Source organism: Musca vetustissima, unplaced genomic scaffold (assembly GCF_032173495.1).
Source record: "Musca vetustissima isolate MV318-11 ecotype Yass unplaced genomic scaffold, APGP_CSIRO_Mvet_v1 utg23282, whole genome shotgun sequence".
Classification (NCBI taxonomy): domain Eukaryota; kingdom Metazoa; phylum Arthropoda; class Insecta; order Diptera; family Muscidae; genus Musca; species Musca vetustissima.
In genome coordinates, this window is record NW_026873961.1 from 33,223 (window position 1) to 89,224 (window position 56,002).

General features: G+C 33.9%; 1 protein-coding gene across 1 annotated transcript; it reads right to left on the reverse strand.

The window, feature by feature from the left end:
- Window positions 1-2,241: 2,241 nt before the first annotated feature.
- LOC133329421 (uncharacterized protein DDB_G0283357) lies at window positions 2,242-53,944 on the reverse strand. The gene is made up of 6 exons (XM_061537899.1): window positions 53,699-53,944; window positions 4,818-5,027; window positions 4,598-4,706; window positions 4,253-4,390; window positions 2,808-4,182; window positions 2,242-2,606 (listed from the first exon to the last, which is right to left on the reverse strand). Exons 1-6 carry the CDS (start codon window positions 53,796-53,798, stop codon window positions 2,283-2,285), a joined length of 2,256 nt encoding a protein of 751 aa, XP_061393883.1. The 5' UTR covers window positions 53,799-53,944; the 3' UTR covers window positions 2,242-2,282.
- Window positions 53,945-56,002: the final 2,058 nt, after the last annotated feature.

A 56,002-nucleotide genomic window follows, 5' to 3' on the forward strand; every position in this document is an offset into this window, starting at 1 on the left:
ATTCGTTTAAAAAAATGGTAAATAAAAAATAAGGAACATAATGGAATATTTATAAATTATAATCATAATAATAATTTTTTTGTTATTATTTGAACTAGATATCGAATTGATTAGTTTATATATTTTTGACTGCAACGAAATATATTTCAATGAATCTAGAGTGAGAGGTTCACATAAAAAAAGAAAGTCTTTAGATCAACTGGAGAGAGAGAGATTCTATCAGAGAGTCTGATGAACTCATTTGAAAAAAATGTAAAGTGTGTTTATTTAAAGACTGTAGATGATATGATCTGAAACAATGAGATCGTTACCCGTTAGGGAATATATTGTCGTCTGACTCTAGGAATAATAATTTATCGATTGAGAGAATGTTGATGAGAAAAGGACTGTCTGTTAATACAAATACATTTTGCGAAGAAAACAACATATTCATTTATTGTGGACCTCCAATTTGTCACTGTGAATACAAATTGTCTATTTTTAAAAATAGGATTTCTCAATTTATGGAAATAAAATAATATCTAAATGTTTATTTATAAAATTGAACGAATTCCAATCGGCAAAAATAAGGGGAACTCCCCACAGACCTCAAAATTGACAACAAAAGTCTAATGGTATGTTCCCGTACTGCAAGAATCTACTATTTTTTACTCCGATAACACATTTTTCCTTTATGATATCGAAGAAAATAGTAAAATCGAGTAGATTCTTGCAGTACGGGAACAGACCATAAGAAAACAAGTAGAAAAGTGTCAGTCGGTGTTGCCGACAGATATATACTCCTAGCCTATGGTTTGCGGAAGTTTCCGGAATGACACACAGATTTCATTATTAGCTTTATATAAGAAATATGTTTTTATCAAAGAGGTTTCGGATTTAATGTTGATAAAATTTTATAAAATATTGACCATTTGTGGGGAAGGTACCAAAGGAGTGGACCAATGGGTCCCATCTTCGGAATTTATATAGCGTTGGTAAAGATAATAGGTTGTGCAACGTTCAAATCTGACATTCCAATTCGCCTGATATTGCATTTATAAATATTGCATTTTGACCATTTGTGGGGGAGGTACCAGAAGAAGTGAACCAATGGGTCCCATTTTTGGGAGAGGTACTAGAAGGAGTGGACCAATGGGTCCTATCTTCCTAATTGATCTAGGCTTGGTAAAGATAATAGGTTGTACAAAGTTTCGTTAAAATCGGATAGTCCGTTTGCATGTTATTATAAAATTAATTTTTAGCACAATTTTGACCATTTTGTGGGGGAGGTACCGGAAAGAGTGGACCAATGGGTCCCATCTTCAAACTTGATCTAGGCTTGGTAAAGGTAATAGGTTGTGCAAAGTTTGGTTCAAAACGGACATTCCATTAGCTTGATATTGGTATTATAAATATTGGAAATTTTGAGCCTTTGTGGGGAGGTATCAGAAAGAGTGGACCAGTGGGTCCCATCTTCAAACTTGATCTAGGCTTAGTAAAGATAATAGGTTGTACAAACTTTCGTTAAAATCGGATAGTCCGTTTGCACCTTATTATAAAATTAATTTTTAGCACAATTTTGACCATTTTGTGGGGGAGTTACCAGAATGAGTGGAACGATACTCCCCATCATCGAACTAAGTTTGGAAGAAATATTAAGATGTGCAAAGTTTGAACGAAATCGGTTGCTGCCTTCGAGAGTTATCGTTCTCACCAGCCAGACAGACAGACGGACATGTATAAATCGACTCCAAATTTTCTGAAACGGATTTGGTCCAAAGAAACATGGGGTCTAAAACCAATATTTCGATTAGGCATATTTTCACCGTATCAAGGTATAAATATATGTATGCCAATTAGCTAGGATCATTATAAAGATAGAGATTTGTGAGTCACGATATGTTAAATGGCATATTTCGAAATAATACTGATAATAAATAACAATTTTACAGTAGCAGTTAAAATATATAATATTTAAAAAATGAATATCAGTTCAACATATAACAAAAACGAAAAAAAAACATACTAAATATTATTTTACACAAAAACTGAAAACAACAAATTTACAAACGACAATTTAAATGGAAACTAATTAATAAATAAACAAATATTAAGTTATAATAATTAAGAAAATTAATAAGAAGATTATTTTCAATGTTAAAAAAAGAGATAGCGATAGATAGTGGGAGATACTGTTGTTCGTTTCACAATCTTTGTTTTTTTGTTTATTATTAGTCTATTATGTGAATATATATGAAGATCTATTTAAATTTTCGTCGCATTAAAAGTTTCTTTAGTATAGGCTACGTTTCCTCGCTTAAAGAACCAACACCGGCATCAGCAACGGCAACAGTTAAAGCAACCACATCATTAGAAAGGAGATTTTGATTGGAGCCATTAGCGCCGCCACCACCACTGCTGGCAACACTTTGAGAAGAATTACTGTTGGGCGAATTGGCCATAGAGGGTGGCGGCGAGGCAGCCGTTATATGTTGGGTAATGGCATTTTGTTGGTGTTGATGTTGTTGCTGCTGCTGTTGCTGCTGTTTATTAAGATTACCAACATTACTAGATGATGTTATTTGAGATAAGTGAATACTACCAACAATTTGTTGCTGTTGTTGTTGCTGTTTAATATTTTTATTGTGTTGTTGCTGTTGCAATGAGGCCACATTTAAAACATTTGCCACAGCTGTTGTTGTTGGTTTTTGGTGTGTTAAACTTACATTATTTGGGCTAATGGGAGTTAATGGAAGATGTTGTTGTTGTTGCTGATGTTGCGATGATGAAGAAGAAGAATTTGACGACGATGATGACAAGGTTGTCACCGATGCCACCATCGTTGCTTGGGAATGAGATGATACCGACGACGTTATGCTTGCTGACGTGGCACAAGATGAAGCTGAAGATGATGAGGACTGTAACTGTGGTTGTTGTTGCTGTTGTTGTTCTATAATTAAAATATTGTTTTTGTTTGTCCCGACAGTAGGGTTGTTAGTTTGGGGGTTAGTAATGGTAGTAGTTGTTGTTATATTCGAATTCCCATGATTTTGCATTGTTTTCTGTTGCTGTTGTTGTTGCAAAATATGTGTGGCATTCGTTAAACTATTAAGCGCATTGGTAAGCGTTTGCTGTTGCTGCTGTTGTTGTGTGGTAAATGTCAACGTCGACTGATTGGTTTTTGTGGGCGATGTTGCCGGTGTCAGTATGCCTAAGTTTACCAAATTTGGTAGAGTAATTTTGGTGGGGGTGGTTGTAGTAACTGACCCCATAGTTTGCTGTTGTTGTTGCTGTTTGCTTATATATTGATGTTGTTCCAAAAGAATATTGTTGTTGTTGCTACTATTATTGGCCGCAGCTGCAGCAGCCACATTTGTTGCTAATTTCAATATTTTACTAGCAGCTGCATTAGCGGCCAATAAGTTAGTGGCCGCAGCTGTCTTAGTTACCGTTATACTATTACCATTATTATTATTGTTGTTGTTGCTGTTGTGATGATGTGAGCCATTGGCGGCTTTTAAAGACACCAAATTGATGGTGTTACGAATAATATTATTGCTGTTACCTGTTGCTGATGAATTATTTGTCGCCACAGTTGTTGTTGTTGAGGAATTCGCGGCTCCTATAGTGTTATTGTTGTTGCTATTGTTGTTGAGTAGTGCTGTTCCAACGCCACCGCCGTTGCCACCTACAGTAGCAGCTACAACTTGTTGATGATTATTGGCAGTTGTGTTAAATTGTTGTTGCTGCTGCTGCAAATTTAATGTTGCCGTGCCATTTCCGTTAATTGCTTGAGCCAAGCAATTAACCGTTTGCCCTGCATTTACATTGCCGTGGTTGCTATTCGAGAAGTGTTGTAATAGATTTTGGCTACCGCCGTTACCATTGCCAGCACCACTGCCACCGCCGCCGCCTCCACCACTGCCATGGCAACTGCTAGCTCCGCTGGACATATTACTAATACTTGATGGACTCAATGAACCCAATGACTGTGATGGTGAGCTACTGCGTTGCATAAGTACACCAGTGCCACCACCACCAGCCATGCCGTTGCCACCGCTGGCTGATAACACATTGCCCAGTCCGGTTTGGGTAATCAATACATTTTCGGGCGAAGAATTGTGGGCCACCAATGCATGACTTTTTAAACCCTGGGCAGTTTTATAACTTTTGCCACAATGGCATTTGTAGCCTTTGCGTACTCTACAACAACAAAAAAAAGAAAAGTTAAGACTATTTCCTTTTTCACAGAACAGAAACCATGTCAACTTACTTGCCATCCTTTTTATGACCATTCTTTGAATGATATTTAATTCCATTGACATTTTTGTAACGCTTCTTACATCCCGGAACAGGGCATGCAAATGGTTTTTCATTGCCTGGTGTGCCATTGCCGCCAGATCCGGAATGCCTTTTTATTTGCGGTTTGAATTAGAGGTGGGTGGTGGAAAATATGGATGATGGTCAAATAGCAGCAAAAACATGACAACGATTTGAACGATATATGAAAGCAATTACAAATATAGAGATTGATTTAAATAGAAACACACACACACATATATATGTATAAAAAAAATAAAGAAGTAAGTAAAGATGATGGCCTGAAAGCCAATCCCACCTGCTGCCATAGCGCATTATGAATTCAGAACTAAATTCTTCGGTTGTCCATGAATCATTGCTATCCTCCGATTCGGAAACAACCATTTCATCTTCATCCATTTCGCTGCCTAAAATTGGATGGAAACACAAAACATATAAACATTATTTATCCAATAAAATCAATTTATATAAAATCTATTTTTTAGTATTGGTATTTCATGTGACATTTTGTAGCTCACCAGTGGGCGTGTTACTGCGATTAGACGACGACATACTATAACTGTGATGTTTAATCGCCAGTTTACGTTTGAGATCAGCGCCAGCATTATTTGTCGTTAGGAAGGGACTTTCTTTGCGGGCATCATCCGATATAAAACGTAGAACATAACTTAACGGTAGACAAGCAGGCTGAGCCTGTTCCTTTTGTTCCACCACTTTAGGGTCATAGTCTGTAATAAAGAAAAAGAAGGCATCATATTAAAAAAAGCTACGAACAATTGAAAAATTGTGTTTAAAATTAAATTTATTTCCTTTAACTACATAATGGCTAAGAGTATGTATAACAGCAGCGATAAGTTTAAATATTCAATGCACGTTTTGTGTCAGTGCTTGTTTTTCCTTCTTTCTACACGTTTGTTGTAAGAAATTAACGATTCAGGGATATTAGTGAGTCATGGTTTTAAATACGTTTAATGACCACTCACTTAATTGCATACGGTAAATAATACAAACAAACAGCCACTGGGTCATTGTGTTATTAAGTCACGGATGGACAGGTTATTGAATTTTAAAAACATCGTTTAAATTAAAGATTAACATTTTGTAAAATTCTGGAATTTTTTCTAATGGATTTTGTTATGAAGGAGGAGAACACTTCTCTATAAGAGTGGTTCTCGAAACGTTTTTCGAAAAGAATGGTTAACATTTTTTTTAATTTACAGAATCGGGCTAAAGGTTCTAATTTATTTATTATATAAATTTATAAATTCAAGTTTCTAAAAAAATTAAATAAATAATCAACATTTTTGAACAAAAATGATTTCTTTAAATAAATTAAGTTTTTTAGTATTCAATGATAATAAAATATTGGCATATCGTTCGGCCCATTCCAAGCAATTTTTTCGGTTCTTTTAGGCATGAAACGTGCGGCAATGGAGCTTGTTACAAATTTGCTAAATTTTTACCAAAAACAACGTCATCAACTACTACTCAAAAATGTCATGGCGTCCAATCTTAACGGAAACGTCCGGAAGGGCCAAAACAGCAAAAATCACGTCGGTCAAATGTGAAAGTTTTATTCATCGTTTCCTTCGATTCCAATTGTGTGGTGAATCATGAATTCTTGACACAAGATCGATAAATACTACCTTGAAGTAAAAATTAGTGCGTTTTGCTACGACTGAGGACATAAAAGGAAATTTGAGGTTTTGGCTATACCTAAAAGTGCTTTTTTGTAGGCTTTTGAGGGAGATTAAATTTTTTTTAAAACCCACATTTATAGATGCGAAAGTCTCGTGAAGATGTTCTAAAAATATTAGAAAACAATCCACTATTCTGGTTGAGTTAGTTTTTGAAAAATTTTTCTAGCAAGTAAAAAGGTGTCAGTCGGTTTTGCCCTCAGCCTATGATTTGCGGAGGTCTTCGAAATTACATACAGGTTTTATTATTCACTTTATATAAGATATATGTTTTTATGAAAGAGGTTTTGGATTTTATGTTGATCAAGTCGATTATTCAATTCGCTTCAAATAAGGCGAACCCCTCTTTATTTGGCGGGCATTAAAATTTCAACGGTGTTAGGATTATTGACTTCGTTATCGTGCCCGCCATTCGTAGCATAATGATGCTAGCATAATAAATCGTCTATATCTTCCAGAGTTGTTGAGATTTTCACTTGAAATATTAATAGAAACATTCTTGAACTAGTGTATGTTCGAATAAAATCAATTAAGAGATTAAGACCATTTTGTAGGGGATGTGCCAAAAGGAGTATTTTTCCACACTGGACTTGGTCTAGCGAAGATAAAGATAATAGATTGTGCAAAGTTTGGTTCAAATCGGCCATCTATTAGCGTAATATTGGAATTATAAATATTGAACTTTTTGACCATTTGTGAGGGAGGTACCACCAGAAGGAGAAAATCAATGTGTCCCATCTTCAAACTTGATGTAGGCTTGCTTAAGATAATAGGTTGTGCAAAGTTTGGTCCAAATCGGACACTATATTAGCCCAATATTGGATTTATAAATATTGAACGTTTTGACCATTTGTAATGGAGATATCAGAAGGAGTGGATAAATGGATCCCATCTTCGGACCTGATCTAGGCTTGGTAAAGATAATAGGTTGTACAAAGTTTGGTTCAAATCAGATAGCCCGTTCGCATGATATAATTTTGATAATTTTGTAGTGGAGGTACCCGAAGGAGTGTACCGATATTTCCCATCTTCGAACATAAACTAAGTTTGAATCAAATACTACGATGTGCATAATTTGGATGAAACTGGTTACATCCTTCGAGAGTTATCCGGCCACACAGACAGACCGACGGACATTTATAAATCGACTCAAACTTGTCTGAAATGAGATCTATGAGCATCTTAGATCGATGAGGCGCATTTTTCCTTATCAAAGTGTATATACCCTCATTAGCCATAAGGTTTAGTGTATAAAAATATGGAAAAAGTTTAAAAACATATTTGGTCTGTTCCAGAAGCGACAAAACGACAAATCAAAAACGTTTCCTTTATGATATCTAAGCATATAGTAAAAATCAGTAGATTATTGCAGTACGGAAAAGACCAATATTGCAATATTTAATATTTTAAAATGGAAAACAATTTCGATTAAATAAAAATGCTTGTAGGATCTGAAACGTAAAGTTTTCTATTATAAAATACAGACTGTTGTCATCTCTAGGTCACTCGTCCGACAGCTGTTAAAAATATCCCTGTGACATCTCATTATATTGTTTGCAATTGTTCAAAAGCATTTTGGTGAGAATTTTCCAGAAAAAAGTTATTCGTGATGGAATTCAAGCGTGATAGTGTGATTTCTTTATATTTGGCTGGAAAACCACAAGTGGCTATAATTAAAGCACTCCAGAATTTAGATGTGAATAAATCTGTTGTGTCTCGTCGCTCATCGCTCGTTACCATGATATAGATAGCGTAGCCCGACGTCAAGGAAGTGGACGGTAGAAAACAGCAACAACAGCAGAAATGGTTCGAAATGTAAAGAAGCGACTTGATCGAAACCCGCGTCGCAGTGGCCGAAAAATGGCTTAAGAGCTGAAAATATCGCAATATTTCATTCGACAAATATTGAAAAACAACTTTTTGGCCATTGAAATTCCAAAAAGTGCAAAAACTTACAGCGCAACTGAAAGAAAATAGACTCAAAATGGCCAGTTGTTTCGCTTGGCCAAAAATGGAGGTTTTCTCCGATGAAAAAACATTCGTTGTCGTTTTTTAAACAAAGAGTTCGTATTAATCGGCCTTAGACATTCCAACAGGACTCAGCAACATCGCATTCAGCACGAGCCACCCAAGAATGGTTACAAAACGAGGTTCTTCGGACACCAATCCGATGGATTATTGTCTGGAGTATTTTGGAAAGCAGGTTGGCACAAAAAAATACTCGGCCAACGTCTGTCACCTCAGCCCATTGTGTAAAAGCGATTCGCCGGGAATGGGCCAAAATACCGCAGAGCAACATTCGGGCAGCGTGTGAATGTTTCATTGGACATTTGAAGGCCAACATTCGTGCCAATTGGTGACCAATTCGAACAAATCTAAACTTATTCTAAAATTTGATGTTATTTCCGAAAAATTTTGCTTTCATTTAGTAAAATTAAAAAAGTAGTGTTGGGGGTTTATTTTATATAGTTGTTTTTTATAAAAACAACAAACTGGGATTCAGCCTGACTATTTTGCAAAAACAAAATTAAAAAAATGTAAAAATTATGGCGTTTGACTTTGTTGCAGTTTTTTTATCTCTTCGTAAAAATTTGAACAGTACAATCACTACAAGAAATATTCTAAATATTAATCAAGGTTTAAAAAAACATAGATGACTAAATATGACAAATGAAGTAGATGACAAATAGAGGACATACAATTTATAGATGACAGCCAGCTAAAATAGATGATTGTCCTTTTAAAAAAGCGAGGGCGTATGGTCACCTTACTATTTAAATATAATATTTTGTGGGAATTTACAATATGTTACATTTGTATTTATTTTGAATACCACACACACACACACAGCATGGAAGTTACTTTACACATGCATGTGAAAAATTTCACATGGTCTCTAAGCAAAAATCCTACCCACTTTTGGTGTCAATCATTTTCCACATTCCTTATATGACTGTGGACAGAAAAGTGAATTATTTAAAATTATCCAAATATAAATGTCCTCATTTACATTACATTGCGTGAGTGACTGACAACACAACCAACCCATTTAATACCCACCTACCTACCATCTATCTGCCTTGTCCATATTATCATTAAATTATCTTATCAAAAAAGATACCCATAGATATTCCCTAATCTGTTGAAAAAATTAATGTTTACTTTCACTTAATAGCATTCACAATTATTTAGGTGCTTCGTTTAGGTTTGGTTGGCTGTGAGTTGCCCCTTAGCCCACTTGATCCAACCTAGTACCTACATATATGTGGAAAAATTATTCTAGGCCGGCTGCGGTTAATAAGGTTGAATTTTCTTTTTGAGCGAAGTTTTAATGTGTGTTAAGAACGCACAAATAACTCGTTTATTGTGCACACATACACACACGTACTTGCTCACATTTAGGTGTTCCTTCGTTCGTCTCTGGTGGGTACACATATCCACTTATATACCTAAATACATACCACACCATATAGATAGATTACATATACACTGCTTGCTGCTTGTACATTTAAAAGAATATATAATGAGTGATGATGATGATATGACTGGTATTCATCAATATATACCCAAACCCACATATCACCTAAACACCAACCAACCACCTTCCACCACCTATACCATCACACAAACACCCCACACAGCAAAAAAAAAAACATCCTCCCAAAGTACTTAGGTCGGCACATACTACTTGTTCTACTTTATATGAGGAGAATAATCACATTTGAATGTTATCACAAGTATACGCAGACTTTGCTGTTGTTGTTGCTGTTATTGCTGGTTGTTGTTACACGCAAATGAAAGTTGTTATATTTTCTGGGTTTTTTTGGTTTTGCCCCCCCCCATCATCGCTGATGTAGGTAAGGGTAACATAACAATGGACAAATGATGTACGCAATAAACAGACTCTAGGGGTCTAAACGTAAATTATTATTGCTGTTGTTGTTCTTGTTCTTGCTGTTCTCTGGTGTACTCCCTCTTAACAAATGTTATGGCAATTCCATTAATCTTAATTTTGATTTTTCATGTCGATGATCTTTTGAGAGATAAGCTAACATTAAGGATATGTATTTTGTCTTTATATGCTACCTTTACAATTATGTTGGAAATCCTTTATCCTATAAAGGTAATCATAATCATTGTGATATACAAATTATTTTGAATATTTGTGTGGATTTTAAAATAATCCTTTTTAAGGACTAAAATGGATTTTTTGGATGTTAGGAACAAGGGCTATCATAAATAATAATATTTGTCTAAGGACTTTCTTCTCAACTATAAGCGTTGAATTTTTAAAGTATATATTTTAAAGGACTATTTCCACAATAAGCAGAGATTTTTAAAGACTATTTTTTGAAGGACTATGTCAATTATAAGAGTATATTTTTCTAAGGACAGTCTCAACTATAAGCCTGGCTATTAAAACAATATTTTTTTAATTGCCATCAGAGCTCAACAACAAGCGTGCATTTTTACCTCCGCAAAATAAGCGAGGATATTTTTTCAAGAACCGTCCTAAATATGGTTGAATTTTTAATGAATAGTGTTAAAGAACCCTTCGAAAAATAAAACCAGTAAAGTCGGACTGGGTCAACTATATGATACGCTTCACCACTTTGGGTATATTCTACATAGTCTCCTAACAGACGTTGCCTTTTGAAAAGAACATGCGCACCATTTACCTCAAATCGGACGAAAATATATTTAGGAGCTATATCAAAATCGGAACCGATTTCCACGAAACTTAGCACACATCATTCTAGACTTAATTCAATACGTTTTGCCAAATTTCGTGCAAATCGAATGATATATAGGGACTTTGGCGCACCATTTACCTCAAATCGGATGAAAATATATATGGGAGCTTTATCTAAATCTGAACAGATTGTCACGAAACTTTGCACACATCATTCTAGACTTAATTCAGTACGCTATGCCAAAATTCGTGCAAATCAAAAGATATTTAGGGACTTTGGCGCACCATTTACCTAAAATCGGACGAAAACATATATGGGAGCTATATCTAAATCTGAACCGATTTCCACGAAACTTACAACACATCATTCTAGACTTAATTTAGTGCTCTATACCAAATTTCGTGCAAATCGAACAATATGTAGGGAATTTGGTGCACCATTTACCTAAAATTAGACGAAAATGTGCATCGGAGCTGCATCTAAATCTGAACCGATATTCATGAAACTTAACACACATCATTCTAGACTTAATTTAGTGCGCTATACCGAATTTCATTTAAATCGAAAGATATATAGGAACTTTGGGCACCATTTACCTCAAATCGAACGCAAATATATTTGGAAGCTATATCGAAATCTGAACCGATTTTTCCCAATTTCAATAGGGTTCGCCCTTTGGCCAAATAAATGAGCTGTACCAAATTTCATCCAAAGCGGATTATAAATGCGAGCTGTACTTTGTTTACAATGAGGACATGTATAAATCGACTCAGAAAGTGATTCTATGCATATTCTCAAAAGGAACCATGGGTCTATCTCGTTTCTATTTGACTGTTACAAACATATGCACAAATAATACCCTAATATAATACCCTGCATCTTAGTGTGGTGAAGGGTATAAAAATCAAGGACTATCCGAGATATTGAACATGTGATGAGGTAGACTTTAAACCCGGAAAAAAATGAGGATGCGTCTCTACGTCCAATTAGCTGAAAATGTCTCTATAGTATCGAATAGATAAGGAGGAGGTCGAAAATACAAGGTATGTCGGAAATTTTATGAGAAGACCTTAGATGTCAGACAAGAAAATAAGGAGGTAACTAGAGATTGAAATAGGTGGACCTCGTCATTACCTCATTATCTGTAGTATATAATAGAAAATGAGGAGGTCGAAAGTGGTCGAAAATACAATACATTAGAAGGTGATTAAGTGATAGATATATCAGAGATCAGAAAAGGAGATTAAAAAAGATGGACCTCGTCATTAATAAAGGGTCCAAATGTAGCTTAGGGCAGATATGCGAAACCTTTTAGAAGTTCATATACGCATTGGGGAGATGTGGAAGTCTCTAGATGTCAAAGTAGGTATTCCTAATATTTTGAATTCAAAATAAGGCATGAGGATACCTTTGGAGGAAATGCATATTTTTCCTACTATTTTCGAAAAGGGTTTAGAAAGTCTTTTTAGCAATTCTATGGTCTTTGGCGAGATCTTTAGATGATTAAAGCTTGGAGAGTTCTTTTATATCCCAGGGTTGATATGCGAAGCTTTAGATATATGATTTGGCGGTGATTTTAAGCTATAGATATTGCGGAGTCCATTTAAACAAAAAATGGATTTCTTTCCATGATTATAACAGGCCGATGGACATGGCTAAATAGTCTTGACAATCAGATAATCCTTTAATCCTTGCAAAAATATTATTTAAAATATCTACGTTCTGAGATCTGTAAATTCATTCAAACATATTATTTAAAATATCTACCCTCTGAGTTCTGAAAATTCTTAAAAAAAATATTTAATAAATCTAAGATTTGAACTGTAATAATCCTTAAGAATATTATTAAAAAAATCCACGCTCACAGCTCTGCTAATCCTTTCAAAAAATTAATTTAAAAAATCCACGCTCACAGCTCTGCTAATCCTTTCAAAAAATTAATTTTAAAAATCCACGCTCTAAACTATGGTAATCCTTTAAAATTATTATATAAATATCCACGCTCACCAGAGATTTAAAAGTATTATATAAAAATTCCTTTATGAGTTCTATACAATATTTGTAATATAAATTAAAAAATATTTAAAAAATCACGCTCTGAGCTCTGATAGTTCTTTAAAAATATTATAAAAATCCCCTCTGAGCTCTGGTAATTTTAGACTCTGAGCTCGGTAATCCTTTAATAATATTTGAAATAAAATAAAATATATATAAACATATGTAATATATAAAAAAATATTATATGAAAATCGAAGCTCTGATGTCTGGTAATCCCAAAAAAATAATATTTTCAAACCCATTAAAAACATGATTTACAAAATCCTATAAAATTATTCAAAGAGACCTCAAAATGTTATTTTAAAAATGCACACAACGAGCTGTGGTGATAATCTTTAAGAAACCACAATATCCGAACTTCCGAAACAATCTAAAAAATATTATTTAATAAAATTCCCGCCCAGAGTTGTTCACAAAAAATTTCTCTAAAAAATATTGCTATTGCTAAGTTATGTTTTAAATTTGTATATTTACGCAAAATTATCCAAATATATTAAATCGTATTAATTTGTTTTCCCATCCAACAATTTTTCTTTCTGTTTTTTTTATTTTTACTAAAGTTACAGGGAATTTGAGTAATGGGTCCATCCACTTTTTTTGTTCTTCTTCTTATCATTTGATATATGGTGCGTTGGTTTTTATTTCGTTTCGTTTTTTTCTTTTCATTTCATTACAGGGAATGTCTAAAAATGATGTGTCTGTCGGGATGTATGTCTGAATGTTTGCTTGCAAGTAGTAGTAGTTTTTTTTTTTTTTTGTTGGTTGTAGTACTCGCACTTACTTGAACAATGAGTTGTGTTGTCTATAGTTAGTACAACTTGTTGTGGGTTTGGACCGAATGACAGACGGACGGACTGAGTGACGATAACCAACCAACATCATCATCAACATATTTATATGTGATTCATATATATATTACGTAGGTCCGCGGCATCCGTACCAACCTCACAATGTTACGCATATTTATGAGCAGCAGATTAATCATGGATGGATGAATGTGGTAATGCATTTTTTTAAATATATATTTACAAGGAAATTCTATTTATATGAATGTTGTTTTTAGTTTCTCATGCTTGGGAATTGATTTTTTTTTGTAACTGAATAGAGTTGTTGCTGGTTTTAAATTCCATCTCACTTCGGAAATGGAGTTTATATTTTAAATAAATACATATATTTTTTTAGTTTTGATATTTTTTAACACACATTATTAATGAGAGTCGATATGTTTTTTCCACACCTTTTGATGTTGGAACGAACCAGTTTGGGTTTTAATATATGTATGTATATGACACACCACACCACACACACACCATATTTAAACATGCATTTTTTTAATGCATTAATCATGTTTTCCAGATGTGTCGAAGTTAACGAAGTAACAATCCAATCCAATTGTTTTTTGTGCTGGTTATGCGGGAATAGGAGATACAAATTTATTTGGTGTTAATTGAGTGTGTCAGAAATGAAAACAAGAACAAGAACAAATAAACAATTTCACGGTTCGATGTTGGGAAGAGGGGGAATTGAAGGCGTGAAATACATTTGAGTTGGAAGTTGGGGAGGTTGCGAGGCAATCCTACCACACATGTTCCCCGAAGGAGAGAAAGTGAAGGCGGTCACCTCCTTCAATAGATGTTGTTTACAAATTTAATAAAAAATCCATGCCTGTAGTTCAAATAGCACCTTTAAAAAATATAATTTCGGATAGTGGCTTAAGTAAAAACGTCCTTAAACTTAAATTGGCCGAACTTTTAATACCCTGGATATTTAAAATACCTTCAATCGGATGGGGCATTTATTGGAAGTTTTTGATAGGAAGATTTTACATTTGATCTACAAAAAATTGGTTAAAAAACGTGCCTAAAACCCCCCAAAATACCGAGTAATGGGAGGCCCGTTGTGTGGGACCTACTCCCAAAGGTATGTCAATACATATGGTTTTTCATAGGGAGATTGTCTAATCAATAAAAATAAAAAAATGTATTAAAATATACAGTCTTATTCTGGATATCAATTTGCCGTGATTTTTTCCTTCGCTCTTCCCTTTAAAGTTATTCTGAACCAGAACTCGCAGCGATATTTTTTCGCATTTTCACTTTCCCCTTAATCTGAATCAAGTTCGAAGATGAAAAAATTCGCTTTTGAGAAAAATTAGTTATTCTGGATTAATGGGAGTGGGGTGGCGTAGGGGATGATATATACCAAGCAACGGCTCTGATTGGCTAGGTCCCTCTCCCCGGTGTCACCTGTGGTAGCTATTTTCATCACCCGTTAAAAATGGGTCAACCAAAACCCTACTATGAAAAAGCAAAGAAAAAGAATGTTGACATCTCCGCAAAAGTTAAAAAAAACACGATCTGCGAATCTGCACTTGGAATGTGCGCACGTTGTACAGAACAGGCGCAGTTTTCACTTTGGGGGATGTACTCAAGAAGTACAAAGCCGATATTATTGTCTTACAGGAAATGCGATGGAAAAGGACATGCGTAAGTAAATCAGACGATTAGGCACTGTATTATAGCTGCCATGAAACGAGACATGAATTTGGCTGCGGATTTATGGTTAACAGGAGAATGAGCGAATTGATATAATCCCTATAAAAGCGAAGTTCTTCTGCATCAGTCTCATTTGCTCCCATGCTCCGACCGAACACAAAGATGAGCAGACCAAAGACATATTTTAAGAGTGCCTAGAAACATCATATGACCGCTGACCTGGCCAATGACATTAAAATTCTGCTAGGAAATTTCTGCATCAGTCTCATTTGCTCCCATGCTCCGACCGAACACAAAGATGAGCAGACCAAAGACATATTTTAAGAGTGCCTAGAAATATCATATGACCACTGACCTGGTCATTGACATAAAAATTCTGCTAGGAATTTTTATTGCAAAAATCGGAAGGGAAAATATTTTTGGCCCCACCGTCGGAAAATGATTCCTCTTCATGGAGGAGGATTCAACAATAAACCTCATGCCCGACAACGGCATGGGGTTGATTGTCTTCGCGGCAGCTAGAAACATGGTAGTTAGCAGCACCAGGTTCAAGTATCTCGATATACACAAGACCACCTGGATTTCTCCTGATCAAGCAACGAGAAATCAAATTGATCATCTTGTTATAGACGGATGGCATTCTTCCAGCGTATTAGACGTTCGGTCGATCTGAGGAGCGAATGTCGATTGTAGCAGCCAAGGTTCGCACTCGTTTTAATGTAGCAGTGTCGTAATGCTACCGATGTGAAAAACGCAACGTATAGGGATGAAGAAGGAAACCTGGTGACAGATACTGACAGCGTGTTTAGGATCGGGAAGGAGCATTTTGAACCAGAACCAATAAGAGATGACGGTATAGAATGTATATCACCTAGCCAAGATGAGGTCAGAATAGCAATTTATCGGCTGAAGAACAATAAAGCTGCAGGAGCCGATGGCTTACCAGGCGAACTATTCCAGATTGGTGGTCAGATGCTGGTCAGGAGCATGCACCAGCTGATTAGTACAATTTGGGTAGAGGAATGCATGTCCAACGATTGGATCCGTGTACATAAAAGGAGACAGACATATGTGTCAAAAATAGAGGAATAAATCTCCTTCCCATCGCATATAAAGTGCTATCCAGCGTGCTGTGTGAACGACTGAAGACAATGGTCAATGACATTATTGGACCATACCAATGCGGCTTCCGACCTGGAAAAGACCCATTAAAAACACGTCGACACATTCCACCCATTCGACTATAAAGAGTGATAACGAAAATCAAATGGTTTATGCAACGGTTGCTCAATTAGGTCCATGTGTTTATGTGTAGCTCCCATATATAATTTTACTCGATTTCATACAAATCGAACACCAAAGAATCCAAGTCTGGTATGTGTATGGTTTTTTTTTCAATTGGTTCAAACGTCTATCTAGATAGCACATTTAATTTCGCCAGGTTCCATCTCAATGGTCCTCCCAAGATTCTATGTCTGTTCTACCTACAGGATATTGTACATATTAACATCTCTTGTACCCAATGTAGTGAAGGGTATCATATAGTCGGCCCCGTCCGACTTTTGAGCTTTCCTTACTGGTTTTTCTTTTTTTGTGTGAAGAGACAGATCCTCTTCCGAAATGTCTTGATTTCGCCTCCAAATATTCCTTATTACCTCGGCACTGTGGCAATATTTGATTGTGGATGCATCGTTATCAATAGGATTTCCAATGATTTTCGAGATTTCATTCAGAATAAGGCGAAAGCGAGAATGCGAAAAAATTCACTGTGTGAAATGTAGTTCAGAATAAGTCGAGAGGGGGAAGAGCGAGTAAATTCACGTGGAATTGACATCCACGATTAAGGCTGTACATTTTTATCTTCGCCTAAAGTTATAAGTAAGTGTCAATTGGCTGCCCTTCTTTAAAATACTATTAAAAAATCCACACTTTGAACTTTGATAGCCTTCCTTGAAGAATAGTTACTTAAAAACCGTCGAGAATGTGTAGTAACACCCAATCCACTGGGGAATGAAACCCCCGATAAAATCCCCTTTCAAGTCTTCAATAGCCCGACTTTATTTTAGTTTCGTAGTTAAAACAAAACCCTGTGTGCACATAAACTTAATTTAGATTCGATATTTATTTCAAAACCAAACCTCCTCTTTGGGTTGACCCTTTAGTTATAAAATTTACGTAATAACATTTTGTGCGTGCACGTCGCCGCCATCATTAATCTGGACCTTTCGCATTCACACCACCATAGCCATATGCCTTCAAGATTTGACAGCTTAATTGGGTTTTAAGTGATTTTTTATTTTACAAAACGACAACAGCAACAACAAGCATAAACTTCTTACAAGTTTCATGTTGCTGCTTGCTAAACATTATCCATCATAACATTTCTAAATCTAGGTGGTAGTGAGTGAGTGGTCTGTACCCAACAACAAACCGGTGACAACGTCGGCTATGACAAAATAAAGCTGTCACTCAATAATAAATATCCAGCAACGATAAACAAAAAAAAATAAAATATAATACCGTTTTGTGTTAATGCAAAAATTTCTAGTACATCGTTGGAGAAGGGGGAACTGGTTTTTATACATTACATACACTCACACACACACCTATACACGTTCAAACATTTGATCAGTTTCAGATGACCCTAATCACTTCAACGAAAGTATTATTAAGGCTCATATTACACTTGATTCGACACATAGTGATTCTGGCCGGACGGTCGGTCTGTCGCTTGGTCGACTGGCCTTATGCGGTGGTATATTGGAAGGACGGACAGAATATTGTATAACCAAAACGACCACATTTTTGTTTTTATTATAAACAATAACGACAACAACAGCAATAGCAAACAAAGTATGTACGCATATGATGATGATTATGATGACGACGATGTGTGATGAAGTCTAATAAATAACCATTATTGTTTTTCGTTGTTGTTGTTGTTGCTTACGTTCGTTCTTCATCTTTTGTATGGCATATTTCAATAAAACGAACTTTTACAACAACAAAAATATGCGTTACCTTCTTATAATTGCGATAATACAACAGCAATATTTATTGAGGTGGTGTAACACATGGCTATTAATATACCCATGGCAAATATTCATATTCCCCATGAACACCATTATAAGTTCCCATAATATTGCGAACATAGAATAATAGTTTCATTTTCGGTTAATAAAAAAAAAATTAACAAATCTCGTTCATTTGCTGCAAGACCACCACAATAAAACCCAAAATCGTGATGATGCAGAATTGTTCGCTATATGAGACCATGTTGTGTAAAAAAAACTTTTGCTGCAAGACCGGCATAAATCACAACTCGTGATTTTTGAGGTAATTATGCAGAAACTTGCTTTCTTTCCAAAATACTCCAGACACAATAGTCCAACGGATTGGTATCCGGAGATTTTGGGGGCCATTGAAAGCTGGAAATGAAGCAAGGAACCTCATTTTCTAACCATTCTTGGGAGGCGTCAGCACCTGTTGGAATGTCCAAGATCTGCGGCTAAAATGTTGGCGTGCCCAAGGCTTTGTATATACCCTCCACAATATTTTCTCGATAATATTCGACATTTATTCTGATGCAGCGGTCGATTAATATGAGCGGGGATCGACCATCAGCTGTTATGGCGGCCTACACCATCACCATGGCCGGCGCTTGAGTTCTGGTGGCCAACCGAAGGTGCACATTTTCAGCTGACCTCCTTGGCAAGTAAACACGATAATTTTGTTTGTTTCCAAACTGCCGGACAACAAATGTTTTCTCATCGGAGAAAACAAAATTCGGCAGTACACCACTTTTGGACAAGCGAAGCAACTCTTTAGCTTTTTTTGAGTATATTTCCTTTCCGTTTGCGGTGTAAGTTCTTGCACTTTTTGGAATTTCAATGGCTTTACCGCGAGCCCTTTTTTCAATATTTGCCGAATGGAATATTGCGATATGTTCAGCTCACGAGCCATTTTTCGGCCACTGCAAAGCTGGATTCGATCAAGTTGCTTCTTTACTTTTCGAACTATTTCTGCTGATGTTGCTGTTTTCTTCTGTGCACTTCCTTGACGTCTGGGTACGCTACCAGTATCACGGTAACGAGCGATGGTACGAGAGTCAAAAGATTTATTCACATTTAAATGCCGGAGTGCTTGTGGCTTTGCAGCCAAATATAAAGAAATCGTCCTATGACGCTTGAATTCCATCACGAATAGCTTTTTTCTTGAAAACTCTTACCAAAATGCTTTTGTACTTCTCTACAATATATGGAGCTGTCACTGGAATAATTTTAACAGCTGTCGAACGAGTGGCTTAGAAATGACAGCAGTCTGAAGTTGGTTGTAGTTTTTTTCATTTCACCCTGTACACTTAAAGGCCTGATAGACCTTTGAAAGTATTCAGCCTTATTCTGGACATCAATTCACCGTGAATTTTCTCGCTCTTCCTTTTAAAGTTATTACTTTTTCGCAGTTTCACTTTCTCGCCTTGATGGGCCTTGGAAAAAAAATTCTTTAATAAATCCACGCGCCTTGATGGGCCTTGGAAAAATATGTTTTAATAAATCCACGCGCCTTGATGGGCCTTGGAAAAATATGTTTTAATAAATCCACGCGCCTTGATGGGCCTTGGAAAAATATGTTTTAATAAATCCACGCGCCTTGATGGGCCTTGGAAAAATATGTTTTAATAAATCCACGCGCCTTGATGGGCCTTGGAAAAATATGTTTTAATAAATCCACGCCTTGATGGGCCTTGGAAAAATATGTTTTAATAAATCCACGCGTTGATGGGCCTTAGAAAATTTGTCATAAATAAATTCACGGCTTGATGGGATTTAGAAAATTTTTCTTTAATAAATTCACACATTGATGGGCCTTGGAAAAATATTCTTTAATAAATCCACGCCTGGTTGGCCCTTGGAAAAAAGAATTCATTAATAAATCAGCGCCTGGTTGGCCCTTGGAAAAATATTCTTTAATAAATCGATGCCTGGGTGGGCCGTGGAAAAATATTCTTTAATAAATCCACGCGCCTTGATGGGCCTTGGAAAAATATGTTTTAATAAATCCACGCGCCTTGATGGGCCTTGGAAAAATATGTTTTAATAAATCCACGCGCCTTGATGGGCCTTGGAAAAATATGTTTTAATAAATCCACGCGCCTTGATGGGCCTTGGAAAAATATGTTTTAATAAATCCACGCGCCTTGATGGGCCTTGGAAAAATATGTTTTAATAAATCCACGCGCCTTGATGGGCCTTGGAAAAATATGTTTTAATAAATCCACGCGCCTTGATGGGCCTTGGAAAAATATGTTTTAATAAATCCACGCCTTGATGGGCCTTAGAAAATTTGCCATAAATAAATTCACGGCTTGATGGGATTTAGAATTTTTTTCTTTAATAAATTCACACATTGATGGGCCTTGGAGAAATATTCTTTAATAAATCGATGCCTGGATGGGCCTTGGAAAAATCTTCTTTAATAAATCGATGCCTGGATGGGCCTTGGAAAAATATTCTTTAATAAATAGATGCCTGGATGGGCCTTGGAAAAATATTCTTTAATAAATCGATGCCTGGATGGGCCGTGGAAAAATATTCTTTAATAAATCCACGCCTTGATGGGCCTTGGATAAATATTCTTTAGTAAATCCACACCCCTGGGTGACATTAGAAAATTATTCATTAATAAATCCATGCCTTGATTGGCCTTAGAATATTATTCTTTAATTATTCCACAAGCCTTGATGGACCTTGGAAATATGGAAAAAAAATTGGAAAAAAATTAATACATAAAATCTTCAATTTCGCTAGAAAACAATTTGTTTTAAAATGTAAGTGACAACTCGAGGAAGGAAGGGTGAGATGTTTTTTTTTTTTTTTTTTTTTTTGAAAGACAACGGCAATATCCTTGTTTTTTACGCATTTTCAATAAATAACCCCTTGGTGTTACAAACATAATGCGTAAACTAATATACCCCGAAGAAGAAGACGAACCCCATTCTATTCAATCGCTCCCTGCCCTGCATGATATAAGGTGGTGAATGGTACGTATGTAAACAATTTTACACTACAAACCCCTGGCCGGAGCCGGTAGCCGCCGCCCTCCTCCTACATATTTACATACTTACAATATGACATTTTTTCTGATTTTTTTTTTTTTTTTTTGCTTCATTAAAAGAGAATGGCAAAGGAAACCAAACCCAACCATACTGACGTTCTACTAAAAAATCTTCTTCATGTTAAGGGTTAAATTTCTTACATAGGTAAAAAACAAACCTAAACCTTTACAAAAAAATAAATTGTGAAGGAGGATGACAACAACAACAGCAAACATAAAAAATACCCAACAAGAAACGCATTTTGCTGCGTTGTTGTTGAGGTAGGACAAGTCTATTGAACGGAGGACGCAGTATAGATGGAATTACAATAAGGGGGCATTACATATGGAGGAAATGAGGAGCGGAGATGAAGAAAAAAGAATACGACCACATTTTTTATGGTATTCTTGTTATTATATACACATAATTTTGAATAGGTTTATGTGCAAGCAGCAATACAAAAAATCCAAACCAAACCAGGCGGCAGAGGACAAAAATTACAAAAAAAAATGAAATATAAAAAATAATAATATGAACGCATATTGAAAATGAAATATGCATATATTTACATAGGGATATACATATGTACATTTGATATATATATATATATAAACCCACATGAATCACATGATAAGGCCGGTCTCAGAGTCACAGCGACAGCAGCAGAATGCATGCAAAAGTTGTTGGCAACAACAACAAATATACATTTTTATAAAAAAATGAACAAAAATATAAAGAATTATATATCAGAATAATAAATATACAAAAAAAGAGAAAAAAACAAACTGGTTTCGAATCAAACAAGGGGGTACGTACGACGATTTTTTTTTGAAAGATGATGATTGTATGACGACTTCGACGACAACAACATCGACATCGAACGACAAACATGTTTTATGCGTGAGGTGGAGAGGAAATTGACTCTGAGACTGCAATGTAATTTTTTTGTTGTTGTTTTTGTAATGGATTAGCAATTGAAATGTGGAATGAAGTCAGATATTTTTTTCATGTAAATCTTGAAGCTTTAAGTCAAGAAAACAAAGTGTTTTTGTTGTTGTTGTCGTTTTCCTTTTTCTCTTGACTTTATTTATCACCGTGGTGGAGTTTTTTCTGTTTTTTTTTTTATTTCAAATTGAAAATGAAATGCATGGCAACAAAGATCAATGACATTGAAACAGAGTTATATATCGTAATTAAATACAAAAATATATTTTTTTCTTATTTGCGATGAAAATAATGTGGAGGGTGGATGAAATTGAATTTAAATTCCAAAAAAAAAAAAAAATAATAATTTTTAAACCCTTCACCATTGAAGGCTTTTTAATAATTCTGATTATGTTTACAACACCTGAGAATATTAATAGAAAAATATTCTTCAATAAATACATGATGGGCCTTGGAGAAATGGGCTTTAATAAATCCACACGCCTTCAGGGGCCTTGGAAAAATATGCTTTAATAAATCCAAATGCCTTGATGGGTTTATGAATTTTTTTTTTCTTAATAAATCCACGCCCTGATGGGTCTTACAAAATTTTTCTTTAAGAAATCCAAATGCCTTGATGGGTTTTTGAAATTTTTTTCTTAATAAATCCACGCCCTGATAAGTCTTAGAAAATTTTTCTTTAAGAAATCCAAACCTTGGTGGCCCTTAGAAAATTTTTCTTAAACAAATCCACGCCTTGATGGGCCTTGTAAAATGTGTTTTATTTGCTGATAATATCAATTACGCTTCACCACTTTGGGCATATTGTACATATGTCTCCTTACAATTGCATGCCAATGTTCCCTCGAAGGAACATACTCATGTCCTTCTGCAACCTATGATAAATTTAATTTCATTCGGGCAAATTTAGAGTCGTCTGCGTGGAACAAATTTATGGAAAACGATTTATAGCAAAATGTTAAAGATTTAAATTCACATTAAATTTATGTATACTCGGACGAATATATATGTATATGTGGGATCTGTATCGAAATCTGAACCGAATTATCCGAAACTTACCCACACATCATTCTAGACTCAATCCAGTACACACACTATACCAAATTTCGTGCAAATCGAAGGATATATTGGGACTTTGGTGCACTATTTACCTAAAATAGGAAGAATATATATATGAACCCATTTTCCCGGAAGAAAATATATACGGGAGCTATATCTAAATCTGAACCGATTTGCACACATCGTTCTAGGCTTATCTCGTTTGTGCCATGCCAAATTTCGTGCAAATCGAAGGATATATAAAATTTGGTGCACTATTTACATAAAATCGGAAGAAAATATATATGGGAGCTATATCTAAATCTGAACCGATTTTCACAAAATTTAACACACATCGTTCTGGGCTTAATTCAGTATGTCATGCCAAATTTCGTTCAAATCGAAGGATATATAGGGACTTTGGTGCACTATTTACTTAAAATCGGACGAAAATATATATGGGAGCTACATCTATATCTGAATCGATGTTCACGAAACTTAACACACATCACTCCAGACTTAATTTAGTACGCTATGCCAAATTTCGTGCAAATCGAAAGATATATAGGTACTTTAGTGCACGATTTGGCTTAAATCGGACGAAAATATATATGGGAGCAATATCTAAATCTGAACCGATTTTTTCCCAATTTCAATAGGGTTGGTCCTTGGCCCAAATAAATGAGATGTACCAAATTTCATTCAATTCTAATCAAAAATGCGACTTATACTTTGTTTATAATTTACATGGACAGACTGAGGGACGGGAATGCATAAATCGTGATTAAAAAGTGATTCTATGCATATTCTCAAAAGGAACCTTGTGTCTATCTCGTTTCATTTTCCCTGTTACAAACATATGAACAAAGACATAATACCCTGTACCAAAGTGTGGTGAAGGGTATAAAAATCGCCACCCAATCCCATATTCCAAAAATAAAATATATAGATTAATAAAGACCATTTTGATTTTCAGAAGTGTTTACAATCAAATTTATTATGCATACGTTTTTTTATTTTGTTGTTTCTTTAAGATATTTTTCTTTTTCTTGTTTTTTTTTATAAAGTCATTTAAATGTATATTTTGTTATCATCTTTTTTTAATCTCTTTTATTTTTTTCTTGTCTCTTAGAAATAATTGTAATTTTAATTAATATTTGTTTTTCATCATTTTTACTTTTTTAATATTATTTTTAAATCACTAAAATATTTCGTCTTTTTCATTGTTTTAATATATCTTCGACTTCTTCTGTTTCTCTTGCTCATTTTATCATGTTGTTTCTTTTTTATTTCATCATTCACATTTCAAAATAAAAGAAAAGAGTTAGCATGCATTTTGGTTGCTGCATTGCATTTCTTTAATTTTTTTTTCAACATTTCCATCAACAATAATGTTTTCAGTTTTTCTTCCTCTTCTTTTGTAGTTGAATGTAGAAATCAGTTTTACAAAAATTAGTTGCTTGTTCTTCTTTTTTGTAAAAAAAATGTGGATGCATATTTTTGGTTGTCCACACACACACATGTTATAGAGTAGTAAAAGTAACACACACACACACACTGAATGACAATGATTGACGACTGGCTGACTGACTGACTGCACACTACACTTGACGACAAAGATGGTTTTTTGTTTTGGATGGATGGATTTTGGATGCGATTCTTGTTCACTTTTTGAGGAGCATGTTTTGTATTTTTTCTATAATTTTTCTTTTTTTCTAATATCACCTGAAGGGTAGTTCTTTTGTTGTTAACTTTCAAAAAAGAGGACCCAATAATATTCAAAACAATTCAAAAATAACAATGTTACAAAAAATTTATAAACAACAAAAAACAAAATCGATTTTAGGAAACCAAATACAGTGTGTTTCATGAATGTGTTTGGTTGGTTGTTGTTGCAGCAGCAGAAGAAGTTTTTTTTTATTAATTTAGTTTTAAAAAGGGGTGGCAGTCTCTCTCTATATATAAATAACATTATTTAATAATATTTTTTTTTGTTATTATTAATTAGTAGTAGTATTCTAAATTAGTAGGTCATAATTCTATACTTATTTTATTTTCCAAAAAACAAAAAAAAATTGTTATTTAAAGAAAAATTCTATATCTCCTTTTTACAAAAAAGAAACCAAAACAATATATTTTTGTTTTTTTCACATTTTTTTTTAAATATATATAAAACGAACGAACAATTATTTATTTAACTTGTTTTTGTTTTAGAGTATATTTTTGTTTTTCATCAGTTTTTTGTTTTAAATTTTACTATTTTTCAAATATTTCGTTTATTTTGTTTTTTTTTTTTCTTACACTACAAAACAAGTGCAAGTTAATATTTAAATGCTTTATATAATATATATGGCAATATATGATGATGTTGATGGTAGAGTGGTTTGTTCTTGTTGTTTTTTTCTTATAATAATTGTGTATGTGTGTGTAAAAAGTTTCCATAAAAATCTAATTTTTTTTGTGTCACATTTCAAAATCCCAATTTACATTTATATTATTTACAATTTTTATTTATTTATTTTTTTTTTATTTTATTTCTTTTTTTTTTTTTTTTTTTTGGAACACATACTTCTTTTTTTTCTTTATCCAAACCACATGACAAAATTAAAAACAAAAAAAACAAAAAAACAATACAAGACCTAGTCTCACAAAAATATTGTTGCAAGAAAGGCTTAGCTATCAAGTGCGTAAACTGAATATTGCTGGGGTGGTGGGAGGTATGAGAATGCTGGAGAAAATGGGAAAAACCACCGATGTGATAATTTCTAAAACAAATGTCTTTAAAAAATTATTTTTAAACAATTTACAATTTTTCCAATATATATTTTTTAAAATTATATATTTTTAATAATATATATTTTTAAATAACACATTGTTAAAATTATATATTTTTTTTAATAATATATATATTTTTAAATAAAACATTGTTAAAATTATATATTTTTGGAAAATAATATAAATTTTTTAAAATAATATATTTTTTTAAATATTAATTTTTTGTAATAATATTTTTTTCATGAAATTACATGTTTTTAACAATTGTTTTTTATTACATTATTTATTAAAAAAAGATAATTATTCAAAATTACATAATTTTTAAAAATATAAAATTTTTAATAATTTTATTTTTGTTCAAATATATATTTTTTTAAATATATTTTCAATTATTTTACATATTTTGAAATTATTTTATAATAATGGCACAACATATGAGAGTTTTCCCAAATAAACAGGACGACTATAGCTCCTCCTCTACCCCGCTTTATCCGCCCCAATTATTGTGGGGATAAAGGGGCGAAAAATCAGTTTTACGACAACTTGGCTTTTATATGGTGAGGTGATGAATAAGAAAATAATATTTTTTTTTAATTTTTTATAATTTACTCACATGTTTATGTTTTTTAAAGTACATACCCCATCACAAAAAATATATATGTATATGTATATTTTGTGGTATGTACTGTGTTGTATATAAAAAATGTTTTATTATTATTATTTACTTTATGTATCTAAATACACATTATTATTTTTGTTTTTTATTTAATTTTATTATTTGTTTCATTCTTAAGAAGAGAAAAATATCATCGTCTTATTATTCTTTGCTGACTTCGTTGGTTGTTTTTTTGTTTTTATGTTTTTTTTTTACGAAGTTATCGAACACAACATTTGATGGTGGTATGAGTATTGCCTAGGGTTCATTTTTTTTATATAAATGTGAAAAAAAATGGATTTTATAATACTATTATTTAAATGATGTTAGTGAAACATGATGATGATGATATTTGTTTTAATTAAAATTAATAATATTTTGTATTTTTAAATTCATTAAAGAAAATAAGAAAGAAAATACTATTTGTTTTGTTATTATATTATTAAAATGAAAATTCACTGAATATTTGCAATGAATCAATAAAATCTTAAGGCGTTATGTGACAATTAGTATTATGTCGGAAAACCCCGATCCAAAACCCATGCTAAAATATGTTTTAATTTATGTACCAAAGCACCAAAGCCAATTACAAATTGTATTCTTCCTATATCAAAAATCCAATTATTTTGCCAAGGTTAGAAGGAAGCACCGCCACAATTACCAATCATCTCCTTATTACCCACATGATGCATTGGCATCCAAACATCCATGTCCTCCAAAAACAAGTCAATATTTAATAAAAAATGGAAATGTTGACCAATTTTATTTAATTTAAATTCCGCGTAGATGTTTTCATCAGTCGTACTAAATATTATAGTTACTTCTTTTTAACTCCTCTAAAAAATAGGTTAATTCCAAAAACAAACAATGTAATTCGAGAATACCATTTGTAATTCATAAGATATAATATGCAAATCGAGAATACCATTTGCACTTCATAAGAATTCCATTTGAAATTCAAAGAATTCCATTTGATATTCAAAGAATTCCATTTGAAATTGATAACATTTTATTTAAAATACATAACATTTCATTTGTTATTCAAAGAATTCCATTTGACATTTAAAGAATTCTATTTGAAATTCAAAGAATTCCATTTGAAATTCAAAGAATTCCATTTGAAATTCAAAGAATTCCATTTGAAATTCAAAGAATTCCATTTGAAATTCAAAGAATTCCATTTGAAATTCAAAGAATTCCATTTGAAAGCCATGACATTTGATTTGAAATACATAACATTTCATTTGCTCTTCGTAACATTTACTTTTAAATTCGAAAAATATTATTTGTAACACCCAAACAATATGTATTAATTTGAAATTGTTACGAATTACAACTGAAATATTATGAATTACAAGTGAAATGTTTTAAATTCAATTCTTTGAAGTACAAATGAAACTCTATGAATTTCATTTGAAATTCTTAAAATTTCAAATGATTTTTTTTTAATTTCATATGAAAAGCTAAAAATAAATTGAGTTTTCCAATTACAAATGACATTCTCAAATTGCAATTGCAAAAAACCCGTAAGGAAAGTAGTAAAGTCGGACTGGACCGACTATATGATACCCTTCACCACTTTGGTTATATTTTACATAATCTCCTAACAGACGTCGCCTTTTCGAAATAACATTAACATGAGATTGAACGAAGAACTTTGGTGCACCATTTACCATAAATCGGACAAAAATGTATATGGGAGCTATATCTAAATCTGAACCGATTTACACTAAACTTTACGTACGTCATTCTAGGCCTAATTCAGTACGCTATGCCAAATTTGGTCTAAATTGAAAGATATAAAGGGACTTTGGTGTTCCATTAATATACAATCGGACGAAAATATATATGGGAGCTATATCTAAATCTAGACCGATTTTCACGAAACTTAGCACAAATCTTTGTGGACATAATTCACTACGCTATGCCAAATTTCGTCTATATTGAAAGATATATAGGGACTTTGGTCCACCAATTCTATTAAATCGGACGAAAATATAGCTCCCATATATATTTTCTAAATCTGACCCGATTTCAGATAGGACGAAAGTATAGCTCCCATATATATTTTTTTTTTAAATCTGAACCGATTTCAGATAGGGTTCGTCTTTGTCGCCAAATAAATGAGCTGTGGCAAATTTCATACGAATCGGATGATAAAAGCGACCTGGTAATTTACAATTTAACATCAACAGACGGACATGCATAAATCGATTCAGCAATTGTATGCATAGCAACAAAGGAACCATGCCTGTTACAAACACATATGCACAAAGACATAATACCCTGTACCACAGTGTGAGGTGAAGGGTGGTATAAAGGGTGGCAAATTTCATACAAATCGGATGATAAAAGCGACCTGGTAATTTACAATTTAACATCAACAGACGGACATGCATAAATCGATTCAGCAATTGTATGCATAGCAACAAAGGAACCATGCCTGTTACAAACACATATGCACAAAGACATAATACCCTGTACCACAGTGTGAGGTGAAGGGTGGTATAAAAAGAAATCAGAATCCGTAAAAATCTCTCATTGACGTTTAAGACGAGGTAATTAAAATATCACATCTTCTGGCCAAAATATACTGGAAGAAGACTATGCAATTGTCAACATGTCATTACTTTACATTGCAAAAACTTATTTAAGGAGACCTCCCCCATTCTCAATTTTAAATTTTCAAGATGTTCAATGGGCTGGTAAATATATACCAATGCTTGTTGAGGATTATAACTTTACACGTATATATTTGAAGATTTAAAGGAAAAGAAAAATAATTTACAAAATTTATTGGTTGCTGTTTTGTTGTTGTTGTTTTTTTTTTTTGTGATTACAGAAAACTCCTTAATTTTGATGGCGGGCATGATGATAACTCCTCACTGGAACATCGGAGTTCGGAAATTCCAATGGTGTTAGAAAGAGTACATATATGGCTCTCATATGAACTAGGATTATTGCCTTCGCTCAATAATAAGTTAAAAAATAAGGAAACTCTCTTAATCGGTGAAAAGCTTTATCCTAGTTCATACGAGAGCTATATACTTCCAGAGAAACGTGTCAAAATTTGGAAACGAGTGGATTATTAGTTTTTGGAGTTTTCATGCCCATCATTCGTAAAAACACTGATTCGAGAAAAATGCGTTTAAAGTTTGAGAATCACTGTTGCCATGACTTGATGCTGACACAATAAATGGGCTATATCTTCAAGAGTTGTTGAGATTTTGACTTGGAATTTTGTAGGAACATTCTTGAATTAGTGTAGATTCGAAAAACTAAATAAAACATTTTTTGACACCGAGAATAAATAAGTAGGCATGCTACACCACCTTCTCAAAATAGACTGCTTGAAAAATATACTCTAAAGTCAACAAGGCCATTACTTTTGTAATATAAATTAATTTGAAGTAGAAGTGGAGGACATGGGTGAAGAAACAAATTAATCGGCCAAAGCTCATACCCCATGGTGGAGATTATAAAAACAAGCTCCTGACATTCCCCATTTGGAAACAAATTTTAGTAATTAGTAGTTCAAAGTCTAGATGTTGATGATGATCTAACGACGGTGGTTATGACGATGATAATGATGATTCTCCGAGAAATAACAAAAACCAAATTGTATGTATTTTTTTAAATATCGAAATTTATCATATTTTTCGTTTTTTTTTTCATTTTTTGTGTTTTTGTATTCTTTCCAAATATATATAAACAAATTAACAATTTTTTTCTTCATTTTCATATTACAAATTTTTTGTTTAAAATCGGTATGTATATATATAATTTTTTTGTTATGGTATTTTTAAATATATATATATATATATATATATATATAGTATATAGGTAGTTTTAGGTAGTATACATATAAGTGACTTTTTGTTTTGTTTGTCTTAATCATGAAACACACTGTATACTGAGTGACTGGATGGTTGGTTGGTGTTGAAAGAACAAAATTCATATCTCATAATGGTACAAATAAAAAAATGTAGATTTTTGTTGCATTCTGTTATGTTATGGATGTTGGTTGGTTGGAGTTGGTAGTGGTGATGGTGGGTGGCTGTGGTGGTGGTGTTGATGTTGGCTTGGCGTTTGTTTGGTTTTGGTTTGTCTGTACTGCTGGATTCTATTTCTATTTTTTCATTTAATGTTACATAGAAATAATATTTAAGAAAAACAAGACAAAGAAATCTATTTAATTCATACTTGTACTATGGAAAATAATGTGTGTTTGATTCGGTTCTATTTTCTTTTTTTTTCTATATAACTGTTGTTGGCTTTTTTACTCTGTTGGTTTTTTGGTTTTAATCCAATTGTTTGTTTCTTCTTTCTTTCTATTCTTATTATTTTTTGTTTCGTATTTATATCTATTACTGTTTGTTGTTCTCTAATAATAATAAAAAAGAGGCAGCAAGAAGAATTCTTGTTGTTGCTGTGAGGGGGGTTGTGGTCGGGTCGGGTACACATGTATTATTATTTAGTTGCTATTGTAATAAGGAGAAGATTTGTTGTTGGTGGGGACACAAAGGAGGCTGGTTGGTTGGCTTATTTAATTTGTTTGGTTGTGATAATTATTGAACAAACAAATAAAAGGTAATATTGTATTTCTATTTATACTATATTTTTAAATTAAATGCGTACATAATAAAAAGAAATTACAGAAAATGTTTGTTTGTATTTTCATAAGCTTCTTTTCTTCTTTTACTCCGTCTTTCCCTTCCCGCCTTCGCCATGGCATTACCACAGTTACGCATTATGTTTTTTTGGTAATACCCTGCAAGCTATTCCATGACTATTTTCTTTTCATTTCAAAAAAGAACTTGAAATTGAATTTGAAAAAAATCCTTGGCTGATGATGTAGAGAAGGAAGTTGGAGCAGAGAAGTAAAGCCTGGGAGAAAATTGTTAAGAGTGTTAACTAAGTTGTATACAAAAAAAAAAAAAAAAAACAAAAAAAAAATATTTGCCATTTAATTACTTAGTGTTCTATTGTGTGTTTTATTTCTATGTGTATATAAAATAAAATATTATTATTTTCAGATTATTTTAATTGTGGTTTCTGTTGTTGAATTATTTCCTAGGCTGTTGATTTATTTATAATTATATATATTGGTTACTCTTCATCTATTATATTCAAGAGGAGTTTGGTATAGCGCTCAACTATTAATGGTGTTAAGAATAATTTCAAAATAATTACCCTACCACCATCCCACCACATCACACAGAAGACGGACGATACACACAATTACAACATCGTAAGTAACATCACTACCGCACGGCAATTGTGTGTGTTCGGTATTTTATTTGAAACAAAATTTAATAAAACATAATAAAAAAACAGCTATACCAAACTACTATGCCTATGTAGTAGTAGTAGAAGAGTACTATTTTTATATTATTAAAATATGAGGAAGGGGAGTGCTGTGGTTTGGTTCTTATTTGATTGGTCAAGCTGGCTGTTAGTATTAAATTGTATTTAATTAAACTTCAACACAACGAATATTATAAATAAAAATAATAATAAAAAAATAGCTGATAATGTTTGGAATTTATTGTATTCGATCACCAACTAAGCTTAAAAATCAATTTCAATCAAATTAAAGTTTTAAATTTGGACCTAATACAGTACGCTGTACAAATCGGCCTAAATTTGACTCTTTGGTGCTTCATTTACATAAAATCGGACGAAACTATATATGGGAGCTATATCTAAATCTGAACCGATTTCAACAAAACTTCGCATACATCAATCTAGACCTAATTCAGTACTCTGTCTCAATCAGAGCAATATTGGTAAATACCAAAAAGTGGACCTATACCGACATCTCTACAAAACCATTATGTATAGTTATACCCTCATTGTGGATAGTTATACCCTCAGCCTTATAGCTAATGATGGTGTATACACTTCGACACGGTGAAGATTTCTAGATTTTTTATCTCGATATCCTCCGCAGGTGAAATGATTACAACAGAGTCTTAGAACCAAATCCAAAACGCGGAACAAATCAGATAACTATTTTAATATAAAAAAGGGGGTTATATGGAAACTACCCTAAAAAAGGGGGCGAATATTAATAATTTTAAGTAGGGAGATTTGTTTTCATATGCCTTTACAAAATACCAAAAATTGCAGCGAATTCAGTTGAAAAACGCGCTCATCCGAGACGCTATCCGAAAAAATGGACCTATATATTCATAATTTTTGGTGGATAGATTTGGTACCTATTAAGAACTCAAAATACTAAATTACAGTTAATTCGGTGAAAAAATACGACCAACACCCCTATAAATACTGAACATTAGAAGATACCTTTATATGGGAGCTATCAGAAAAAGTGAACCTATATTTATTATTTTTTCTGGAGACATTTAGGTACCCAATAAGAACCCATTGTACCAAATTTCAGCGAATTCGGTTGAAAAACGCTTTCAAGAACACCAAAATACCGAAAATTATGGGATACCCTTATATGGGAGGTAAGCCTAAACGTGGACCAAATATATCCCATCTTCGAACTTGACCTGCCTGCAAACCTATGCAAAATTTCAGCACCCTATCTCAATTCTTCAGGTGCTTACAACAGACGGGCGGACGGACATGACTAGATCGTCTTAGTATTTTACCCTGAACAAGAATATAATATACCCTCCATACTATGGTGGAGGATATAAAAACAATAGAAATGTTTTCAATGCCTTTGAAAAAGGTAGTAAGAAACTTCAGAGTGACTAACCACCAGCCGCCTACGGTGTAAATGACCGGAACGCAATTGTAAAGAACATTCATTTGTTTGGGGTTTATCACAAATGGCAACGACGACACGCGGACCAGCATGTTTTTCATTCTTTCTTCATTCCCTTGTCAAGGCCTCATAGAATGATATACAGCTAATTGAATTCAAAATCTAGAGATTACTCTCCTTATTAACATGGATTATGTGGTCGGTCGGTGTCGTATTATCTATGCAAAATATATGTAAATATATATGTAAACAAAATATATCTAAATTCCAATGTTGGAGAAGTTGTCATTAAATCAAAAATTTTAAAATTATTTTTTTTTAATTTTAATTAACAAATAATACTGAAAAAAAAACATTGCATATTCCAACAATTATAAAATTACATTTTTTGTAGTAGTAAATATTAATACTAGATAGAAAACAAAACAAAAAATTACAAATTACAAAAATATTGATTTTCAAGCTCAGTGGTGGTGTATTGAGGGGGTTTTAAAGCAAATATATAAAAAACCGAATTTATTCATTAAACATCCCATAATGATGATGCGGATGAGAAGCTCATTCATTAATTATATCCCAAAATCTTTTTTTATAAGAAGAATGTAAAAAAATGCCAAAATATTTTCTTTTTTCGGTTTATATATAAAATTTCAGACTGTGTGTTTATTTTTTCTTGTTGTTGTCGTTGGTTTCTTGATTTAAAAATTACTTTATATCGTCGTTTTACTTTTTTCTGTTCTCTGGAGGGAAATTTAGTTTGTTCTATGTATATATTTTCATTTTGTAATATATGGTCCGATCCACACAGTATTTATTTTTCAAAAAAAAAAAAAAAAAACTTGTATTTTGGAAATGCTTTAAGCTTTATTTAAATGCTATTTTTAGAGGGGGTTGTTTTTCTTTTTTTTCATTACTTCTACATCAGTGTTTTGTGTTTTTGAAATGGTTTCGTTTTTTCATTCTTGTTCTTTTTCAACACGTTTTTTTTTCATTGTTAATATTGTTTTCATTCATTCGTTTGTTTCTCTTTGTTTTATTATCATTATTATAACCAATTATTATTATTATTTATTAATTAATTAATATTATTTTTATTATTATTTAGGGTATACGTATATATATATAAATGTGTGTTGTGTTTTATGTTTTCTTATATATTATAAGAAAGTTCACCGTTTGTGTTGTTGTTGGTAAGTAAATAATGTCTTGTTGTTGTGTTGTGATGTCGTCATCAAGCTATCATCATTGGACGTTGTTGTTGTTAAGAAATTCGTTTTAGTGTTATGCGTCCTTAATGATGATGCTGCTGATGATGATTCTGATTCTACTACTGCAGTTATTGACCTACTATTGTTCTTCTTCTTATCATTATTGTTGCTGTTGTTGGTGATCTTCTTCTTCGTCGTCTTATCTTTTCGATATTTCAGTACAAAATTATTGTTATTATTATTAAATCTTAATAATTGTTGTATTAATAATATTACAAAAAGTGCAATTATACTATAAATTATATTTGTATTTGTTGTTGTATTATTATAAAATAAAATATACTTAAAATATACAAATTGTTTAATTCTTAGCACATTATTCAATAGGCTGTTATAATAGTGTTGTATCCCTCCTCCTACTACGCCGCCATGCTGCTGTAACGACACCATCTTCGCCACCGATGCCTTCAGCCAACTGACAAAGCCAAAGAAGAGTGAAAATGCGGGCGGCAGCCCATGCCTGGATGATGCCCCACTATTATAGGTAAGTTCTTCATTCTTTACAACCTCGTTTGGATGTTTATCGTAATGCTGGTGGTCGTGATCGTTGTTGTTGTGATTATTGTGATTATTGCTATTGATATTCTTCAAGTATGTGTGATGTGTCGATGGCACATTGTTGATGCGTATGCCCGTCTGGCCGTGATACTGATGAATGCCGGGTATGCCGCCGGGACCCATCATACCACCCCCACCGCCGATCATGGTAATGCCATTGTGGCCACCGGGTGTCATCATCATACCGGAACCACCATGTCCCACCATGCCTCCGCCGCCGCCAATGTTATTATTCAAGACATTGATGCCGTTCGGTTGCATTGGTATCCGATTGTATTGATCGATGTTGGTGTTGATGGACGTTGGCCCGCCGCCACCATTCATATTGGGATTTAACATGGGATTCATTTGGAGGCCATAATTGTTGCCCGGCCCCGCACCTTGGTTCATTACACCATTCGGCAGCATACCATTGTTGATGCCATTTATGCCAATGGTATTGATGTTGTTCATGTGATGCGGATGATTGGAGAATTGTTGATTGCGATTGATGTTGGTGCCGCCATGGTTCATATCTTCACCGCTCATGGTGTTCATGCCACCCTGGCCGCCCATACCCATGCCGCCGCCTCCCATACCACCAATGTTGTTATTATTGCCACCAATGCCGCCAATAATATTATTACCAACTCCTGCTCCACCGGTGGTATCTGTGGGCGCCGAGGGACTACCCATGGCAGTGGTGGAACTGCCACTAATTGTTTTATCCTCTTTACTGCCGCCAGAACTTCCCGCGCCGCCGCCACTCGCCGACGACGACGATATGGTTTTATTTTTCTCATCGGCACAACACACCTTAAACACCACCTTCATATTGTCCGTTGAACAACGACCCCCGATTCGACGATATAGATCATCTTTCGATGAGGTCGATATGAAATAATAATCATTACCTGGCAGGAACTCCAAACCACCGGGCTGTGGTGTAAATGGCCGGAACGTAATGGTAAAGAACATTAATTTTTGAGGTTTATCACATATGGCAATGACCCGTGGATCGGCATTCGTTATCCGACACGTTTCATATTCGACTTTCGAAACATTATAAATGATATATTTTTCCGTTTCATTTTCATACGTTCCCGGCTCATACACCGGACAAATGATGTGCACCTGATCGAATTCAAAAGCTAGATTACCCTTATTGACATCGATTATGTGATCGGTATTATCAATGCGAAATATACTATTCGATGTGTTCCAATGCATATAGAATGTCTTGGCACAGCTAGACATGGTGGAGAGTAGTATGGTTTCGAGACAAATAATCGTTAGTAGCGTTATGAATGAGGTGGTACGTATGGGCGGTAGGACACCACGTATACATTTACTACGTGCTGTTGTGGTGGAGGAGGATTTTGATGAGGTTGGTGGTGCGGATGATGATGATGATGAGGCAGAGGCGGAGGTTTTTCTTGTTAGTCTTGTTGTTTCTTCGCTTGGTTTTAGTAGTGAAGTTAAGATGACACTTTTTATAAAATGATACCACATATATAATGGTTTGATAAATGAAACTATTAATAATATCCTTAAACAGCTATTAATACCATTATCATCATCACGACAACGACGACGACGATGACAATTCCCCCTACTATCCTTATTTCGTCTGTGCGTCGCTGCGGAGGAGCAGGGGGAGGAGCAGGAATTGCGTTTTCGTCTGCCCATGTGTTTTTTGGAATATACTGTGTGTAAATATGTTGATGATATCGATGACGACGATGATGGCGATGACGATAATTCTGTGTATGATGATTCTGCTGTTGGTAATGACGAGGGTGATGGTGCTGCTGCTGGAATTGCTGTTACCACAACTGTTGTTCTTTCTCTGGGTGGTGATGATGACATTGTTCCTGCTGCTGCTGACGTTGATGGTAGCAAAGTTGTTGTGGCTGATAATGGAGATACTACTGGCGATGCTGATGACTTACGTATTATTGTATTATTATTAACATTATTAATATTATATGGCATTTTAGTTGCAGCTGCTGCTTCTGCTACTACTGTTGTTGTAGAAGATGACGACGACTGCTGCATTAATGATTGATGATGTAGTAAATGGTGGTGATGATGATAATGCTGCGTTGGAGGTTGATGGTTATAATGACACTGATGATGCTGCTGCTGCTGCAGATTATTTACAATTTGATTTTTACAAAAATTACTAACGTGGCTATTATTATTATTAATATTATTATGCATGCTGCTGCTCCATGTTGTTGTTATTCTTGACTTGGCTGATGACAAAGCGGCTGCCGCTGTTGTTGTTTTCGTCACCATGGTCATGTTAATTGTTGATGTCATTGGTGGTGGCGCCGACATTATCGTAGATTTTTTACAATCATTTAACACCCCACCATTAGCAAGAGATGTTGTTGGTCTTTTGGTTGTTATTGACGACGATGATGTTCTCCTTCTTAGAGGACAATTATACAATTTCTGGTGTTGATTTTGTGTTTGTTGCTGCTGATTTTGTAGTTTACTACGCGTATATTGCTTATTTATAGTACAATTAATACATGAACGCATTAAATGTTTTAAACAAACATTGGAAACATAATCATCACCAAAACAAAGACCGGTCACAACAATGGGTGGTGGTGATGTCGCTCCTGTTATAATGGGTGGTGGTGGTGATGCTCCTGTGCTTTTTTGCATTGTTATGCTGCTGCTGCCGCTGGGAGGCAGTATTTCTGTTGTTTTTTTTTTCTATTCCTTCTTCTTCTCCTCCTTTATATATATCGTAATTTCCTCTTCTTCTGCGGAGTTTCTTACATATAACTTATTTTTGCAATGTTGTTCTTGCTTAATGTGTCATATACATATATATGTTTTATATGTGATGAGCAGATATATATAGAGAGAGAAAGGAGAGTTTTATTAAATAGAGTGATGAAGATGGTGGAGGTGGTGGTGTTTGTTGTTGTTGGTTGCGCTTTGATGATGGTGGCAGTGGAGAGATGTTTTGTTTTAGGCTTTTTTTGTTTTGCTTTTATTTTATTTAAATATAAATGCAGTTCTTTTTCAAAGATGTAGTCGAGGATTTTTTTCTGATTTTTCTTTCCTTTTTTGCAAGTCTATATCGTGGTTGTCGTTGTTGTTGTTCTTGTTCGTCGTCGTAGTCTTCGTCGTACAGACACAAGAAGTGTGTTGTTGTTGTGTGTGATTCGTTAATTATATTCGGGCAGTTGGGCAGTTCGGAAAAACCTCATATATTTCAATTCAAGTCTAAACTCTAGAGGAGGACTGTTATTTTTCTATTTTTTCCGATCGATTTGTTGTTGTAGATTTCATATGTATATATTTTTTAGTGTGTGCATTAAGGAGAGAGGATTTTCTTTCTTTAGCCTTGCCTTTTTCTGATCTGTTCTGTTCGGTTTTCTTTTCTGTTCTGTTATGTTTTGTTTTTTCGACTTTCTTTCTTATTTAATAAGAATGGGCGTGGCTCCACGCCCAATAGTAGTTGGCAAAACGCAATCTTGACAACAGTACAGTAAAATCATTAAAAGGACCCTCATAAGATCTGTTAAAAAATAGACAAAATACAAAAAATATAGCCGTAGTAACAAACATATGGATTCAGAGAGAGAAAGAGAGTGTGTGAAAGAGAGAGAGAGAAAGAAAGATAGAAAATGAGACAGAATTTAAGGAAATTAAATAAGGGGGAAGGAGGGTGGGAGGAGGTGGTTTTGCGGGGAAAATGGTTATAACATGTAATAAAAGTAAGTTTTCTTTTCGGTTTTGTTTTTAAATATTAGTAGCGATAAAAATTATTTATTGAACGATCGATTGATTAATTTATTAATTGCTTGATTTGATTTGTTTCTTTCGATTGATTGTTGGATGATGTTTGTAGTAGTAAAGTAGTTGTTTTTTTTTAATGATTGTAAATTCTAATACAAAAAATAATATTTGAATGAAATTTGGTATTATCTCAGGATCATTCTCAAATGACAAAGAGAGAAGGTGGAGGAGGCGATGGTTTTTTTTAAACAGCTTTAAAAAAGCCTATGACCTATCGAAATGGGCGTAGAAATGACTAGAGCGCCCCCAGGGGCGTAATATGAATCAACGGATTATTAAATTTTGCCCATCTTTTCAAAACTAACAACGTTATGCATACTGAAAAATCAAACTTTTGTCACTGCCAATCAAAAATTACATTTCTTTAGTAGGCATGGCTAGACAAAAATTTAACGTACAGTCTAAGTTTCACAACTCCAAACACCCTTATCAAAAAACAAAAGAAAAAACTTCGGCTTATAAGGACTTAAGACTATTGGAATTTGCCTCATTATTAAAGATAATTCGCCTTCGATAGTCAGGCGCGGCCCTTTAGGCTTTGGAGTCGTGCAATATAAACTCAAAAGCAGTTGCTCTGCTCTGCATGATATACGACGGATAGTTAATTTATGTTGGGTACCAGGACATAGCAACATAGAAGGGAACGAGATAGCCGACGAGATAGCCGACGAGCTTGCTCGAGGGGCACACAGTCGTCCAATCTTGCGATTGAGAGATCAGTGCAACGACCCATTAGCGAGGTAGTCGATAACAGATGATCGAAAGAACCTGGTTGCTATCTGGCCTGAATTCTTTCACCGAAGAACTTCTTCGCTGTTGTCACATAATAAGAGAGAGAGAGAGAGAGAGAGATGAAAATCATTGTGGGGATCATAACAGGTAACTGCAAGATTAGATCTCTCACTTCGAAATGGGACTCCAGTGGAGAGGATTACTGTCGTCTATGTGAGGGCGAGAGGAAGAGCTAGAAACAATTGAACATATCCTCTGTAGACGTCCATCGCTGAGTGGCAGACACAAACACCTCGAAATATATTAAATTGATAATCTAGCTTCTCCAAAATATACATCAATCAGATCCTAGGCTTTGTCAAAAATCTGGCATGGCTAAAATAACCATCTCTATTTTCTTTTCAGGTATCAAGGATGATCCGTACATCCCTAACCTAACCTAAAGAAAATCCGCCTTATGGAAGTTGGACTTGTAGAAGTTCTGGTAAATAATTTAAAATAAATTTAAAATCTACGAGAAAATAACCCTAATATATTTTGAATTTTGAAAAATGTCCATGCCATGTCATTATTTCTAAGATTACAATTCGAACATCTACCTACGATAGCAGCAATACCTTATGCTAATGGAGGGGTATAGAAGTTCCCGTTGACTACCTCTGCTGTAAACATCCTAGGCTTGTTAGGACAAATTTTAATGAAAAAAAGTATTCTAACACAAAAACCTCGCTCTATTAGACCGGAAAGTATCATCCTCCAGAACATATATGTGGGACAATGATATCTGATATCACCTTCCAATCAAAGGAGATTACTATAGTTCAAAAACAAAGTTGTTTACCATAAAGAAAAGGAAAAATCGTTTTCTGCATCGACCAAAATGGAAATATTGGAGGAGTACGATGCAATGCGAATCTGCTGAACTTCAAAAAAATCTATTCAACAGTCGGCGGCCCAGATAGGAAAAAGCAAAATGAATGGCTCGCCGATACACATCAGATAGCTTACTAAAAATTCAACTCCAAATTCCACTTCACTGAACGTATCCTCCTATACGTAGGCAGTTCGGAAAGTTCTTAGCCTAGCACACAAAAAGCGCAATATAAACAGAAAAAAATTAAGTGTTTTGGAAACTTCCATGAGAACACATGTTAAATATTTTATTTTGATCTGGCAACTCCTTCATTTAGAAACCGGTGTTCAAAAAATACGCATCCACATTTTTTTTTGCAATGGAAAAATTAGAACTGCATGCTTTCATTGTAAAAAAAGGACAGACGCGACTTTTATCAACACCTGTTTCTATATGAAGGAGTTGCCAGATCGAAACAAATAATTTATATTCTCGAATTACAACTGAAATATTATGAATTGCAAATTGAGTTTTCGAATTACAAATTAAATTCTTGAATTGCAATTGAAATGTTTTGAATAACTTTTGAAAAAGGTGCAGAGGGAGCATGAAAAAGCCAATCACTAAAGGCCGCATGAACAGGAAGATCAGACTCGTGAGAGAGCTCACAAGACTTTTACAGTGGCTATGATAAATTGAAAAATTTGCCGATTGGAACTGGGAAATTCGTATGGGGAATTATAAACAAGAATTTGCAGAATTTGATTTGAAGTTCAAGGATAGCCTTTAAAGGCAAACAACAGTTGGTCCTTGATAACCCGAGACTAACAATCATTGGCAAAACCATTTCGATATACATCAATTTGTTCGAAATATTCAGGAGGAATGTGGCAGCATTTGTTGGACTACATAAACAGGTTGATAAATTCGATGGGAGCCTTTATATGCAATTTATCTGAGCCAATGGATAGTTAGTCCCTGATATCCAAAAACTCAAACAAAATGGATATTTTTATATACCATTTTTTTCAGAATATTCGCGATCTGCAATTACAGAATTATTTAATTTTTTCAACAGAATTCAGATTTTTTATAAGAGAAAAGTATAAATTTGCATTAAGTATCAGAAAACTGAAACATCAATTTCATTTATGCAAATTTTCTAATATCTCCTTTCATTGCAAATTTCAAAAAAAAAATATATATGTATGTATACCAAATTTCATTCAAATATTGTCATTAAGAAATGATTGAATAATTTTTTGTTAGTAATGACTTACTTATTTAATAAAAAAGGCATTATTGTGCTCTCCTTGGAAACAGTTCTCTTGTCCTATACTTATGCGATAGAGTAGAGTAGGAGGAGCGACGAGTAGGCACATTAAATTTTATGTTATGATTTTTATTAATTAGTGAGAGAGAAAAATAGCATAACAACAGCGCATTATGTACCAAAAAATGTTTTTTTATTAATTAAATTACAAAAAAAAAGTTGGAAGAAATAAAGGCTAGCTCAACACATTTATATGCAAATTATGTGATGATGGTGCGGCGGGGTGGGGTGGTTCCAGCCGTTGTCGTCGTTTTTCTTTTCTTCTCATTCCTTTGATGTGATTTTTTTTTTTTTTTTTTTTTTTTTTTTGAGGTTATGTGTCAAATACACGAAATGTTATGGTCGTTGTTTGTTGTCGTTGGTCTCCTGTGTAACATCCACAAAATTCAAGGTTTATTTTTTAATAATAATAGTATTATGAATAACCATTGTTATTTAAACGATGCAATGACACGAAAACTCCCTCTAGGCTGGCTAGGCTCTCTCCTCTATGTGACGACTTTAATATTTTATTTTTAAACACAGAGAAAAAAATAATTTATTAAAATTAATTACTTAACATCTTTTTTTTTTTTTGGTACATTATGACGTTATGCTATTTTGTTTTTTTTTTTATTAAAAAAATTTAACGAAACGATGAAAAAATTTGTAATTAAAAAAATATGTGGAACCATTGTTAATTACGATTGAGAATATTTTAAAAATGGAATGGTGATAAATGTTGGGTGTTTTTTTTTCTATTTCTTAAGTTAAGTTTTTATGAAATTCATAAACTGTTTTCAATACAAATAAATATGTTTTCTGTCTTGGTTTTTATGAAATTCATAAACTGTTTTTAATACAAATAAATATGTTTTCTGTTTTGGATTATCATCAGTCAACTGCAAACGGAAGTGTTATTTTTCTATATTTTTTACTTGACAACTATGACGCTACTAAAAAAGGTGAAAAACTTGCAGTCACTGCAGTTCGCAAAACTCTATTCATCGTAAAAGACCCTCTCGGACCGCGGTACAGAGAAATTGGTTCGAAAATTCGACGACAAGAAGTTGTTATTAATGTGAATAATAAATCGGGTCTCGGGATAGGGATGTCTGAATCGACTTTCGACTTTTTGTATTAAAAAGTCAAAATCGATTTTGGATATTTGAGGAAATCGCAAAAAAAATATTTTCCTCCATTTTCGCCGTTTTCTATTGGCACAGATGTAAATAAAGTCTTTGCGTATTTGGGTAATACGGACGTCTAAAAACCCCTATAAAGGTGAGAAGGTGAGTATTTTTGTACGGAGCGCAATAAATTAGGTACGACCACCACCGATTTCAACAAAAACTTCACAGATGTCAAACTGGACTAAATTCCGTACGCTGTGCAAAATTTTGTCCCAATCGGGCAAATATTTTTAGTTTGGTGCGCCATTTACCCAAAATCGGACAAAACTATATATGGGAGCTATATCTAAATACACGTCATTCGTCAGACTTAATCGGTAAGCTGTGCAAAAACAAATCGCCAAAAGCAGACGTTAAGGTATTTTTGGATAGAAGTATGAATGGACAAATAGGAGCTATATCAAAATCCACAACGAATTTAATACACGTCCCTTTTGAGACTCAATTTCACACGGTTTACAAAATGTCATCGCAATCGGATATACGAAACAAACATCGCCAATATTACTGATCCTAAAATTATAATGTTCATACAGTTAACATTTTGAATGTACTTAAGATTTAAGGTTTTGAATGTATCTTAATTGAGTTTGCAAAATATGATGTTGTAAGGCTTTGTTGGAACCCAAGGAGATTGATGTTCTCCATTGAAAAAGGATGCCCTCCTGTAAAACTTCAGCAAGAAAAATATTACAAATTACAACAACAAATAAAGAAAATAAAAAATCAAATACAAATATATATACAAATAGAAATACATACATATATATGTCATTATATATTTAAAGTTTATCTCAAGAATGGAAAAAAAAACACCCAACATATTTAGATTTTTCTTGTTTTTTTTTTTACTTTGAAAACAAGGTCCACACACACTTTTTTGTTTGGTTTTATTTTTTTGTTTCAACAACAAAATACCTTAAATTATTCCGTACACTGCCAACGTTCTAAGCTATATCAAGGAATACCATATATTTTAAAGAAGTATCGAAAAAAACAGAGGAATAAACGTGGAAATAACAAAAAAGGGAGCTTAAAACTTATTTGTAATGTATCTCAAAAAAAAGACACCACCATGCACAACAAATCGATAAGGAAAAAAGTTTCCTTTACAAAAAAAGTTTTTTTTTTCTTTATTTAACGAGCAGTCTGCAGCATAGAAAAAACAGAGACGAAGAACAATATCAAGATGACAATAGACGTTGAAACTTTTCTTTGTTGTTTTTGTTGGTGGCTGGAAAATTTTTCGTTTTTTCAGTTTTTTTTTTCTGTTCTTGTTTGGGGCCGGTTCAACCGCTGAGACTGCTGCTGGTGATTTGTTTCTGAATGACTGGCTGGGTCTGGCTGGCTGACTGACTACTGACTGACTTTTGCATTCAATGCCTTGGGAGAAATAATACAACAACAACAACAAAAATAAAATAAAAACAAGAACCAAACAATGTAGATAGGTAGGTAGGTATTAGTATCCAGTATTGTCATATAAAGTTTTTGGTTTTTCGTTAAAGCCTTAAAATTTGTCTTTTGTGTTTCTTTTTAGAATCTTTGTATAAATTTGTATACCAAAAAGAAAAAAAAAATCAGAAAAAATTTGTCGCGTCTTCATCCAAAAAAAAGAAAGAATACAAAAAAATTGAGGGATAAAAATGTTGATTTGGTTCCTTTTTAGAGGTTGGTTGGTCGTTTGTTGTCGATCTGTTTGGTTGGTCGTTCGGTCGTTTGTTCGATCGGTTTGCTTTGTCGCCGCGCATAGTTTTATTTTTTTTTTCGATTTTATTTTATTTATTTATTTTTTTTTTTTTGTATTTTGTTTTGTGCCTTGTGCTGTTTTGTGTGTTTTTTTGGTAACGGTGCCACATCTCTTCTCTTGCTGGGTAAAGGTATTCAACAACAACATCTATAATAATGATGATTGATTTAAAGGTATTCCCATCATCCATCTTTTCTAGTTTGTGAAAAACAACCAGAATACGAAAAAAAAAGACTTGTTTTCTGCTAGGGAAATTTGAATTTTTTTGAAGTTAGTTTCCATTTGCCTTAAGTTGTAACAGAAGAAGAAGAATAATAAAGGTGATGGTTGATGTTGGAGGTGGTGGTATTGGTGCTGTCGTTTTGTATTAGGCTACTGGTTGTTTTCTGTTTCTTCTTCTACTTCGTATTTGCTTCTGTTCGTTCTGCTGCCGCTTTTTTATTTGTTAATAAAAATTGAGCGGGGCGATATAAAGGTAAAAAAGGGAATATTCTCACAGGCGGGGGTGGGTGGGCTTCAACATTGTCACAACAAATTGTGAGGGTAGTTTTGTTTGCCACTCTCATTACACACACATAACTCTTGCACGCCACTTCACTACTCCCCCAACCTCCTCCTCCTCCGCCCTTCATCCTCGTCATCATAATCGCTTCAAATTCATCACACACAACAACAAGAGAACAAGAAAAAAAGTATTACGCACACATAAATTATAAATACAATATCCTTTGCTTGTTTTTTTTTTTTTTGGTTCCTTCTGTTCTTCTACTAGAGGGTAATTTCCTTGCTTTAATGACTGGCCGCCGCCATTCTCCTCTGCCACTTTTCCTCCTGCGACAGCCTGTCACAGCCAGCCCGCCCCACACTTATTTAATAGATTCTTAAAGGACAAAGTGACACATGTGTCTTCTTACACCACCGAAACAACAACCACACGGAATGAAATTTTGAAAGAACCCTGTAGGAAATGTCTATAGTAAATCACTTGTCATGGAGCATGAACTAGTGACATGGTCAGTCAGTAGTTAGTAGATATATAGACACATCGACATATATGTGGACACGGGTCAGTAGTAAATCATGCCACTTGTAAATCTTGTATAATTTCTTTTGCTCGAATTTTTGTATTCGCCAATTAATTATCCATTTAACTTTAATCACTTTAAACTTGCGTTTTTCTGTCTATTGCCGCCAAAATTATTTCTAATAAATGAAAAATAAGAAGAAGCATAAACGTGATCAGTTGATTGTTGACATAACAAATGCTTCTTCTTATTCGGTGATATGTAGACAAGTTGATGAAAAGAAACTCGCGTTGTTAACCAAATTTCTGTCAACAGCCGCCAAAATTATTTCTAATAAGAAACAAGAAGAAGCATAACCATGATCAGTTGGTTGGTTAACATAACAAATACTTCTTATTACATGATGAAAATATGGATACAAGTTGTTGAAAATAAACTCGCGTTTTTAACCAAATTTCTGTCTACTCTCGTCAAAATTATTTCTGTTAACATTCAGTTGGTTGGTTAACATAACAAATGTTTCTTCTTCTAATTACATTATGAAAATATGGAGACAAGTCGCCACAAATATTAGACAAAAGCGATACAACACACCTCACATTTCCTTCAGGGAAAGGACGACACACACAGACATATTTCATTTCCTTGACTTTCTGTGCTCTCTCCTCCACCTCTCATCCTTATCCTGACTGATAGCTTTTCTTTATTTGCTAGAAAATGTAATCAGAGACCTATTAGGCCTGGGAATACAAGACATATGTTGTTCATTTTTTTTATTATTATGGCTAAATTCTTCTTATTATTATTTTATTTTTCTTAAACTCCTACCTGTTGTAGGATAGGACAAAATACACATTTTCATTGTTAGAGTAGTTGTTGTAGTAGTAGTTTAGTTGGTTTTATAAACAATACATATATTTTAATATATATTTCATTACAATAATATATAAATGTTACACAACAATTTTGAAATATTCATCAAAGAACCAAAGAAGAAAAAAAACAAAATCAAGTGATTTTAGGTGGTGTTTCTTTAAGGTTAGGTTAATTTTTTCAGTTAACATTTTTGAATAATTATCACAATTTTTTAATAGTACAAATATAGATTGCAATGAAAAGAAAACAAAATATATACACAGTTACCGGCCTAGTTAGTTATATATAAAGTAACTCCTATGCTTCTTAAATATTTCATTTATTTGAAAAAAGGAAAAGGTATCTAAAACTACTATTAGGTAATGGAATGGATCTTATTGAATATATCATTCTTATATTCTAGTACTCTTTTTTTAGCAATTCTTAACCAAGAGTTTACATTTTCAATATAGAATATTTTATATATACAAATATAAATTTATTTGAAATAATTGCACAAACATGATACAGTTCTTTTTTTAATTTTAATTTAGAAAATCCACCGAAACCTAACTACTAACAAAAAATTAAGCAAACCAAAACACACATAATATCAGTGGTAAAAATTATATTTCCCATACTCTCCAAAGGAAATTTATTTTGTATAAGATTTTCCAAGAATTGTGTTATTTTGGATTGATATTCAAATTCATTTGAATTTAAATGGGAAAAATACCTACACTAACCTTTTAGTGTAATTTATAACCATGCTTAACAAATGTCCTCTTCTCTCGAATGATATTGGTTGAATGTGTACAATTATTCTGTCGAAGGGAAATGTAGCTTTTTGGTTGACATATATATATATATATATATATATATATATATACACGAAGGCATATCTCTTTCTCTATAAAAACCCGCCATCATTTATGGGAATAATCTAATTTTTTTCCTTAGAACAAAAAACTGGAAAATCCTGTTCTTGGTGACAACTTTCAGTAAACTTTCACATAATAAAGTTGCTATAATTGAGATATAAAACAATTCTGAGAGATGACCTCCTCCCCCATCGTAAAAGACATTTGTTTCCATTTCTTTAATTATTTTATATCTTAATTAATTATTTAAAAGAAACAAAGCGCAGCAGAGCTCAATTACGACACAACAAAGCATTCATCAACAAAATAAAACTTATTTTCTTCAGGGGAGAGGGGGGAAAGCAACAACAAAAACTGTCATACAACTCAAGCAAATGAAGACCCAGTTTTATATAAAAAATATATACTAAACAAAAAATAAAACAACTTAAAAGAAACCAAAGGTAAAGAAGTAGAAGGCGGTGGTGTTATTTTTGTGTCAAAAACAGTCTGTCCTCCTCTCCTCATCTTAAATATCCAGGCACACATACAAACACACACAATCAGTATCTTTAAATATTACAAAAGAAATCTTAAGAACATTTCAAAAAATCAAAGGTCGTCATCAATATCATAAAAGTTTCCACATGATTATGAAATAAGAGAGAAATGTAAAAGTTTGGGTGGCATCATCAACTTTGTAGCAAACAACTAAACTTTTGGGAATTAGAAATTATTTATAAAGGACAAAACTGACGGTATGACGGACATATGTTTTTCGGGGGAAATCATTTTTTTATCGGATTAAAATATTTGGTATTTGGGGACACCCCTCCCTTATCAACACTTGAGATACCTTGCCATGTAAAATAATAATGGAGAAAATGACGGAACAAAAATTGTATTGAATTGAATTCTATAATAAACAGGATGAATTGAGACATATTCCCCACGAGAACTTAATGGAAGGAAAGTGAGGAGGGGTATTTAAAAGGCTGCAATAGACAAGACTCAAAAAGCTTCAGGGTCAATAGTTTGTAGATATAGACACAAGGACATATATGGCACTTGTTAATTTCTTATAATTACTTTGAATCACTCTTATAACCAAATTTCTGTCTATTGCCGCCAAAAATTATTCCTTATATAAATAAGAAGAAGCATAACCATGCACAGTTGGTTGGTTAACAAACAAATGCTTCTTCTTATTACATGATATGTAGACGAGTTGAAGAGGGATTTAACAGGCTGGGATTTAACAGGCTGCGATAGACGGGATTTAAGAAGCGTCAACCCACGGATGATGGACACAGGTATTAAGGCTAAATAATACGAAACTCTTCGGAGTTTCAGCCTAGTAAATGGGCAGCAAATCCCACACAATGTACCACATTGATATTTTTATGCCAGGAATACGTTCTAAAAACTACCTCCCCAGTTGCCGATATATATTTGCAATATCACCCTACAATTGATACCATTGCAATGGTATTGTACTCGTCGTCTACTGAAAAATCATAGCCTGATTTCTATCGAATGCGACCACAGGTTTCGTATAGTAGGATACCGCTCTGCATATATCCTCTTTTGTTAAAATCATAGATCATTCCTATCGAACGCGCGACCACTGCAATCATCTGTGAATAAAATTAGCAGTCGTGGACAGTCAGCAGATGATATCGAAGGAAATGACTGTCAACAGAATCCCTTGAATCTTCCCTAAAATGTGAATCCCTAAAGCTTGGTTGTTATGCGACATTGGATGACGAATGGATTAACAAAATATTAGAACAAGCATCGTCAACTATTATAAAATAGCTCTTCGACTGAAAAAATTGGTGTAGCAGACCACCTGACACTTGACGACACGTTGTCAGATTGCCATCAATTCATTGAAATTTGTGTTCCATGATACTGTGGTTACATATACACAGACAATATGTTAATAATCTGAGAGGAATATTTTGCAAAGCTTCTGGTAACAAATAGGCGAAGGCGGTAAAGAAGATGTCCCAGCGGAACCAATAAGAGATGTCGGTATAGAGTGTAGCCAATATGAGGCCAGAATAGCAATCAATCGGTAGAAGAGTAATAAAGCAGCCGATGACGAAGTATTCATGACCGGTATATCCGGATGCTGGTCAGGAAAATGCTGATTAGTAGAATTTGACTGGGAGAATTGCATGTCCAATGATTGGTACCTCAACCTAACTGTGGATCCGTGCACAAAAAATGGAGACAATATGGGCCAATTATAGATTCTATTTTTTTCCATCGATATATAATAGGACGTTTACATTTAACCGGATTTCGTTAACCCAGTGGGTTTCAATTGCCAATTCCTTTTAAATCCCAGACACTATTCCACAAAAAGCTACTATCAATTCAGTTAGGGCACCATTTAAAAAATTTGCGTTTCATTAATTAATTATAAGGAGAGTTTCTTTCAATATTAAAAAGACAATTTTAATTAAAGTCTTTTCACAAGTCATTTCTATTTTATTTCAATTTATTCACTTTTTTTAATTTTCAAAATTGAGTTATAGTACGTTTACATTTAACCGGATTTCCTTAACCCAGTGGGTTTCAATTGTCAATTGCTTTGCATATAAGTCAAATAAACCCTCATAAAGTAGGTTAACCCGGTAAAAAGTTCTAATGTATATGCCGTTTAAAATTCCCAGACAATGACATTTTTTTTTTTTAATTTTCCAATTTATTAGCTGCATTTCTTTTTTTTTTTCGAATTGAGAAAATAAAATCATTTTCTCATTTTTATGCACCCTAGAGGAGTTTTTTTTATAAAAGAGGTGGTTAAGGGTGTAGGGGAAGGGATAGAAGAAAAGAAGACACTTGAATAAAATTACAACCACCAACCCCCTCCTAGCGCAGACGAGTAGAAAAGGGTTACACAGGCGGCGGCAGACAGACAAGTTCGATATTTCAATGAAATCAGACCAGGTCAACAAACTTTTTAATTGTAGACATATCCACCATCATCTCCCTCCCCTTTTACTGTGTTCCAGCAAAAACTGGCCTATCGTTCTGGTGTTTTGTTCAGGGAAAAAACATAGAAATGTAGGTTATGTATTGCATTATAATTTTTGTGGGATGTTGTTTAATTTTCTGTGTGTGTGTTTTTTTTTTATTGGTGGTACCGAGAGTTTTAATTGCCATGAAAATTTTACTCCAGACTGAGGACAGACGACGGACAGAAACACACACATTTTATTGATGATTTTACACTGGAGATGTAGGGGATAATAAAAAAAGACAAACACGGCACACAATAAAATTTATAGCTGTCTATCCACAATCGTGTTTCTTTTTTCCTTTCTACTTCTAACCATACAACACACCGAGAGAGATGCAGAACCAACAACAACACACACACACAACACGACGACAATTTCGGTTCAATTGAAAATGGATGATGGATGGATGGAATAAAAATATAATGCTACCTTTTTTTATTTCCTTGCTTGATGGTTCGGTCGGTTCATCAATTCACACTTTAATTTTTTTATTTCATTTCTAGTCTCAAGATTCAAATACCCTCATTAAATTTTCTACGTATAGATACGGCTGTGCGGTGTTTCAATGAAGAAAAACACCGGCATAAAAAATTGTTTATATCGGCGGCGGCTGCGGCGGCGAGACTCTCATTTTGTAGAGCAGTCATCGCGCCGTGGTGGTGAGATTTTGTTGACATCAAGGTATATTTAATAAGGTAGCCGCATCGGCCCAGCTGTTGGACAAATAAATGTCAAAAATGTTGTTGTAATGTTGAACCAAAAAATTAAAAAACAAAATTATTAATGAAAATCTCCAAATTTCGTATAGATTTTTTGACAATACTTTTATTAACATTTTCTACAAGAATTTGTGTAAAAAAATCTTGTCAATCTGTTTGTTTTGGCAAAATATTTTTGACATATCAAAATACAACAACCGATGTTTGTTGTAGAAATTCGCCGATGCGGCTACCTTGTATATCTACCTTGGTTGACATCATAATTGGAGAGAGACGACAAGAACGCACTGAGTATTAGAACAGAGAGCAGAAGAACATTTGACATAACTGGGGAAATGATGCACCAAGTACCAGACTAGACGTCTGACAATTGAATTTGCGTGTGTGTGTATGGTGAATAATAATTGTGGAAGGCACGAAGAAAAGCAAAGAAGTAGGTAATGTTAAATACTTATTATTTTTATTAAATAATAATTAAATAAATTATGTTTTATGTTATTTTCTATTTTTTTAAATTAATTAATAAAAAATGAGGAATATCTGCAAACTGCATAACCGCTACTCTCACCTCATTAACTACACTACTCCTCTCTCTATCTCTCTGTCACTCATCAATAGCGCAAAATAATGACAACTGAGCATTTTTTAATGAATGAAGTAGAAAAAACGCACAAGAGAATGCATTAACACATAAAATTTTGAAAAAAGCGGTGATATATTTTAGGGAAGAGGAAGCGAGATGGCATAATATGCATGCAGCAGCATAGGACAAAAAAACACACACATACTCTTCAGCATATTGATTTTTCCAAACACAGCTGACGCTTCTTTCGACTGCTGCTCTCATCACGTTTACGACGTACCTATGTGTTACTAGTACACAACACACTACTCTGGATATGACTGATGTTTGGTCGGTTTGTTTGCCTGTCTGTATGTATGCAATTCAAAACTCACAAGGAGTACCAAAGGGGGCAAAAATAAATTAAAGGAATGGACGAGACGACGAACGAACGGACAAACAGGCTGGCTATATGACTAGCGACTAACACTACAGCTACGATGAGTGGTGAAGATGATGACGGCGACAGCGGCGACGTTAAGGGTGAACACCGACGACGACAACAACAACAACAACAACGATACTTGTAAGGAAAGAACCACAACAAAAAAGTGGGGTATAAGGAACAAAAAACACCGTATACGGGTACTTCGTCTTCTTCCTTGATTCATCAGAAGCCATAGATCATAGAAAAGTAAACATATAACATAACGCAACGCATTATAAACTGCCGCCCCTGCACACACGTCGTGTATTGTGTATGGTAGGTAGGTAAGTAGTATGTGGACACGGTCGTATGGATAAATGGTTGGATGGATGTTTGGTAGGTTGGTTGTTAAGATGGATGTATGGATGGATATATATGGTGTTGTGGTGGACGAAGACGAAGAATTCGATTGAAGACATTATTTTACGAGAGGAGTCCATGTAAAATTCCCCACTCCAAATCATATTATACACATATTTCATTCGTTCGTTTGGGTTTTTGGTTTGGTTAGCAGCTCGTTCGTCGTTTGCTCGCTTGCTTGCCTGCACACACAAACACACGCACACACATTCGCTCTTCTTTCTGCATTTTACTGAAAAATTTTCTGTGGTATATACAACTGAAAAAGCTTACGTTGGACATTGTACGGGTTTCATAGATGCCTTTTTTCTTCGTTTCGTTTTCATATTTTGTTTTTTATTCTTCTTGTTTTATAATTAAATTTATTTGTTTCTTCTTTTTTTTTTTTGTTTTGGGGGGAGAGAAAAACACTACAAAACTACACAATACACACCAACAATTTGTTTAAACAATATTTTTTCATATTCAGAGGGACAACAACACTGTTCATCATTTTTCTTCTGGCGATGATGATGAATGTCCGTCCACCCATCCACATATAGAAGGATGGATGGCAATTTTGTTTTAAAGCAATTTTTAATTTCTTTTTTTAGTTTTTTTGCATTTAAAGACCGACTCGAGAGTGTCTACAAAGCTGCTGCTTTGGGGGCTTTGCAAGGAACAAAAAAACTGTAGCCACCATTTTTTATGTATACACGAAAATGGAAAAAACTTTGATTTTCTAGTCACAATATATCCACAAATTCACATTGGATATTTATTTTTCGGAAATATTTTTTTGGTTGATTAAATTTTTGATTTGTTCAGGTTTTTGCTTTTCTTTGTAAACTTACCAATATGTGTGTCCTCGATGTGTTGTATTAAATCTCCTAAACTTGGAAATGTGATTCCGCAGCCATTAAATTTACAGATATTGAGCAAAAAGACGGCCATGTCCCTTCTAAGGCAGACTGCGGAATCGCCAACAATTCTGCGTTATTTGCTCTTCCACACCACACAAAAACAAACCTAATATGCGTACAGACACGAGTCGTACCGCTCGTTCGTTCTACTTCAACACAACTGAGTTTGTCTTGCTTTGAGGTCGTCTCTGGCTCTTGGCTCTGCTGCGGCGGCTGCTATATGATGATGTTCTGTGGTATAACTTTCTCGTTCTTTTCAATAGAGCAATAGCTGTCAACGAACGAACTCTGTCTGTGGTGAGGTGAATATATTTGATTTTATTTTTGTGGTGAGTTGAATGAGTTGTATGTATCTGTTATTGATGATGGTTTATCGTAGTCGTCGCTCGTTCGTTCAATTCACAACTTTACAACACTCACAACATATAGTTGTCTCTTTTCTTTTTGCCTCACTCTCTCTCTCACGGTCTCTCAGGTAATCACTGCAGTAAACATTTAACTCACCGGAGAGAACACAAGTTTGCTGTTTCTTTTATATTATTGTTTAATAATCGCACTACGAGGTATTTTTGTTTTCGTCCACGTCTTCTTCTTGTTTTACTACACAACCGTTGCCGCCGACACTCGGCCAGCCACTGAGGTGTTGTTGGTCTTCAACTTTGCATATGACCTGTCGTTGTTTGTTGTGTTTTGGTTACAATGGTTGTGTGTGCTGCTTCTTGCTCACCACACCACCAAACATGAAATGTTTTGACTGAGAGAACAGACAAAAAAAAACACATACGCACAATTTGCCTGGCAGCTACGGCGACGGCAGCATAGGTATTCTTCTCTTTTTGTGTGTCTGTCTTTTACACCTGAGGCACGCTCGTTCAGTCACTCGCTTTGAAGGTGTTGTATGGGGGGTATGGGTATGGTGGATATGAGATAAAGTGCAGTCGGTTAATTGTATTGTATTGTTATTGTTTGTTGGTGTCTGCCACACTTCTGCTTCTTCCTCTTTACCGTGTTATTTCACACATACAGCGGAGAGGAGAGCGTGTTGAGAGAATGAATTGTTTAGATTTTTGAACAACACAACAATTAAAAGTACCCAACAACAATAACAAACTTATCTATCCATCATAATTGATGTGGTTGTTGTTGCAAAATGGTTTGTTGTACTGTGCTGTGTTGTTTTGACTTGACAGCCAAACGGCAGACCGACTACTCCAATCAAAATGAGAAGAGCAAAAAACTAATATTTATACTTGGTTGCTTGCCGGTCTCTTTGGCTTTTGGCTTTGTGGCTGGTTCGTTGTTCTTCTCACAGAAATAAAAACACAATTCCACGTTGCAATTTTTGCGACTCACACACATACACCCTCTCTTTTGTTTATGTAAATTTTGTTTCCAATAAAAAACAACAATTGTTTATAATAAATTTGTTATTTCAGCGGTGGGATAATTTTTATTTTTTTTGTTTTTCTCCTTTTAATTTATACTTGAGGTTGTTCAATTTTCTCAAGTGTTGTTTACTGATTGGCGTTGTTATTTTTTTTGTAGAGAAGGCGCTTTCTTTCCGTCGTCGATTCATTCATGCATTCATATCCATCAATCTGAAATGATAAATTGTAAATTTTGTTTGTCTAGTTAATTAAACATAGAAATCGGAGTGCTGCATACTAAATAAATAAAAAAACTTCCAAAAAAGAAGAAGAACAACAGCAACAACAAAAAAGGAAACATAGACTAACAACAAACAATAAAATATTTGGTTTATGTTGCCGGCTTTCAAACCGAAAAAAAACCGAAATCAAATACGAAAGGAATGTTGGGCCGTCACACAACTGATTCACTCCATATATGTAGACATTATTGTTTATATGTATGGATGTTTGCGTGGATGTGGGAAAGGGCATGTGTTTATTGTCTGGCAGTTTGGAGTGAGTGTTTGTTTACTCTAGTTAAAAAGATAAGATGGGCATATACCACCAATAAAATATTTACTTTAATCCATGGATAATTTAAGCAAGTCCAAATGAAACTACTAAACCGGCAGGGCACGGTCGTTGTATCCACACGTTAAGAAAATTCTCACATTTTCTGTCGATTCGTTTTTTTCTTTCTTGATTCTTGCTTTCAACACAATACAAAAATGACACTGACAGCAGCAAAGGTGAGAATTTATAGGTATGGGTTAGTGCAGCAGTAACGTATCGCTGTAACTGGTTATTGGTTACAGTGTCGTAATTA

Bases quoted from the DNA above. Each gene is read 5' to 3' on its own strand.
- LOC133329421 (XM_061537899.1), bottom strand. From the start codon at position 53,798: ATGGCCGTCTTTTTGCTCAATATCTGTAAATTTAATGGCTGCGGAATC. The intron at 4,391-4,597 runs GTGGGATTGGCT...GCAAATAAAAAG, and splicing joins ATAATGCGCTATGGCAGCAG to GCATTCCGGATCTGGCGGCA. The intron at 2,607-2,807 runs GTGACAACCTTG...AATATTAAACAG, and splicing joins AAGCAACGATGGTGGCATCG to CAACAACAACAGCAACAAAT.